The 72,089-nt window shown below is 35.8% G+C and overlaps 1 protein-coding gene across 2 annotated transcripts; it reads left to right on the forward strand.

Moving 5' to 3' along the window:
- Nucleotides 1-22,977: 22,977 nt before the first annotated feature.
- On the forward strand, nucleotides 22,978-50,964 carry LOC149779245 (uncharacterized). Of its 2 annotated transcripts, none has more exons than XM_089939825.1 (5): nucleotides 22,978-23,124; nucleotides 42,557-42,628; nucleotides 43,451-43,553; nucleotides 45,376-45,828; nucleotides 49,826-50,964. In XM_089939825.1, exons 1-5 carry the CDS (start codon nucleotides 23,089-23,091, stop codon nucleotides 50,503-50,505), a joined length of 1,344 nt encoding a protein of 447 aa, XP_089795951.1. In that variant the 5' UTR covers nucleotides 22,978-23,088; the 3' UTR covers nucleotides 50,506-50,964. The 2 variants fall into 2 exon arrangements, with proteins under 2 accessions (XP_089795951.1, XP_089795952.1); XM_089939826.1 differs by having other exon boundaries at nucleotides 45,376-45,588.
- The last annotated feature ends 21,125 nt before the right edge of the window (nucleotides 50,965-72,089 follow it).

Genomic DNA, 72,089 nt, shown 5'->3' on the forward strand with positions numbered 1-72,089 from the left:
AGGCTTAATTGCACGTCAGAACAATACTGACAATATCTAACCTAAGATATGTACACTTCCATGACTGTAAATATACAGAACATTTAGAAATATAAATTCTTCCAAAAAAACGTGAGGACGAAGTACCACGAGATAAGAGACTAACTTCAAGCTGTTGCAATAATGTACAATTTAATAAAAACAAAGATAAAGATACAAGCATTTAATATCTTAAAACATTTAATTTTGGTTACAAAACGGTTTGCAAAAGGTACAATAGTTTCTCAGGTGGTTCATGATCCTAAAGTTGCCTAACTGCGCTCACATCGTAAAGCTTCCGTCTCAAGAGGTGAAAGTAAAAACACGGGAGGATTATTAACGTCGGCATGGTTTGCTTATTAACTACGTTATAAAGCTGGACGTTAGGGACGATATATATATATATATATATATATATATATATATATATATATATATATATATATATATATATATATATATATATATAAACTGTTGTTCCTTATCTTCACGTGAAAGATACAAACCTCACGATCAAAGATTGAATGTTAAACGTTGCATTTTTTTATTATGTTTTAATTAGTATTAGCACAATTTTATATACATATTTACAACACAGATCTTTAACTACTTAGAAGTAAGTCCCATTTAACCGAAACGTTCGATGCACAATTTTTAAAATCATCTTGTATTACGACCATACGGATGGCGTATATTTTCTTAACTTACCACCTTGTTGTCAACACTAATTAAAATACATTCTAACCACTTTCCGCCTTGTGTTTTCTTAACATATAACAAGAAACACAAGCACAGTACAACCTTTTCCCTTTAATTCATTGTCTTTTTATTGTTTTGTTATTGTTGTTGTAATTGTCTAAACACCGTGCTGTATATGTTTCTATGGGTCAGTACCAAAAGATTACATGGATTGGGAGGCGAAGCCGACATCCCAGCAAACCCCACTAATGTAAATGAGTGCAGACCAAACAACCTGAACATTTCCTAGCATAAGCCCTCTTTACACTTAATTGGTTAAAATTATGCTCTGTAAATGCTTAAAATACCGTAAGTTTCCCCGAGATCCTACAAGGGGTCAACTATACTGAACCATGGACTACTTGCTTGTGTACTCGTCTCACTCGCAACAATATTTCTTCACCTATTCGTTTAAGCACGATGCATTTAGGTACGATTTCTCGACCCATTCGTTTAGGAAAAAATATTTAGGTGCAAGTTCTCGACCCATTTATTTAAGTACTATACATTTACAAAATTGTATGATTGGTTTAGATATTCTTTATTAAAGCGTGTTAGCAGTTGCAGTTCCATTCAAGTGAGTTCTATCTCCCGAGTGCTGTGGAATGTTTTCCAAAAGTGTTAAAAATCCATGGTCTGAAATTAAGTAACAGAATAAGCAAAACCAAACAGTTTATTAAAAGTCAACAATTTATTTTATTTCTCCAGAATACAACCTGAAAATTTAAAAGGCTCATACAGTATTGTGAACTAAATCCAAGAAAAGTCCTAAATGTTCTATCATAAATCCAAAATTATATTGTTCCAAAAGAAATTCCAGTTGTGTTCCGAATGTATTCCAGTCTTTAATTGATGCTGTATCAATAGTCTTGAATGTGCCGATGTACCAATAGTCTTGATGCATCACAGTTATATAATCCAGAATGTCTTTGACTGAATTCACAATAATCCCAAAATAGTGTTTTTATTCCAAAATGGCAAAGAGCTCTTTGTAATTCCAACAAATAATAAAATAAATAATTCTTTTTAAATTATATCCGAACAAAACAGTAAGTAAATATATAGACTGAAATTGAAGTTGAAATGAATTCATTATTTTTAATGAAATCCATATAAAATCAAAAGCATAATAAAATGATCAATATGTAGATCCAAAGTTCTCTTCCATAACCATCTAAATTTCAACAAAAATATAGACCTTGAACTCAAACCAACACTAAAAAATCTATTTATAACTTACAAACAAGAAAAGAAGCAGGTTCGCAATAAAGCTTTCTCCTAAATCATGGACAAAGGACAAGCATACAAAATTAATTAAAGATACTTAACATAAGAAAATATTCTGAAAGTACTAGCAGCAACCAGTTCGAGAGTACTACTTACGCGCTCAGTCAAATGCTTCTGGAGATAATAACGGGTGCCCGGTATTTGCAATTCAGAAGTCTTAGTGTTTACTCCATTGTATGTGCGAGTATATATATATATATATATATATATATATATATATATATATATATATATATATATATATATATATATATATATATATATATATATCGGAGTAAAAACATAGCAAAGAAGGCATCAAATTAAAAGTGTTTATAAAGTCAATGACGTCTACATAAGTTCTCTCACTGATGTGATTTCTAAACACATACAATAGTTTTACAATCAGTTCTGTCCCTTGCAAAGCTTTATTTAAACTTTCATTGTCCTGTTTTTGAGATATAATTATCTTCCGTCAAAATACAAGTTGTTTCATTTTTTCCTCTTCTGCCATCTCAGTCCTTGACTTCGATGCAATCCATACTCTTTTCTCGTCTTCCAAACATCTTTACAGTGCAAACATTGATTCCGAACGTAGAAGCGTATGATTCATGGAGCTGTATGTTCTCTGTTAATTCCAAATTCTGATTCGTGAAAAATAAAATAGATATTTTTCAATCCTAAATGTATCGTATCCATATTCTGGCGTTGCTGATATAAGGTCATACCATTATTTAATATATTGTCAACGAGATCTAAAACATCCTTTTCAAATTATGGGGGAAAAAGAGATTTCAAGTGGATTTGGGTAACTGTGTAAAGTCAATAAACGATAACAATATATAGCTGTCATCTATGTATTTAGTAGGTACTTATGTTTACACTCAGTTGAACATTAGAATATAACTAAAATTGTTCCAGCACAATAGCCTACACGAGGTATTCATCAGAAACTAAAAAATAACGCATTTGACAGCACTAACTGTATGTCGTTCCTCCATCAATATATCGATATTCCATAACTCCGGCTTGCCTTTCAAATGTTGTGATGATGTTGCTAAAGACAGCGAAAGTTGTGCAGCATTATATGCTAGGTTCGCCTGCCAGCTCTAAAGAAGCAATGATTCCTTTAATATTTTCTTCGTCGTTCGTGGCTGAACAATGCAAATAGCCGATGATTTATATTGTAGGAAATGGTTTTATACAATTGCTACAGGCTTTGCTTTTAAAGGACATTGCCTCCTGCGTTACGCGTACAAGTTGTGCATCGGAAAACCATTTTGCGTTTAGATATTATATATTATCCGCGAACGCGATGCCCTATGTAACTGAGTGGTCTAAAGCGCTGGCCGTTAGCGATCGTGTCCATCTCACCTGACCCCGTGGGTTCGAGACTCAGACTAGACCAATGTGGGTACGTGAGAAAGGTCGCCAAAACTTGCCCTGGTCAGTGCTTGTTACCGCTGTACTTTTTACACAAGCTGATAGCACTTATTACTAATATTTGCCTGATTAGTGCAGAAGTTAGAGGCATATACTCTACAATAAACGAGAATCAGGTCAAACTTGGCTGTCGTCCAGGAAAATTGCTTCTTGTACTGATCTGATTGGATATTTGGTCTATAACAAACAAATGTATGTGACGGTGATTGCCAGATCAGACTTCATAATGACTAAGAACCTGTTATTTCTAGCTGCCTGTACAAAGTGGCTAATTAGCCTGCTGCTTCATGCACTAATAGGTAACAGTACTTCAGACCTTAATTAGAACATGCAATTTTAACAAATCTCTACTTGAATAATCATATGCCCTGCGTGACACGTGTCACCTAATTCTTCTAGCCACATTTGTCGGCTTGGAAACTATTTTTTTAGTCCTAGTTCAGTGTTAGCATGACCATTGGTCAATCGCTACCTGTATATTGAGGATCGTTGAAACTGGAATGGCACAGCAAATACATGACTTCGTCTGGAATACATGAATTCGAGAGAGCCTGCACCCACGAGAAAAGAGTAGAGATGTGACTATTTATTAGCTTTGTCGGTATTTTGTTTCCCTTTAAACGTATATTCTTTGCTCTTGTATTAGATAAAAAAGCCATCAGGGTTCTTTACCTGGTGGCTGTGAAGCAAGAGTTGCAGTGGGCTGAGCGTTGGTGCCGGATATCCAAAATGTATTTGCAATAATAATAATAATAATGCACTTATTTATTTAATTAGTTAGGATCAGCAAAATAACACAAGTAGTAATGCATATAGAAAACATAGATAACATGCGTAGACACAATACGTACTCGCAAATAGCAGCAGAGATGACGAACAAGCTCTAATTGGTTCACCTGTATTTCGCCAAAATAAGCCTTCCTACGAGATCACAAAAATCGTTAAACAAAATGCGATATCCAGCGTAAGACAACTCCGTTGATGACAAATTGGCTTACCTGTTATCGCCGATATGTTTTTTTTTTGTTGCATCGAAAGAAAAATACGCGATTATTCGGTGACAAGTTGAGAGCGTCGCCCCCTCTGCTGCTATTATCCAAAAATCGTATCAAGACCTACTCGATATCGTGTTCGAGGATCATGTAAATTTATTATAAATCCGTGTGGAGTTAACTGTGCACGACTAAATAAATTTCTAAACTTAATTATGTCCATATTACCGCTGCACCAAGTCTGATGAATATTTCGTAACGTGTGAGTATCCACTCCGTTCAACACAGCAAGAATATTACAATTATCTCTGATCACTTTTGGTATTTGTGTATACCGCTGGGTTACATAAATCACATCAGTGTTTTTGTGTCTGCCCCTGGAAAATATCCTAACAGGATTGGACCGTTTGTCCAGCATGACATCATCGTACACAACTAAATTATTAATAAACCCATTAATGAAATCAATAATTGGCGCTTCATCGATATCAGTGATAAATTCAACAACATCGTCTCCGTTCACATTTAACGATTTTGCCTTTTCATTAACATCCTTTAGTACATCATAGCAACGTTGGTCATCTACAGTCGGAGCTACCAAATACAGCTTATCCCACCAAAGCCATCTCATTATCAAATTAAGTAGCAGTTCTGTTTTACCCGATCCAGATGGTCCAATTATGATCATACGAATGGAATTTGGTAGCGCAGCATGATGCTTGACTGGTTGTTGTTTTCGTGTTGCAGAAAAATCAATTACATTCATGGTATGTATAAAAAGAATATGGATTTATATTGTGTGAAATGCAGGGCGCGTACCCCAACAGGTGATCTAACAACCATTACAACAAGCAATAACAGATCAGCGGTTACGGGTAAGTGTGAACGATGCGGTACAAAAGAATGTAAATTTATTTTCTCGCGCGATAAGCCAAAGTCAAGTAAAAAAAAGCAACACGGGGGCGATATTGCAGCAAAATTAACAAAATTACCGGGAGCTCCGTGGCCTACATATCGAGGAGAAAAACATCTTCCAGGATATAATTACTGTGGCCCTGGAACCAGACTTGATATCAGACTTGATGACCAAGATCAACCAAGACCAGGCGAATATCCAATAAACGATATTGATAAGGCGTGTCATGCTCATGATGTAGCTTACAAAAGTAAAAATCTACAAGATAGGCATCTCGCAGATGTGAAATTAATTCACGCGCTAAATTCCATCACTGATAAATCTTTCAAGGAAAGGTTAGCTAGTTGGTTAATAAAATCCGCGATGAAAGGTAAATTAGCGTTAGGTGCTGGTAATTAATTATAAATGGAGTCGATTTATTATTCCCCAAGAGGATACTGGAGTGGTAGAGCAGCAATTAGCAAACTCTCTGAAGCAGCAAAAGTTACACGCGTTACTGCTAAAAAGTGGTTATCCAAACATCAATATGGCAAATTTACCAACACCGCCTAAACAAATTCACTTTGCACATTTTGATGTTAGTGTTCCTAATGAAGTTCATCAGGCTGATATATTATTTCTGCCACATGATACCGTTAAAATCCGAAGACGTCAAATTGCATATAAATACGCGTTAACTGTAGTTGATGTTGCAAGTAGATACAAGGATGCAGAACCGTTAACGACTAAAACAGCATCTGAGGTTGCTTCTGCTTTTGAACGAATTTATCAACGAGGACATGGACCACACGGTGGTCTACAATGGCCACAGTTGTTACAAGTTGATCCTGGAAAAGAATTTCAGGGTGCAGTATCATCGTTGATGAAGCAACATAACGTCACCATCAGACGAGGACATACTGCAATTCATCGTGATGAGGCAATTGTTGAGCGATTTAATCGAACACTTGCTGATCGGCTATTTGGATATCAATACGCGAAGGAATTCATTCAGGACAAGAGATCACGCGAATGGGTTGCAAGATTACCAGGTGTGATAGCTGCATTAAATAATGAAATAACTCGAACAACCAACATGAAACCTATTAACGCAATTACCAAAAAAAATATACCCGTACAACGACGTGATTTTTCAGCACAACCAATACTGGGCGATGTCACTGTGAGATATTTATATGAACCAGGTGAACTTGAAGGTGATAAAAAAAGAGCGACTGATCCTATCTGGAGCATCACGACACACAATATATTTAACATAATTAGATCTACTGGTAGACCAGCAATCTACAGACTGGATTCAACTGCCCCTCAGCGTGGGTTTACACGTGAAGAACTACAAGCAATTCCCGAGGACACACAATTACGGCCCAGATCACTTAACTAGCACCCCGACGTCGATTACATTCAAGACAGGTCAGCATCACATTTTCTCGTGTATGACCGCGAACTGTTATCTTTTCTGTCTACGGTAAATTGTCTTACAGCTTGCACAATGATTATTCTGCTGTTGTTTTAGTGTCATGATAAATTCAGCATCAAGATCAAAGTCGCGATTATTTGTTTTATCACTTTGTTTATAACCAGTTAATTTTTTTCTTATTATATCGTTGTCAATATCATCATTATTGATCACTGACTCGTCCAAGACAATTCTCCGCAGTTGAGATATTCTTCTGACTCTGGACACAGCCAAGTAAACTAAGTTTGACCACTCGATTCGATCATCAACGATCCAAACGACTGTATCAGTAATAGTCAGTCCTTGAGATGAATGAATCGTCATTGCGTATCCTAGCGTCCACGGGGATTGGTCAGCGTGCAACGCATCTTCAACAACACTGACATCAACTGTGACAATATCATTCAACACAAGATTTTGTTTCCTCCTTGACTCTGTCAAGGGTCCTGGTATATCAACGTCAATATTCTGTAACCGCGAATCAGCTGGTATATAACACAATGGCACTGGCAGTGTTGGAAATTTTTTCTTGTGTAATTGAAATAACTGCTGTTGAAGTGTGTCTCTGACTATCTTTCTACTTGCCAATATCTAATCGTTTGGTCTCCACGTTTTCCAAAAGTCGCTCATTGAAGTCTCTGAAATTATTTTACGCATTATTTCACATTGAATTTTATTCGGTTGTAGTCTGATCAATGTTTTAAATTCCTTTAATTCTGCATCAAGAGATCTGTGATCATCAGCCACTACTTCGTAATAATCAACAAAATTCTTCAACCAATCGTGTGGAGATGGTCCAACAAACGGAGGTGGCTGGCCGTGATCGCCGCACATAACCACTGCAGTATTTTTTGTTAATAACCAATCGAGAAATGTTTTTACTGTTTCTAACGGTACTGTGCACACTTCATCCCAAATTATAACTTTTGGAATATATCTCTCTCTCATTCGGGCAGGAGTCCACACGCCACCGCTGTATTTGAAAAAGCTGTGATAAGTACAAGAATTGACTCCTCGTTGTTTCATCTCCCTGGCAAGTCTGTGTGTTGGTGTCAGCACAATCATATCTGAATTCTGTCGAAATAATTCGATCACTCGAGTTGTCTTACCAGAACCTTCCGGCCCGTTCAAATAAACGGTTTTGTGTCTGGACACTGGATCATACACAGACGGCGCCAACGACAATTCTGATAATTCTGATTTGCAATAACTATCTTTAACCGCAACATCAGCGGATTCACAATACCAATGTAACATTTCCTTTTTTATTCTCCACGAACTCCATGATTCATCATTGTTTGTGAAACGAGCCAGTAATTCTGAATATCTTTTATCGATATAAAATGAATCTGTTGCAACTCTAACTGCAGTGTCAGGAAATCTATTTATCATCGATAGCAAATTTATAGAAACATAAGCCAGCATCGAAGATCTTAGATGTGTGTACTGAGGTGATTTTCCATTAATGTAACTAACAATTATGCCCAACCGTGTTCCGTCAGACAAGTAAGCGTCTTCCCGATTACAGAATATATTTCTCGCAGCGGCATCAGCAATTATAAAGTCTAATTCAACATCATCCATAATCAATCGTGAGTGATGCTGTTTATGATCATATGCACCACCTTGAGTAAATTTACCGATTATTCTTCTACCAAGATCTTTTGCTGTTTTTTTCACTGTTGTTGAGTTTAATCTTAAGAATATTAGGAGCATCATTAACGATGACATCAATAGAAACGTTTAGACATTCTCGCGCATATTCTTCAATGACTTCATCGAGACTGATACGGTCCGGCGTTGGTAACCATCCCGAAGTCTGCGGCCGATATGATATAATTGCTTCACTGACAAACAACGATATCAATATTTTACTGTCAAGCATATATCGTAATAACACTATTGGCGCCCAACGTTTCTCCGAGAAGTGTCTGCCAAAAAAAATAACAAATAGCATGAAGATTTTCAGCGAATTCAAACGACACTACACGAGCGAATCCTGTCAGAACAAAATTGGGTAATGGACCATTAATTGATACTCTTACCATCTCATGACAAGGATGATCAAATCTTTTAAAATATCCAGCACACTCGCCCATCCCGAGAAAACTTCCCGGATAACATGCAACCATGTCCACAGAAATGATATCCTTGTGGTTATATTCGGTATTCCACAAACCGCCATGTCCGTATTCGATACAACTTAACTGAACATCTTCAAGGAACTCAGCGCGTGTTGGTCTCCATGAATTTCTCTCTCTCGTGACGTGGGCAGCAACTGACGAAACTGTAAAACAATTAGTTAATAACTGCTCAGTGTTTTCTGAATATCTCTGTGCAAGTTTTTTCATTTCTTCATGGAGAGATTCTTTACGATATAATTCGCCGTTAGGTCTTATAAATTGATTATACTCGCCATCTTCGGAACTTTTAAACAACCACACTGACACAGGGTCGTTTTTGCTTATCCGGCTGATAGCATCGAACATTCCACCCCAAGAGTTCTTTGACGAGTAATATTTTACCACACGATCTCGTGGAAATATTGCTACTGCGTTAGTCCAAGCGTGAGCGTTATGGTCAATAATTTCAATTGGTGTTCCATTTCCCTTATTCGCTGATTCATATAAGACCTCTCCGGTTAATGTTTTTACTGTCATTGAAAATTTTAATTTACTTGATAACTCAGCGACATCGTTTATTGAAGCTCCTGTATCCTTAACCGATTCAGCCCACTTCGCTATTTTTTCACGTCGCAAATCAGTTAAACCGTTTCCACGCTTCGCATTTTTAAAATGTTCCATTACTCGCTCGGCTACACAATTCAGCTTTGAAAATCTCATCGGGGCAAGATCATTAATGTTAGGTCTATCATTTAGCTGATAGATTCCATAAATGACCGCGGTCAAAGGATACGATCGAGCGTAATATGGTTTATCAATCCCATTTAACAGTCCTGGTTTCGAATTTTTATTTTAACAGAGCGGTTTTTCCATTAGCAAGGACAGGGTCACGTTTGTCACGGATAATCCACCTGTCATCATCCGAACGCACAATAAACTTTATTCTGAAATGATATTTCTGATTGCCTTGATAAATATCAAGGTAATCGATGATCGTTTTGGCTCGTGCTTCGCTCATTGTAGCGTCCTTGACATCGTCCTTGACATCGTTGTCGTGTATAATTTTGAATGTAGACCACACGTGAGATGCTCCATCATTACGAAATTCTTCTTTGGCATTTCTGATAATATCAATTAAATCAGTTAGGGCTCGCCCCGTGAATCAGTGGTTAGTCTGTCAAGATCGAATCTAGAAGCCTTCCAGGGTTTGATTGCAGATAATCTCTCAAACTCCTCCAAATTATATTTAAGACAAACATTTAAATAAGAAATATTATATATATATATATATATATATATATATATATATATATATATATATATATATATATATATATATATATATATATATATATATATATATATATATATATATATATATATATATAATGCCTCAAACCAATCAGTGCAAGTGGTTTAAAGTGGGATCTGTAACTTCTTGTAACAAATCCTGCAGGAAAGAATTCTGCGGGGAACATTTACAAAGTGTTCGAAAAGGGAGTTTAGGACCAATACCGTGTCTGCGATGTGGTATTGGAGTCAGGGGTAAAACACAGTTATGTGCAAGTTGCGGCGAAAAAAGATATCGTGAACTTAAGCGATATTATGATAAAAAAATTAATAATGATGCGCTGAAATGTAAGCGCTATTATATAACTAAGTTTTCAGACAAATTATAAATTAGACAAATGACATTATTATTGTATAATGAATCAAGAATTTGTTCCACATCCTATCATCAAGAACTACGAAGCGTCTCGTGATGGAATAGTTAGGCGCTATAGGCTGAAAAAACCAGTCGGTGTAATTGGTAATGCTGGTTATCTTAGATTTGCCGCTGGGGGAAAATGTTATTTCAATCACAGGTTTGTATTTGAATGTTTCTTTGGGAAGATCAAAGATGGTTTTGTGATCGATCACATTGATGGACAGAAACTTAATAATAAATTATCTAATCTACAAGCTATCACGCCGGGCGAGAATTCTGCACGAGGAGATACCGATAAATTTAAGAGCGTTACAAGGAGAGCTGACAGATCTCTCAACATAAATACCCGTGAAGAGAAAATATTTCAGTCAATGGCCGCGGCTGGTACGTATTTCGATATTCACCCGATGTCAGTCCAACGTGTTGCAGAAAATATAATCAAATCATCGTTTTCATACAAGTTTAATAGCTGGATTTCATTTTCTTATGTAGATGCAGATAACTCCGCAACGATTGTGCAAAAGTCAATTATGAATAAATATTTTTCTTTTAAATATATAATTTTCATATAATGAATTACGAAAATATCAATGATGTAATTGTTGCTATTAAAAAATTAGAAGAAAACGGAATTAATATATCTGATGAATTAAATCCTGAAAAAATTATTACTGATTCTGAAACACTACGTGAGGCTAAATGCGAAGGGCGATATATTTTGCCTGCTCAGTACAGATTTATAAAGAAAATCCAGACGGAGTTATATAAATCACTGGCTGCAGTAAAAGAAGCACAAATAAATGAATTTGTTTCGCTGTCTCGTGCAATTGAAAAAATTAGATCAGCATTGTCTCAAGAATACGAATCAAAAAGAATAATTAGTACTCGCGTAAGGCAACTAAAAAAATGTATGTCAGATTGTGAAACGATCGAAAGTTACATGATTGGGAAATGAAATCGAAAGTAAAAAAAGAATAATTTTTACCTGTATCAATCTGATACAGGTAATATTTTTTTTACCTGTATCAATCTGATACAGATAATATTTTCTTAAGCCGATCAGATTTAATGCAGGAATGCGCGTTATTTAGAATCTGATCTTTATTACACGTGACCATACAAATATGTTCTTGCTGTAGTTTATCCAACTGCGATTGCGTCAATAAAAAATCCTCGTTACCGTACACATCAATAACCAAATCAACTGGGCCGACTAGAAACTGTGTAAATATTTTTTTGATGTAGTTTTCAAGTACTTGCTTGTCGTGTATGAAAACCTTCACATGTTGGTACATTATATAATACTCGCTTGATTAATTAGAAATCAGGGTCTGTCAGTAAAAAATAAATTTCTTGCAGATTTTTTGCTTTTTACTTTCGCATGATTTTGACTAGTTAATTACCTTTCCGAATTGAGAAATCTTTACGATTTCACCAACAGATTTATACTCAGTGTTACATCTCGTAAATCTAGCAAGTTCCCGGACTGGTCTGTCAGTTTGAAATTTGTTCTTGATAACAGCGGATTATAACACCGCAGATAAACCGGATTGATCAGTTCTTGCACAAGCAGAAATCCAGGTGGTATATCTTTCGGGGTGAATGAATAAAGAACAAATCCTTGCTGGGCTGGGCTTGATTTGATACTGTCGTGTCGGTGCTGTAGCTACCGTCAATGACATCACACACGAGATTTACGATTCCCGGGGACACATGTCGGCCTTCTTCTTGTGGGCTATTGTTGTGCCGGAGAATAGTTGGCTCCGGTAACGTTTTTCTGTACTGCGCGAGTATGTCATCGAAGAACTCATCGATGATATCATCAACAGATTTTTTGAGTTCGTTTGGGGAAATATACCTGGGAAATTTAAATGTTGGAATATCTTCTACTCGTATTTTATACATATTTGCAAATTCTAATCTGGCACTGTCATTAGCATTTAATACATTTTGAATAAGTCGTAGATTAAATAGTTCCACGTCATTTGCAATTTGATTTAATATTTCTATGTATCTGATAACTAAGATTTTTGACGATAAATCAAAAATATGTCCTTGAAAGCTCTCTCGTAATTTGTTAACATTTCCTTATATCCTTCATCAAAAGAATTGAAATATTTAAAAACAGTATTTGGGTCCAATCGTTGCCAATATCCTTCCTCGTTCAAAAAACCCCAACCCGCTCTGCCGTAGAAAGTAATTGGATTTAATATAAATTGCAAATAATGGGGATGAAATCCTGTAATGGGAGTACCGTGATATGATTGTTTGTCTGTGACATAGTCAGACTTTTTAGGTTCTGGTGGTATCGGTGGTGCCGGTGGTGGAATTTTAGGCCATCCTAACACTGTTCTGATCGAACTCTGATATATATCCAAGGCGTAGTCAGGAGAGTTTATTTCGATTGCAGAAGACAGCGTTGGTTCATGAGCTGTTATTGCTATCTTGGATTCCTTACCGGTGATATTTTTTATTCGACGTTGTAATTCCTCATTGATTTCTTCGATTTGATAAGACCCGTTTGGTATTCCAATGACGTTCCAGTCGGGAGTGCCATCTTGTTTATTTTTATTTGCAAACACAAACGAATTATTTGCTGGTAATTCACCAAATGATTTTGATCTGATATTGGGCCAACTGTGATATAATCGTAATTGTGCTAATGTAATCTCGTTTGCGTGAATTGCAGATGCAAAATTAATACTAAATCCTGGTTTAGTCAAGCTTACTGTTATCATCGAAGTTTTCTTCGGGTTTGTATTTTCGACTATGTCGAGCAGAGCTCGATGAAGTAATTCCGTCATTATTTATCTTTGTTGTTTTCAAATGGCGTGTGCAGTCTTCGTATATCTTAACCATTAGCTCGAATTCGGAATCTGATATTGTTTCGTCGTTGATGCCTGATGATATCAGCGACGATAATTTTGAGTATGCGGACGTTGCTGTGTTTAGCGCTGTAACATAATCGTGCAATTTTGTACTAGTGCATGAAGATTTCTTTTGCGATTATATTAAAAACACCTGCGATGGCAGTTGATGATGAAACGCATATTGTTACTGCGATTGCAGCTGTTGTTGGTGTTAACGCTGATACGACTCCGGTGGATGCAACTAACGCGGATACCGAGTACACTAACGCATCTAACACAATTACACGCAGCTTGTATTTTTTTTACTTTCAGCGTATACTCGTTGATGGTATTTTTTTAACTCTGACTGCCATTCGCGCACTTGATCGTATCTATATTGTTGCGCATTTAATGTTGTCGTTGATGCTGTCAACGCCATTTATTATTTTACGCAGTAACCATTTGAGGTGTTTCAGCTACAAATTCCAAACACCACCAGTAAGATGTTGCGGTTAATTTCTTATCAGCTGCTTCCAGTATAAATGTTTCTTCAGCGCCGCTATTTAATATGATAGCCACAACCCCGGAAAACTTGTCAGTGGAATGTCGCCAGGGATACGTTGTAAATATCTCAAATTTTGCAGCACTGAACACAGACAGTCTATACACTCCAGTGACTGTTGCGGTATATTTGATAGTATTATTTTGTTTAGACCATGTTGCGAATCCAAATGATACCGTGTATACGTTGTTGATAATATGCCCGGGAGTAACTCCAGGTGGTATTTTAATCAAACTGGTTTTGTTAACGATATCAGGAATCCCACTTACGATATCTTGCTGTGTTTGTTTGATTGTGTCAATGTTAATTTTGATATCAGAAAGTTTCATCAACGGTGGGCGGAGTACCAAAAAATTCCTCCGCGGTTTCATTAATTTTTCTAAAGTTTCTACGGAGATTTGCAAACGCGTTTACGTGAACGCGGCCCGCAACGTGGATATTTTACCGTCAATGGCGCTGTGATTAACGTCAACATACGTTTTTGTCGCGGGTTGGATCTCTTAAAACCACTATTTTGTTTCCGTTCATGCTGAGTTCACCTGTCATTGTATCGCCGGTCTTTTTTACGCGTTCCCCTGCAGCTTTCTGCGTATCATCTCTTAACGCCGCAATTGATATCAGCGAATCCTTGATTTTTCCGCTATCAGTGAACACAGGGATGTTACCCGGAGTAGCTCCAATAACCCTACGAATTATTTCATGCCATTTGATATCACTGGTTTTTTTAGTTTTCCGTATTGGTCCTGAAAAATAACGACATCATCTGGCCCTACCCCGGATAAGTTTAAAAGATTGTTAACGTCATCTTTAGTCGCATATTTTGATAAATCCACGTCGTCGCGTGTTTTTTTTTTTTTTTTTTTTTTATATCATCACGAGATCTTCCGTAAATATCTACCATTATTCCTTAGGGATTGTTTAAATCGACCCGCGGTATACTCGTGCACGACTTTGTGAGGTGGTTTGGTTGATTTTGATATCGCGTCAAGTACATTAATTACTTCACGGCCACATATCGTAGGATCAGTTAGTGTTTGTGTTGGTAGCGTTGAGTACCAAACTGGAATGGGAGTGGAAATTCAACTGGCGGTGCTAACCCATACGAATCGAAATAAACAATTCCACGTGGATGTATCGCGTAAGCAACCCAGTGAGTTCCTGGACCATCGCTGTTATCGAGATTAATAATTCCAGTTTCTGGATTATTCGGTTGTCTCGGTAACTGATCTCTCATAAAAACACCTCTAAATTTTTTTATATTTAATTGTTTAGCGGCATCGAGTAAATCAAAATTTGACATCGGTGTTAAAACACTCTGTGTTTTCAATAACGGCGTTTGGGATACCATGAAGGTGTAGTTCCTAGAAGTCTTAAATCCGCTCCTTTTTGTATCCAGATCCGCGGGATCCACCAGTTGCTTTGTTTAATGCCATTTCAGCAGCTGTTCCAACAGCTCCTAACGCGGCTGCTTTTGCGACAGCTGGGGCAGCAGCAGCTATTATTACTGGTAACGCTGCGAGGAGAGGAAATATACCACCGGTTTTAACCACATCCTTGATGGCTTTTGGAGCGAAATCAAGTTGAGTTCCAGTTTTTGCTTGCTTCGCTTTATTGAAATGTTTTAGTTGGGTTTGGGCCACCATTAGCAATTTGATCTTGTTTTAGTGTTATCGTTGCCCAACATACACCCGCGTTTTTTGATTGTAATTTTTACGCCTGACCAGGAGTCAGAGTGACATTAACGTGACTGTAAGACATTTTATAACAAACGCGATTGATCTAATTGTCTACATGTTTTCCACTGGTGCATCAACGACTCTCATTCGGCCTCTAATGCCTTCAAGTAACATTGCTTTGTCACTGAGGATGATCGCGATTGCTCTATAGGGGCCATAAACAATTGGCGGACCATCTGCAATTTTAGGTAATGCACCTACGCGAGCTCGGAAGTGTATATCAACGACAGATTGTTTGGATAAATCAAGATGCTCCAGCGAAAAGTAATAAATCGGGTACAAATTTGTAAAATCAAACTGTGATATTTGAGTCCCAGTATCTATATTTATATTACGCGACAGAAACATCAGCCAGCGATTATATGCGTGCACCACATGATTTTGTGTAAAACTTAATGATATATCCTCAGACGGTTCTTGTTGCCCGTTTATCCTCAACGAAACTTCGGTAACGTCGAGTTTGTCAAATATCATATGCGAATATTTCTGGTTATTCACCCGACGATTATCTTGTAGCGCAATAAAAATATGTCGTGGCGCAGAAACCCCTTGTTGTGATGCTAAATGCTAATTTAATATATCTCTGACGGAACTTTGGATGGTGTCTGTGGTTACTGTTAACCACGATAACAGTGATTTACCGCCTTGATTCATAAAAGAGAGTAATCGTGGTTCTTCTGTGACCGATGGAGTTAATACCGGCATCCACAATGGAAGTTTTGTTATATTTACCATACCAGCTTCGACACCAGCCCCTCGCCAGATCGCATCATTATCATTACCTTTTCTATGAAGCACAACTGTGTGTTTAGCTCCAAAGATGACCTTTCTAACATCTCTGCAAAATCCGAAGGTGTGAGAGAGTGGAATCGCGCACGAAAAACTTCTTCGTGTTCCTGACAACATTGCTTGGCGTGTTAAAAATCCCACGTTGTAAGTCGCACTAATACCTTTTATAATATCAAATGCACCAGCTGGTCTATCTTCGTATCCAGGGCCAGCTGGCTGTGGATCAGATGCAGTATTTCGTGGTGTTTGTAACTTAATATATTTTTTTTTTATTTTGATTTTGATTTTTAACGTAGCTTCAACAATTTTTCAGTCATATCGCTACGATGTCTGCAATGTGGCAGTTTATAGTGATGTCTAGCACTGGGGCATCATGCCGCAGACATGTAGCATGATGTCCCACCCAGTCACATTATCCTGACACCAGGCCGACCAGTCCTAACACTAACCTCTTAATGCTGAACGCCAAGCGAGGCAGCTGTTAGTACCATTTTTGTAAGTCTCTGGTATGACTCGGCCGCGGATCGAACCCACGACCTCCCGCATCCGAGGCGGACGCTCTAACCACAAGGCCACCGGAGCGGTAAACTTAATATACTGTCGGTAATATCTTTGGCAAACATCACTGATGGACCAGCTGATCTTGTGTAATCATCAGAATATCTTGCTAGACCAATTATTGTTGTAGCAACATCGACATCATTCTGAATCGATTCGATATTTTTTTCCATCAATCATATCTGTGGCGCTACTAAACAGTGCCATAATTCCATTACTGACAACACCAACTCGTGCATTGGGATCGTATACAGCACCATTTGCCCTGATTAAGTTCACCTTCTACTTCAATAAAAGCCTCATGGGGTAGAAAATATCTACTTGTATCATGAACTTGATGTTCGATACGTCCTCGATCTCGTGGTTTAACCGCATCATAAGAATAAAATTGATAATCATGCACTGATCTATCTTTTGGAACCGGCGCATCTATGGCAAATGCTGGGTCGGATATGCGTTTGAACATTTTATACTATTGCGTATTTTTCCAAATGGTAATTATCGTCGTCGCACACGAAGTCCACTTCCTACTATCAAATTTGCTGTGATATTTCTTTGTGCGTCGGATTCCTGATTTATCAACGCTGCTAGTTTCTGATTTGCAGCTTGATTTATCACCTTACTAACATCTGCGGGCATAATTTCGGTGCTTGGTAATTTCACCGGCGATGATTTTCGTCTTATTAACCGTGCTAGTCTTTCTTTGATTGCCGAGAATGCCTTACCAGCAGCACTAACAATTGCACCAGGAGCTTTTTCACCAACAACATTAATGGCTTTCATCGATAATTGTTTTGCAATTGGGCCAACTTTTGGTGCTAAATCCGCAAATAAACCCTGAACCACATCACCTAGTCCGTCTCCGTAGGTTGCGGTATAGACTGGTAATCGTGAGTTTATTGCTCTGACCTGCACGGGTGTATAATGTCTGTTGTATATGACCATGTTATGTTATTTGCTACTGTTTAATCGCTGTAATCATCAACGAGTTCATCAACGAGTTCTCGGTATATACTAGCATCCATGACACCGCCTTGAAATAATCGCTGACAGATATCAGCGGCTTCATTAATTATTTCTGGTGAGTTATTCCCAGCTCGCTTTCCTCTTATGAGAACTTCTAACCGCTGCACATCTTGTACTAGGTTTTCAGGGCAGGGAATAAAATCACTCCCCAAACCTTTGCCGGATGTTTTTTTTTATGCTAGTCGGCTGTGTTATTATCGGGGGTGTTTTTAACGGTGTTGACAGATCTGCAGTCACAATAGGGCTTGCAACACTCCTTGCTTCAACGTCTTTCTTAAATTGGTCAAACTCATTTTCGTATTTTGTCGTGACCCGCTGAATACCTTTATGTGTAGTAAACACCAACCGTTCCCATTGGTCATACTTTAACGGCGGTGAACCCGGCTCCAGGTAGTTTAAATAATCATTAAATTCACCTACAAGATTAACCGCGTTATCGTAATTTTTCATCTTAATATTTTTTTTCCACTTTCTCGTTGAGTTTTGCTTTACCGGGTTTGTATTCCGGCGGAGCTTCGGCTCCAGGTAGCGTTTCTGACGCATCTACAAAATCTTCTCCGGGCGGTCTTGCTGCAGCTATGTCAGTTGGAAGATCTCGTAAAATCTTTTTTGTTTTTTTGGTTCTTGCTGATATTTTTTCAGCTTGCTCAGCGGTCTGTTTTAAAATTGAAAGAATACCTTTTTTTCTTTCCTCGTCCTCAATATCTCCCAATAAAGCTCTTTCAGTGACCGCCGCGGCTTTTTCAGTAGCTTTTGTAACGGGTTTAAATAATTGTTCTGTGCCAGCCGCGAATTCAACTTGCGTTTGTTGCCGCGATTACACATTTTTTTTAAATCCTCCTTTACAGGGATATATTTCTTAAGTGCTTCTTCTCGCTCTCTAGCTAGTCTAGCTGTGTAAGATTCCGAATGTACCATTATTTCGTATAGCAATATTTAATTCATAGCAGCAGGGAGGGCGCGCCTCCAAATTGTAACCGAATAATCGTGTATTTTTCCTTCGATGCAACAAAGAAAAAAAAAACATATCGGCGATAACAGGTAAGCCAATTTGTCATCGACGGAGTTGTCTTACGCTGGATATCGCATTTTTTTTACGATTTTTGCGATCTCGTAGGAAGGCTTATTTTTGCGAAATACAGGTGAACCAATTAGAGCTTGTTCCCCCTCTCTGCTGCTCAAGTTCATGCTGTCTGGTTCTTGTTCTGGATTTAGTGTTAATTCTACATCTTAATTGTATTCTGCGCTATTTGGAGTTTGTTTTTAAGATATTTACCAACTTCGTTCTACAACAAAGAATAGGAAGAGTCAAACTTATAAAGTATCAGAGCATAACTAAACGTATTTCTTTACAATGAAAAATAATGACCTTGTCAATTACTTTTTTGTTATACTATTATGTTAATCACTATGAATTCATATTGCAGGTGAAGTCATTCTGGAAAGCATTTATTAATCTTCACAAACAAGAAGGTCACGTTAGTGTATGACAGAAATTAAAGTATAATTGTCAGACTGATCGATCGATGCAAGTCATGCCGGCAAGGTTATCACAGAGAGTTTACAAATAACAAAAGAAAATACGTGCCTAGGTCCTCGGGTATTTCAAAAGGAATTATATTTAGTGCGTTTGCATATATGTTTGTAGCACCAAAGAAAAAAGTAATGCATTCCTCAGGTACCAATAGATTTCATGACAAATTCAAATTAGAAATAAGCAATGGTGGAGAATCCTTTTAAACTAAGTGAAAATGTAGCAATGTAACTTGATCAAACACATGCACAGACAGGTTGACACTGTATTCACGTAACACTGAAGAAGAAATTCCTCATATTTTACAACAATCTGGATCTTTGATCCGTGTGTGCATGGTGAGGTCCGTGTGTGCATGGTGAGGTCCATGTGTGCATGGTGAGGTCCGTGTGTGCGTGGTGAATCATTTTCTCTTCTGTAATATCAATGATTCAACATTGCAAGGGAATAATGTTCTGGCAAGTTTTCTACCGGACAAGAACGGTATGGGCTCGATTATCACAATATCATCCGTTATGATTGGCACTTCACTCTGTTTGACTTGCCCCACCACAGCCTTTAATAATAATAATAATAATAATAATAATAATAATAACATTATTTAAAGAAGACGCTCGTTTGGTCAACTTACCAATCTTCTATGAGGCCTTCTACAATGAAATATATAAATAATGCACAAGTTATACAAGATGAGGTGCCTTTAGACAAATAATGTTGTTAAGAACTCGACAATTGATCTAATGCTACAATAAAATATGTACAATGCTTCAAGGATAAGTATATACATGATTCATACAAATCAGTGCCGGATTTAGACATAGCGAGGCCCTAAGCTATGGGAAGTTGTAGAAGCTCTATTTGGTATAACATAAATCTGAGAGGCCCCTTCAGACTGTTCAGACTGTGAGACCCTATGCTGTAGCTTCTTTAGCTTATGTCTAAATCCGGCACTGATACAAATAGTAAGGAACATGTGTAAAACATTATAGGTGAGTTCATGATAATTATGTTGTAAAAAGTAGTAGTACTAAATTTTTAAAAATCATGCAAATTTTTGTTTCTGTAGATGTTCACTAAGAAGCCTTTTGAAAGCTTGGCATGTGTCAGCTGACTTTATATGAGGTGGCATGGAATTCCTTAATTTGGCTCCAGAAAAAAAATAACTCTACTTACAAAACTCTGAATTTGGTTTAGGTAAATATAACTTGCTGTTTAAGGTGGATCTTAGTTCACACATATGTACATTTGTAACAAATTTAGAATTACATTTAAGATATTCAGGGACCAAACCATGTAATGATTTATGTACTAGTAAACTCTTCTGAAACTGAGTTCTCTGCTGAAATGGAAACCACGTTAAGGTTTTAAAAACATTTGTTGATGGTATATTGAAATCAGTATCAAGAATAAATCTAGCTGCTCTTTTTTCTAACTGCAGTAATCTTTTCTGATTTTGAACCACTATTACCCCAGATAGAACAACAATATTCTAGGTGTAGCATAACATATATTTCTCTGTTCTTGAGGAAGATAATATGTCATTTTGTTCAAGAGATAAAACAGTGATTTAACTTTTTAATGACCTTATCAACTTGTATTTTTCAGCACAAGATATTTTCTATCATGATTCCAAGTAGTTTGTCGTTTACTGATTTCGTTTATCCATTCCTTTTATCATTACTTTGAAAGTCATTTTTCTTAATTTTTACTCTTGCTCGACTACCTGTGATCATATCTTTTGATTTAGCTCCATTTATTTTCATGCTATTGTGTACACATCATTTATTTATTTTTACCAAGTCTGTATTTAATTTATTGCTAATCCATGGTCTTTCGATCGAATGTTAAATAATGTCAAATCATCTGCGAACCTGTTGGTGGTGGATAGCTCAATGTGATATGGTAAATCATTGATGAACATCAAAAAGAATAATGCTCCAAAACTGACCCTTGTTTTAACACCTGACTTTATCAGTTTCGTATCCGAATGTTTTTTTTAAAATAAAAACATTTTGTTTTTGTCTTCAAGACAGGGTCGAAGCCAAGTTAAGATTTTATGGGTTGACTTGATATATGTTGAGCTTTTCTAGCAGGATTTCGTGATAAAAGCCTTTATAAGGTCAAGAAACCATGTGCCTAGAAGGTTGCCTTAATCTATACCTATTATCCAATCATCCACTATTCTAGTTAGCATAGTCTGGCATGAATGTCTTTCACGGAAGCCTGATTGTCGTGAACGTAGCAAATTAAATGATTTCATGTATGTTTTAAATTCATTACAAAAATTTCTTTCTAATATTGTTGAAAGTGATGATAAAATTGGTATAGGCATATAGTTATTCATATCAGAAAGGTCCCCTCCTTACGTACTGGAGTTACTTTTGCCAGTTTTAGCCTGTTTGGAAAAATACCTTTGGAAATACTTAGACTGCAGTCTTTGAGGTGATGCTATACCATTCTATTCCAGCTTCTGCCACCACCTATCCATCCCTTTATGACTCGGATCCCCATGGTGCGTGAAAACATTACTTTTTTCTGTTTGAACGTTGAAAGAACTTGGCGATTTGTGTGCCCTTCTTGGTCTTTACACCGTATATTTTGTCTATATGACTTCCAATAAGCTCAGCAGAAATTATACATTATAATTAATTTCAACTGTTATGAGTACCTAGATGCCTTTGCTCTAATAGCAACTATTTATATATAGTTAATCATCTGTAATTACATATAGGTATAAATAGTTAATCAACTGCAATTACATAAAGGTATAAATAGTTAATCATCTGTAATTACCTATAGGTTTAAATAGTTAATCAACTGCCACTATAAAATAAGCAATATATTTAAGTTTAATACTTTTAAACATTTCCAAACAAAATTGACCAACACCAATTAATCAAAGTTTTTATTTTTTAATTATCATTTAAACAACATGCAAGTATAGTATCTCTTTCTCTCTCTCTCTCTCTCTCTCTCTCTCTCTCTCTCTCTCTCTCATTTATCAGTCCATCTATTATAGTCTCTCTCTCTCTCTCTCTCTCTCTCTCTCTCTCTCTCATTTATTAGTCCAATCTATTAATATATCTAACTATAAACCTTATCTACCTATAACTTCAGATGATGCATCGACCGGGGAATGTCAAAATTTCTTCTGTTTTTTATTACAAGTCACCGTCGAGTATTGCCCGGGGCCATCATTCGATCTTGTCAAACATGGTTAGGCACGTCATCTATTCAATATTGTGCTGCCAGTCCTTATGGGGACGTGTCTTTTGTCCTGGGCTTAGGTAATAAACCGTTACGACCACGTCAGTGTACCTGTATTCATTGGGAAGTATCAGATCAGTGAATGAGTGAACAGTGTTGTCACCATGTTGGTTAGCTCAACAGTCATCCTTCTGCAAGTGGTAAGCATTTTCTAATAATGTTTGTTTTCATTTTGACTATTTTCATCTGATGAGTATTTTTGTCTTTTCCTGTGTATCTTGTTTCACTGTTTTATTTAAAGCGCATTGGAAAATGTATCTTTTCCTATCACCATAGTACGATTTTTTTCACTGTTAAGCATTTGCTCAACGACAAAATAAACTCCGCTGCAGGTGAGATGTTCCATCGTTGTCATTAATATTGAGAAAGTAAGTCAAGTAAAATTAAATTCAAAATTCACAGTAGCTCTATCTTAAAAGTAATACTGACATTATTAACAGAATTATACATAAGGACTCTTGAAATTAAAATTCAAACCGTGTGTTCGGCTATTCAAACAAATACCATGTGCTACGACACATTCATAATTAAAACTACTTCAACAAGACGAATGCTTCTGTTTAAATAATGTAAACATATTAAAATTAAAAAAATCAGTTTGATTGTACACCATCCCACCATCGTGACGTAATAACAAACAAGCAAGTAAACTTTTTTGAATGAGTACGAATGTTGACATCACGTCAAGCATCACCAAGATCCTATTCCATGCCATGAAAATAAATATCCGATATATACGCTTTATGAGAATCGATTTTGTTACTGTAGGTCATTGATATAGAGCCGTGCTTTTTATATAATGATTACTGTATGACATTTTGTTCTTGGAGTTTCTTGTATTCTGCAAAGATACAATTTGAGTGCCTCTTGATTCAATGGAAATTGTCGAATTGGGGTAATATTTAATTGTAATATGACACCTGTATTCATCAAATACTGCAAAAAGAGCTAGCGGACACCATCATCTCTTCCGTAGGTCTCACATCGGTTATGCATCTTCCATTCCAAGACGAACTCACCCCACCAGCACAATGATTCGAAAGATAACCTAAGTTGGACATTCTTAAAGGAATCTGAATAGCCCTTTACCATTTGCCTTTCAATCGCCACTGCATTATTAACGATTTAAATTTAAACATTTAATCCACCCACACGTTTGGTCTTTATGACATCTTAGTAAATTATTATTTTTAAATTATTTGATTATTACGGTTATTATAACGAAATCGGAAACAGCATTTTTCCGGCAAAATCGTGTTCCATATGCCAAAAATGTATAAACATTAATAATAATAATTATTATTATTATTATTATTATTATTATTATTATTATTCTGGCAATCAATCGGATGCGGGAGGTCGTGGGTTCGATCCCCGGCCGAGTCATACCAGAGACTTACAAAAATGGTACTAACAGCTGCCTCGCTTGGCGCTCAGCATTAAGAGGTTAGTGTTAGGACTGGTCAGCCTGGTGTCAGGATAATGTGACTGGGTGGGACATCGTGCTACATGTCTGCGGCATGATGCCCCAGTACTAGACATAACTATAAACTGCTACACTGCAGACATCGTAGCGATATGGCTGAAAAATTGTTAAAGCTACGTTAAAAAAAAGTCCAAAAAAGTCCAGGCAATCAATCTTCCTGATTCTTGTTTATTTCCTCGAGGATTACATCAAGCCCCCTCCTCTAATAATCAAGTTCCACCACAATCCATCAATCACGATACATTCTGACAAAAAAACTGTGACAGATCATCAGTCGTACACTAGCTAGTTGAATAAAAACAACTATATTACCTATTCAAACCACGACTTAAGAATGAATGGTTGTCTTCTGTGGCCTTAGCTCTCTAGGTAACATAGCGATCACTTTCTCAATACTCACAATAAAACACAATAATTAACAGAGAGAAAGTACAAGTACAATATCATTCATATGTGTTCTTGTAGAGCTTTTTTTAAAAACACGTATTAAAAAAAATTATTTTTAAATATATCTAGAAAAGAACTGTATATCTGTAGTCGGCTACAAGTGGTTTAGTAGATAAGTGGTGAGAGACATAATTGTCTGAGCAAAAGTGAAGTGTGTGTGTGTGTGTGTGTGTGTGTGTGTGTGTGTGTTGGATTTTTAACTTAGCTCTAACAATTTTTTAGTCATATCGCTTCGATGTCTGCAGTGTGGCAGTTTCAGTGATGTCCAGCACTGGCGCATCATGCCGCAGACATGTAACATGATGTCTCCCCCAGTCACATTATTCTGACACCAGGTCGACCAGTCCTAACACAAACCTCTTTCTGCTGAGCACCAAGCGAGGCAGCTGTTAGTACCATTTTTTTTAATAAGTCTTTGGTACGACTCGACCGGAGTTTGAACCCGCGACCTCTCTTATCCGAGGCAGACGCTCTAAACACTAGGCCACCGGAGCGGTGTCAAAAACTGAAGTTAACTTCAAAATCAAACGCTCACTGGCGCATTCGAATCATGCAAACGCAAATATTATTAGTAGTAGTAGTAGTATAAATTAATATTATGATACTTACACATCCCGGATAAAAATTACCAGTTAAAGACTCATACGCATATCAAAAGGTGCACCAGTGTACAGTGCGCAAGGGACAGTTTTTATGCACAAATGTAATCCCGCATCCAGCTGCCTGATATAACAAAAAGCAATCATACAAAATAAAATACACAGGTGAGGCCAAAAAGGTCCATAATTTTGGATAGCTGTATTAAAACAAAGCATAAGAGTATTATTCCCTTGATTTGTCTAGTCAGTGACAGTTCATAGCAAAAGACGTTTTTGCAGCCCAACCCGAAATTTATATTTTCATTTTTTACGTCCAAATGTTATTTTTGACACCAAGTGCAAACACAAACCCTATCTTTGGGTGATAATTCTGAAAAACATTGTATAGTATACTAAGCAACTTGAAGCAATTCAAAATAGTTACCATCCAAGCAGTTTTTTTAATAGACATTCTGCTTGCCTTGAACCCACATGTGATCTGCTATGGGTGGCTAGCTGTTCTTCTTTTGCCGACTATTAGAATGTCACTGTCTGCATACTACGAAGTAACTATGGGAGGTGTACGCGTCTCAGATGAATTACAAGAACATGTGCAAAACACCTAATTCACATATATCTCTATATCTTTAATTCTTAAATAAAAATCTCCAAAAGTGCTACAATCTCTGTCCGCTTGGGTTCGATTCTCTGGCTCAGCAAATGTGGGTACATGAGAAAGCTTGCCAGTAGCTTTTCTCGAGTCGGTGGAACTTACAAGGATTTTACCATGTTGGTCCTCCACTAGTTATACTGATAGCCATGTATGTTTCGTGTGCTTGAATGTGGAAAATAACCACAATACCACGCCACCCCACCACCACCACCCAAAAATACAACAAAACTTTAATAAATGAAGGTATTTTGTTTAAACGTATTTATTGTACGTATATTTGAGAAAAGCATAAGAAACTAGTAAAATGTCGCATATTTTTCGCGAGTGTTCGTCTTTGATAAAGAGACCCATTGGTCCTGAAATTGAAAAGCTAGTTTACCCCAGTTTTGCCCAGTGTGTTGACGGTTTTTATGTACATGTAATTACTTTCTGAAAAATGTCATCTCAAATTATCCTGTACAATATACGACAAAAAGTCCCTGACATGATATTAAACACTTCTTCCTTGCAGATTGATTTACCATGCTCAACATCGGTATTTCTTTCATAACTATTGATCTTTGGCTTTGTTTGTGGTCTAATAAAGGACATACGGAATTGTCCGTATATCAAACGAAATGTATTCGCTATCGAGGTTAACTGTTTGATAAGTAGGAGTGTACTAATGAATATTCATGTGGCCGAGGTGTTTTGGTAGTGATCAATGGGCTTACATATCGGCCTGTCAAAACTGTGACTCCACCCATAACGTTTGCATAATATTAACCCATTTCTTATATATGTTAAACTTAATGTAGACACAGAAACGTTATTTCTTATAATTGTCGTTAAAATACAAATAAAAACTAATAAGTAGAGTTTGGATCTGCTTGTTATTTATTTATTTTCTTTTTTCGTTAATATATCCATTCATCTATCTATTCATTTATCTATTCATCTGTCCACTCATCCATCCACTCATCTATCCATTCATCTATTTCCTTTTGTCGTTAATGTATCCATTCATCCATCTATTCGTCCATCTAATCACATCTCCATTCATCTGTCCACTCGTTTAGTTATTCATCTATCCATTTATCTATCCTTTCACCTATATATTCATCTATCTTTTTATTACGAAGATGTGTTTGCATATACCTATCCCACTAGTACTGACTGGCATTGTCTTCTTCGATACATACATGCAACTAAATCTCTTTCAAAAATCCAGAACAATATTTAGTTGGTATTGTAAAGAAAATATAACGTTCAGGAAAGGTAATTTAAAAAAAAAAATAATTTTGAACATTCAAAATATTACTATCGCGTTTTTACCATTGATGGAATTTCTGAATTCATTTCAGCTCCTTGAACAGGAAGCATTTTTCAGAAGGGCGCAAAATTGGAAAGGAAAGGGGGAGGGGTAAAGAATTAGACAAGGAAACTAAAATGAATAAAAACTTGTTTTTTTCTTCTTTGAAAATCTTTTAGTTTTGGTCATAACTTACAAATTTGATGCTAGTTCCATGTTTCCAAATTTTGATACAGGGGGTGGGGCAAATGTATGTTTCGATCAGGGCACCGTATTGCCTCGCACGGGCCCTGGTTCTTATTATTTTTGTTTAATTTTAAATGATGAATGAAGAATATTGATATACAGGAAAATCTATTTTACTACATCTCCCAAACAGGTCAAAATAAAGTACATGTCTCCCAAACAGGTCCAAAATAAAGTACATGGCGTCAGCAAACTTAACAGAATCTTGAATCATGACTACATGTCTGCATCAATCTAGTTATCCACTGTTTTCTGATATGGACGAGTCAATGTTTTTGTAAATCTGGTGCTTGGATTGAAAACGGTACTTTGCGTTATAAACTGTGAGCTTTTTCCCCTAGATAAGTGTAATGACGCACACTTGGGAACTGAAAAGTGTGTCGTGCATTAGCAACAAGTGCACGAAAATATTTAAGGATCATATTATTACGTGCATAAATAAGGTAGATTCTGCATTTGTAACACGTATCCAGAGATAAACACATCTAGTACAAATATGCTAGTCTGCATTTTTTATGATAATAAAATTAATCTGTCGGGCCTGATATCCCATATTTTAAGGGAATATTGGGCGTGTTCTTGGCATAAATATTTACATTTTGTCAGAACCAGGATATCCTATTAGTTCTCTGTAAGCATGCACCAGTGTTCAGTGCGGAATAAATCTGTACGTAGATACATCAAACTGTCATTCGGATTTATTTGAGATGGCATTATGACACCTATGTCCTGTCCACTGGAATTCTTGTCCGAGGTTGTCCTCTTTTTAAGTACCTTTTTGTATTTTATTCGTAATAACATACTGTCAGCTATTTAAATAACCGAATTCGTTCTTCCTTCTGGCAAATTAGTCGCTGCTTAATTTAAAACATGAATACAAAAGGATGAAATGTGGAATGTCTTCAATCAAATTTTAATGAATTTTGCTGCTACTATCTTCAATTATGCCACAACTGGTCGAAAATTTTAGGTGTACATGAAATAGTAAGATGAAGATGAAATAGTACATAAATTGCTATTAATATTGAACAGTATATAACTTATTATTTACATTGAATATTACATAAATTACTATTTACATTGAAGAGTACACAAATTACTATTTACTTTTTGAATAGTACATAAATTAATATTTACTTTGAATAGTATATAAATTATTATTTAATTTGAATACCGTACATAGATTACTTTTTACTTTCAATATTACATAAATTGCTATTTACATTGAATATTACATAAATTACTATTTACATTGAATAGTATATAAATTACTATTTACATTGAATAGTATATAAATTACTATTTACATTGAATAGTACGTAAATTACTATTTACATTTAATAATATATAAATTACTATTCACATTGAAGAGCACATAAATTACTATTTACTTTTTGAATAGTACATAAATTAATATTTAATTTGAATATCGTGTATATATATATATATTACTTTTTACTTTAAATAGTACATAAATTACCACTTAATTTGAATATTGTACATAGATTATTTTTTACATTGAATATTACATAAATTGCAATTAACATTGAATAGGAGTACATAAATTAATATTTACATTGAGGAAGATACACAACAACAACCGAGCCAACATCTGAAATAAATATGCGTGTAAATAGTAATTAATCTGCACGACTAACTTCTACAGAAAAGAATTTAAAAAATGTTACCGAAGTATGTACAAATTATATACGATTGCCAAAAATGTTATCACACTGATATATGACGGTTGCCAGGTACGTATGTAATACAGTCATAAAATCAGGATTTCTCATTAAAGTATGTGTGATGAATAATATTTTAACATTCTATGTTTGTTTTTTTATCTTGCTGCAATCTGATTTATAAAACTGTAGCGGCGTAAGCAATTTTTTTTTAAAACTTATGTATACCATGTATTCTTATGGTAGCGTTCCTTACAAAATTTACAACAAATGTACGCCGAATTTAAATCATTTAAAACTCTGAAAGAAATCTGATAAAAATTGTGTAACCATAATTGGCATTCATCTAAGAGTGTACAGATTTATTTTATGTTAAACTCACCTTGAATGTGGCGGGAGGGTATGCTGTATAGTCTCTTCATAATAAAAAAAAATACGGGATTCTCCCCCACTGTATAGCAGTATATACGATGTGGACAAGCGACTTTATTGTATACTTTATCCGGTAAGAAATGTTTAACCCTTTTTAAAATTAATGCTTTCTTACATACTTTTAAATGTAGTTTTTCACAGTGGTGGGAAAAGGGTAAAGTATTGTTAAAAAGGATACTTGAAATTCTGATACACTGAGCAATTTCAATTTGTGTACTATTTGCTTTAATCTAAACCTTTCTACACTTAGCTGCATGTGGTTCAAAGCAGGTTAAACTTATGCAGTTTTATTTTGTCATAGATCCATTGTAAAGAACATTGTAAATCTTCAATTAGTTTGCTCTTAAAAATGCTAATATCTTCAACACTAAAAAATTAGCGTAAACTTAGTGTCATACGTCCATATTTATAATGCATTGTAAATATTCGATTAGATTCCTGTCAACAATTTTAATATCTTTACCATATATATATATATATATATATATATATATATATATATATATATATATATATATATATATATATATATATATGATCAACAATATGGGGCTTAGAAGTGATCCCTGCAGTACTTCAATAGAAATTTCATTAAACTCCGAGACAGTACTTATCCAACTCCTTAGCTCGTAATCTACTATTTAAAAATGGCACAAAAAATATTGCAATGATGAATTTGTAATATTATGTGCTGATAACTCGCGTAGTAAAACGGTTTAAAGTTTTTAAAGTAGGTCATAAGAATTAAATCTAATTTAATTTCCCTCATACAGCTTTCAACCTCGAGTACACTCTGGAATACAGTGCCACTTTTGGAACTCTCCATACAATGAGAGTGTTTGACCTTGGTTTTAAGCTCGCAAAATATTGAGAATACAGGATCAAATCTTAAAGTATTCATTGTTTGAAATATTTCCTTTTTCTCAACAAGGTACACCAAATAACGTCGAAAAGAACTTGTTAAGAAACGATTGCCATTATAAACCAACGACGCAGCTTGACGTACGAACAACATGCGTTTTGTACAAACACGATATTTGATGAACTGTTAATAATGTTATGACATATTTTGGTGCTATTGCGAGCAGTACTAATACAAGCATAAATAACCGAAGACCTTAAATATATAAATTACAATGATCCCGATCTTCACTCTCCAACCACACTTTAGTTATGAATATAAAGCCAGTCCAGTTGCTGGGAGTACAAGCATAACATTTGATATTTGAAAATGGGCATTTAAAATAGCCAATAGAAATTCCATCAAATGTTATTGCGTTTTCCTTGCGCAAGATAAGAACAAACTTAGGGTGCAGAGAAAAATCCACGTGGTGACATGCGAGGTCAGTTGGCCTTTTCACGACATAACGTATGCTTGACCTATATGATATTAATATTTGGTCTTAATTACCATCAGACGTTTTCTTTTTTTCTTTATACCCAGCATGGATAAATACAACAGTTATAATTTTTATCCAAACATATGAACAGAGCAAATAAAACGGTTTTAGTCAAACCTAACAACTATTTTGTCAATGCCTTTTGAACAAATGATCTTGGTTTATGTTATCTTTGCAGTATATTGAGAGAGTTTCCGAACCTACTTTCTGAAGACTATGTGATGTATAAACAAATGAGTTTTTAAAAACCAATACGAGACTCCATAAATCACATTACTTTGTGATGCAGTAGATGGCAACAAAGTTAAAATAAGTAGGTCTATAAGATCGCCTGCTTTTATGACAGTGAGATAGCAGCATTGCATGACCTTTTAGATTTTCTCGTACCATTTATTGTTATTTGATCAGGGTGCAAGTCTCAGTGTTGGAACATTTTATACGGGACGTGTATTACGTATAATCAATTTCGTGTATTCTAGGTATAATCAATAACTAGAATGTCACTAGTGAATTTTGTATACTTTTAAACTGTTTTAGATGTTTATCGACGCTTTCAACTTCTACCTCAGTTTTGCTTCTGTGCTTGCAAGAATTTTATTTTCATAATAAATATAATATATTCCTTACCGAGTACCAGGATATTGATTGAGGTAGTTTTAACCTCCGTCGAGAAACATTTATATTACAACAAACTTGATGCAAAGCACGCAATTTTAATTTTTTTAAAGTCTCTGGCAAAATATTGAATGCGTTTTGGTCATGAAATACACAAGCTAGTTAGGTTTCCTTAACAATTAAATCGGTGTATATGGAAAATGAATTATTCATCAATTACCGTAGTCGTTTGACCGCGAACGATGATGATACATGTAGTGAGGTAAACTAGATTATACATATCCTGTTTTTACGTAATCAACAATGTCCCGATAAATCGACGATCAACAGTGAATTTGCAAAAACAAAAAGTACAAATGCATCCATTTTTATTTTACCTATGGCAAATTTACATTCACCATTAATTCTAATGAAAAGATTGATTGCCTGTACACACATGCATACTGTTGTAATATTTTATTGCCGTGTCGAAGTTTCTCTTTCTGTCTGGGTGACCTATAACGGCGTGTCTAAGTTCTGGCGTCCTATAGCTGACTCCTTTCTGGGCGTCCTATTGTGTGTCTACCTTCTGGGCGTCCCACAGCATGCCTACTTATTGGGCGTCCAATAACGTGTCTACTTTGTTGAGTCAGTTTCTTATGTAGTGGAAACATGGCGCTAATATAGGTTTGACAGTGATTTGTTTATGTTCCGATAATTTTTGTCGTTGAAGCTTTCATCATTAGACACTAGAAAACAGTATTCTTACTTGCGAATTACAATTAATGGTATGCTTTCATTTTATTTAAGATCTAATTATGTTTCTTCCGTTTACATTGTTACAAGTTTTCTACTCTCTCTATTCTCCTTTTTAAAAGCTTATAGCAATGTATTATTTGTCTTATATTACTGCAGCTAGTCGAGTGGTCATTTCGTTTGAAGACCGGAACCAACAAAGTACTTCTACTGTTCAAGAGTGTTAAAAACGGATGTGTCAGATCTTTCATTTAAACCTGAAACATTCGGTTTCCCAAATGAGATGAAATGTAAGAAAATGCATACATGTTCACATGTAACGCATATTGAGGTGTTTAAAAAGAAACATGTTTTCTCATTTAAGTCTATACGAGTTATAAACTTTATCTATAAACTCTTTTGTTGCTAGATTCATTGTTGATGGTCTATCTGAAGTGGGCATTTAAGAGATGCCTCTACAAGTTTTTTGATCTCTTTTTAAATTGGGTAATATTTGTTGAAATTGCTTCAGTGGAAAGGTGGGACATTCAATTTGAATAACTTTACTAAACAGGACTAAATGATATAGAACAGAAGAAGTCACGAGGGATATCAAAATCATCTTTTGCCGGTCTAATATCTCAGTTTTGAGATGGAGCTGGTGCATTTGTGTCGAAATGGGGTACTCGATCATTCATTGAAAAAAATTACAACTAACCAGCATCGGGACTGATTATTGGTTCATTTGTGGCGTCACTTTCAACTCTGTAAATTTTGTACCCAAGAAACGAAAACTAAATACCTTTCCTAATGCAAAACGACGCAGCCAACCCAGATTGGCCTGGTCGGGTATCAAGACCGTTACCCTTGGAATTTAAATACGTTTGAAAAGAAACGAACATGAAAGATGAAAACTTAAGTAACTAACGTATTGTAGAGATGATAAATATCGACTGTGTTAGACAGGCTAGAGCTTATAACAGAAAAGATTCACTTATATTGAATTTCAATTTATTTATATTCTTTTTTCCATTCTTTCCTTTATTACGAAAATGCGCAGTTGTAGTAAAACGGTTACATTTGTAAAACAAAACACAAATGAATAAATTTATATATTGGTAGAATGTTGTTTGGTATTTTTTAGATCAATTATTCTTGCTCTAAGACTGGTCATATTAAAGTTTATGTGTATTGTTTCGCCTGATTGGTAAGATAACATTTGGTACAAATGTGACCGACAAGACAATTCACAGGTATAAAAGATGTTTGTTAATCGGTAACCTTTATATCTTTATTATTTATCGTCTAGACTCAATTTTATTATAGCACGTGTCAAAGTCAGGATAATATATCATGTTGCTGTTATGCTTTATATGTTTGAAAACGCTACATATGTATGTATGTATGTGTGTGTGTGTGTGTGTGTGTGTGTGTGTGTGTGTGTGTGTGTGTGTACGAGTGTACATTCAAAATTCCCATAGTATCAGCGCATTATACAAAGTGTATATATTGAAAATGAGGCATTAACCTTTCTTTGCGAAACTCATCTGATGCGCGTATCGACTGAATTAGCACAATACGACATAACGTTTCGCTTGTCAGATGATGGCACATATAAAATGTATGAAGTAGATAGTCTAACTTGACAACTAGCATCGCGTGTCACCAGACATGTAATTAAAATGATGTATAATAGGAGTGATTCATGGTAAATAAGCTTGTGCTTATTGTGTTTTTTTTTTTGGGTGGGGTTGCTGGGGGGGGACATTTGTTGTTTTGTTGGGATGGGGGGGGGGTCTTCCATGTCATAAATGCACCGATTTAATCGTGAAAACTAAATCCATTTGCACAATGGCAGATTGTGTCCCCGACCATCCATAAGATGGGCGACATTTTAGCAACAGCTGTAGTGGACATTAGTGACTAGTCTATGCATGAAGATATTACTACACTAACTGAACCAGTATGCTTTGGTTATTCTTGCGCATTCCATTGTAGTTCCTGCTTTTCATTATTATCCGTTTTGTTTGTTTGTTTGTTTGGTGGGAGGTTGTTACTTTGTTTTTCCTTAAGATTAGATAATCCGTGGAGACAGCTACTTGCAATGAATAAGAAACAGCATTTATACCTGAATACAACGTAAATGATTAACAGGTTCAATCTCTCGGTTTTTGCGTGGAATTATAAAGAAATCAGGTGGGATTCGGTCGATTTCGGAAATGCCATTTGCACGTAAAATTCCAGTCAATTTATTTATTTACATCTGTTTCCCAAACATGTCACGTAGCCTATGTTAATATTTGGATAAACTGTCCATTTTTGCTATTGAGGTGAAAAAGAGAAGATTTAGAAAAGATTTTTTTCAGACAAATGCACCTGGTATGCACAAAAGATTGTCTGATGGTTCTAAACTTCATTTGGATGATGTAACAAAAAAAACCTTGATATCATAATTGGTTTCATCATTCGAGGGTTAGTGCTATAGTGTGCACGGGACGTAAGTCTGTATTTTTGTTTCTTCCAATTTCACGGGATCATGGTAATATTATCAGGCACAGACAGGATAACTACGGTAATGCATTATTGTCTTGATTAGGTTATGAATTCAGCTAATAATTACGGCAATGCATTATCTGTCTTGATTATAATTTTAAATTCAGGTCATAACTACGGTAATACATTAACTGTCTTGATTAAAATTATGAATTCGGGCGTTTCCGAACCATATTTTGGTATCAATATTTATATTTATTTTATTCTTTTCAGTGAATTGATAGAGATTCTAAATGAAATAATTTTGATAATTCACTGGATTGTGTATGTATGTATGTATGTACGTATGTATGTATGTATGTATGTATGTATGTATGTATGTATGTATGTATGTATGTATGCATGCATGCATACATGTAGGTAGGTAGGTAGGTAGGTAGGTAGTTAGGTAGGTAGGTAGATATTGATGGATGGATGTTTATATCTACGTATATACCTGCGTACGTATGTACACATGTGTTTAGGTTGGTAAATATGTACGCACATACGCACGCAGGCACGCATGCTTACATGTAGGTAAGTAGGTTGGTAGGTAAGTATAAATGCATGTATGTAGACGTGTATGGATCGATGTATGTTTGTACGTACGTAGGTAGTTAGCTATTTAGAGATGAATATATAAGTAGATATAAATTGTTTCATTATATGCTCATTTGTTCTCCTTTAACTTTACATTGTCAGAATCGTTAAGTATTTTACGATATTGCACTCATGTGCACTTCATATTGCACTCACGTGTGCCCAATAGTGCATTAGGAACTACTTTGTAAACAAATCATGTATACTCACGTAGTAGGCACTTTACGTTTTGATTGATTGAATTTGTTTCTGAATGAACTAAAGCAGATGTTTACTGGACTGCCAGATACCATCTGCTTTACCACATTCCGCGTTAACATTCTTGATACAATGTTTCGGATTTAGGCTTGCGATAGACGCAAATTTTATAAAATTGCTGGGTCCCTACAAATAACATGCAAGTGACAAGGCATAAACTGTCTTCTTTAGCTGGTAATAAGAATGGCAAAGAATTTACTTAGGGTCAGTCATGAAGTATTAAATGACATGACGCAGGGACGTTTGATGCAATGTCAGCTGCTACACGCTCCAGCCATCAAAGTTTAAGAATCCAAAAAATATGGGGTTTTGTCTAAAATGATGTATTCATGATCCATGGGGTATACGGGAAATTCTATTCATCTGTCACCATGGCCTGATTTATAATGATGGACACTTGATTGTGATTCGTGACAGGTAGACATTAGCATGGAAAAGATGAAATGGTGACACTGAACACGGAGGTGAATATGTATATGGCTCGTTGAGCTCAGCTACATATATTATATATCCGTACTTTATACTCTGTTTCTTTTCAAGGGAAGAAACTCTGGAATTGTTTTATCATGCTCTGCAGTGTATCAGTTTGGTTGGCTTCCCATTTAATTCTCTTTCTCGTGTATTATTTGGCAAATATGTCACAATTATTTAACTCGAAGGTTTGTTGTCTTCACTTTAAATGTTAAATGGATGTAACCTAACTTTTACATTAAATAGAAAACGAAAGATATCTTTGACGAAATTTCCTTACCTGTGGCCGATCAGTTCATTACATTTGGCAATTTAGGATATTTTGACAATTTTGCTTGTAAAATTTATCATTCTGATATTATTCCCTGTCTTTGGTTTATTGCTCACCTTATCAACTGAATTTGTCTTTAATATTTGTCATCAAAGTCAGTGTGAATACGTACTACCTTTTGGTTTTAGCCGAGTCTCATGGTCACTGATAAGTGGCGTTTGTCATTAAAAATTCCAGTATTTCATGTTTCATTAATGAAAGAGATGTATGCTTTCCACGTGTTTCCCTATAGGCAAGCACTTGCTTTTCTCATTTCCATCATCAACTTTTGCGTCCCTGTTTTATCGTACTGTCTTACTCAGTTACCTGAATCTGGAATTTGCAACGTTTCTTTTCTTTTCGTATCATTTGGATTGTCTTGCTTATTTTCGCTTATAATATGGAGTAATTTTGTTCTATTGTTAATCTTTAAGCATATTCTCTCATTTCCTGTTATACAGTGCAAACTCTCAAGATCGAAATTCCTCGTGACTGAATTTCAATTTCAAGGATTAACGGAGGTTACAGGTTTTAACTAAATAAATGCTTTGTATGCTTTGACATACACCAAAAGAAAGTCAGTTTTAAAAAAAATTGATATCTGTTATAGTTCATAATTTTAGGCATCTTTTTTTGTATTTGATAAGAGGTCAATCTTTATGCAGTTTTATGAGATAAATCTAAATGCAAACTGACATTACATACCGAAAATATACTTTATTTTCAGAGTAAAGGGCTTCAGCTCACTGAGTTAACGTTTATGTTGTTTTCACTGTAAATGCTTTAAGTTTACTAAAATAAAATTTACGTTATTTTAAGTGTAATGGCTCTCAGGTCACTGAGTTAAAATCAATGTTTGTTTTAATAGTAAAGGATTTCACTTTACTGGGCTGACATTTACGTTATTTTAAGAATAAAAGGTTTCAGCTGACTGAGTTAAAATTTCTTTTAATTATGGATGATCGCTTGTGAAATGTTGGAATATATTACCTTTGTAAAGTAATATTTTTGCATATGTATGGGTTCACGAAACCAAACTCCCTAGAATGAATGATTGTTCATGTTCTTGCGTTAGTCTTAACTGAAGGGCTACTATATGGAAACGTATGGGAAAGTACCCAATCAATAATTGCACATACAGAAATGGCTGAGTATTTAAAAAATTCATACATTTGTACAGGCTGAAGATGATAGACGCCTCTTATCAAAAAAGGATCTTTTTCAGTTTTCGCAATGAAGCAAAATAACGTACAAAAATATTGCAATGACGCGCCTACTTACGTACAATATTTACCAGAGTTCGTAACGCTAATTTACGCCTACGTTAAGATTGACGTCTACACATTGATGTCATACTTCTATGATCGCGTCATTTCCACCTTTGCAGTGAGTATTGATTTTACAATGAAAGACATGAACCGTGATTCTGATTCAATAGGACTTTGGTTTACTGAGGTACCTGTCTTCTGACGCATACGTATTCCTTGGTTTGTTCAAACTGTTTGCTGGAAGTCCAATCCCATTTGCATTATTCAGATCGTCAACCTAATTATGTCCTATTTGATTTGATGTTTGCATTACCCCTTATAGTCTTAAATTGGTTATTCGTCGGTCACAAGAAACAGAACATGAGATCCTAAAGCTCGCTCCTTAACCCAGGATGTAAACTTACGCCACTATCAACAAACACATGCGGAATTCTCATAGATCATTCCTTTCATGAAAATGTCTAGAACATCATAAATCATGAATACTTATCACGGATGCCTCCCAATTCAACCGTTGAAAACAGACTATAAATAAATGAAAATTATGCCATAGCATTGAGCTGATAAAATGTATATATGGTGTTCTCTGACACATATGTAGCAAAGAAAAAGATGATGAAATGTCCCTGTGGTGTCTCTGGCACGGATATTCACAAAAAAAATGTGAAAGCATGTCTTTGTTGTGTTTTCTGGCACAAGTGTTCGAAAAATAACGTGATAGCGCAACCTGTGGTGTTCTCTGGCACACACGTACAAAAAGAATGTGATCACGTGCGTCTGTGGTGTTCTTTGAAAAGATGTTCGACATAGAAGGCGATAACAGGACTGTACGGTCATATCTTTATGATCATAATTTATAACCTTTCACACTGTCCAAGTTTATGTGTGCGCATTTGGTCTTTTCTCCTTTTGGTTATGGCGTTTTCTCCATGATGGGTTACTGCTTCCCTTTTTCTGATTTTGAGATATCAATATCACTAGATCATTTTGCCTAATACAGTGGAACCTGTATATAATGGAGTATTAAGTTAAAATGGAATTGTACTAGTGGGTGTCCTTTATATGAAAGATAGCTAGAGACAATGTTCATTACATAACAAAGTTAGGTTCTTCGAGAAATTCAGACGAAATGGCATTTGTACAGTTCTGAAGGAAATTAATTTGCAATTTGGTGAATTTTATTCTCATGCAATACGATAACTGCATGAACATGGTGTTTTAGAAATGATTAGTCATATCACAAAAGCCTCTCTCTCGTGTCGTCTGATAAATTGCTTTGTGAACCATAATCATATCATAATATCCCCTGACTCGCATCGCTTAAAATGACGTTTTCTGAACAAGTAATCACAATAACTTCTGCCTCGCATCGCTTAATATGCTGTTTTGTGGACAAGTAATCATATCATAATAGCCGCTGCCACGCGTCTTTAATACGATGATTTTAAATGAATAATCACAATAGCCTCTGCCTCTCGTCGTTTAATATGATGTCTTGTGGACGAGTAATCATATCACAATAGCCTCTGCTTCGCGTCTTTAATACGATGTTTTTGAACGAGTAATCACAATAGTCTCTGCATCGCGTCGTTTAATATGATGTCTTGTGGACGAGTAACCATATCACAATAGCCTCTGCCTCGCGTCGTTTAATATGTCTTATGGACAAGTAATCATATCACAATAGCCTCTGCATCGCGTCGTTTAATATGATGTCTTATGGACGAGTAATCATACCACAATAGCCTCTGCCTCGCGTCGTTTAATATGATGTCTTGTGAACAAGCAATAACATTATAATATGGTTAGCGCTGTTTAATATGCTGTTCACAATGCTTCATATTCACCATAAGAAAGATCTATTATATTATAATACTCAGTTAAATGAATTACCTAAGGAGATGCCATATAAAGGGAGAGTGGTCTCACATTTACTGCCACGGCCAGTAGGCTTACACACAAAAATAACATTTAAATTTATTAATTAATAAAAACGTTAATTTTTTGGGCACCGTTACACGGACAGTAGACATTACTTGAGCATAAAGGGGACGTAATTTGAAGCTGAGAGTGATCACATCGTCCGCCACCGTCTGTAGTCTTACAAACATAACATTGCATGTTACACTCCTAATTAATTCATAAGTTAATTTGTGGGGTTTTTGACGGGGAGGAGGATGCCACAGTTAACAGGAAAGCGGATCGCGCGGAAAGTGGAGATCGTATATTAAAGCTATATTATTGCAAACCTCATCACGTCTTTCTTATCCATGTTTAATTACACATTCGTTAAATATACTGGCTACATGAATACCACGAAACAAAAGTTGGGTGAACATGTAAGGTTTACTCTTCTTATAATGGCACATCCTCTTTTAATCGCCACATGCTACAATCGGATATGCAGTGTGATTGTTTGTTTGCTTGTTTGAAATTATATTTTATTATTGTTTGTTTGTTACTGTTTTTTATTAATCCTCAAAGTTATTTTAAGTCTTCATATGAAACTTAAAATAAATATTTAGTCTTAAACATAAAACTCATTCTTGAATGATTCTATTCTCAAAGTATGCGTACATACAGAGATAAACACCGCGTACTTCTCAGTTTCGAATGAGCAAGTCCCAGCTCAATATTCTCACAGGACACAACGAATCACGAGCGAGTTGCCGTTGGGTCGCTGTTTAAAAACTCGTTTACATGTATTTATCATCCCTAGGTATCAGTTACTTTCGTTAGAGGAATTTATTCTACTTTAATAAAGACTATCATTGTGTATGTAGTCTTGTAAAAGGTGACATTTTTCTTTAACGAAGCTAAAGGAAAGAACATTTCTCCACGCTGGAGCTCAGGTTGTTTTATTTTATTTATTTATTTAGTTAGTTATTTTTTATTTTATTTTTGATTATTTATTTTTTTGTTTGTTTGTTTTTATTTATTTATTTATTTATTTATTTACAAGATCTGACTATTACATGTGGTATGCGTTGTTTTGCGAGCCAGCTGAATCACACATTAAATCCTCAGTCTCGGGAACCCATGTTATACCTTGACTCTGGTGCTTGGTTAAACCAGTGCAACGTACTGGCTTTATGGTTTGACAAATCCATACGCTTAGAATGCTTCTAGTTAGCCGCACAGTTTTTTTCCAACATTTACCTACAAAAGTCATATTATCATTAACGAATCACTAACTGTCCATGTACAAATGAGCTTAAGCTGATGCAAACAACACTATCATCTAATTATGTTAGTTATATTTAAATTGTGCGCTCAACTTTTGTCCATGATTATCAGTTAAATACTGTAACAGGAATTTTACATGGCTAATTTGTGTCCATGATTTTAGATTATAAACAGACTGTTTAGAAAGCTTTTGAGCTTAAAACATTCTAGACACAAGCCTGTATATAATGTATCTACTGAAATGACTCACATCAAGGTCAAGTGAAAATCTGTATAAATAGAGACTTGATCAATAATTCGTTCCTTTTTACATCATTCTCTGAAATCAATTTATTATCAGAGTTTACAATTCGAAAGGAAATATTTATTTAAATTATTTATTGGAATCACTGGGTGCTTATTTACAATGGATTACTACACTTTTCTGGAATTACTGTGAATTCCTTCAAAGGTATTCTGGAGTGTATCATTGTGATATGCCAGGACATTCAAGACTAAGACTATTGGGATTCATTTGGAATATTCTATATTTTGGACTTGTGATCGAACATTTAGGATTATTCTGGGATTTAGTTTGCAATAATGAAAGAGTTTTTTTTTTTTTTTTCATTTTCACTTTGTATTGTAGAGAACGAACTTTCTTGTTGAAGTTTTCACTTCATATTGCTACATATGTTAAGACCTAGATACGCAACAATTTGAAGACAATCTAGAGGTGGTTTTATAAAGCCATGTCACTTTGTGTCAACTGTTTTATTCTAAAGGGCAATCAGCAAACAAAAAGATAAAATTAAAATCGTCGTTGTCCCAATAGGTATAATCGCAAATGAAGCACACTTTTTGTTTGCCATGACGGTGATAATTATATTAACTTGTAGGAATAATATTTCTAAAAATAACCGAGTACTAACAAACGGACATATTTAGGACCGTCCAGCTGAGAAATTCTTTCTTGTACATGACGTGGAGGAAAACTCTCGAAAGCGAAATACGACGAAATAAATCTCCCTCCCATATAGGAAATACTCTTTTAAATACACTGTAGATAATAACATTTTCAAAATTATAACATTTTCAAGCGAATAACCTTTTCAAGATTTCGCGAGAACACTGAGATTACAAAACTGTTATTTACAGTAATGGTTATCGTCGAACATTGTAATGATTTATTTTATTGTTAGCTCATAAAAACCAAAAAGCGTTTCTCCAGCCTTTTGAATTTACTAGATTTGCTCTAATTCAATAACGTTGAAATATGTCGATAGCTATATAGATGTATTTATAGGTGCGCGCGCGCGCGCGTGTGTGTGTGTGTGTGTGATAAATAAATTATGTTTTAAGTAGTGATTAGATTTAAATTCGTTCCATTTCTTTGTTATTCAGGTGCTTCTGTTGGAAGAATATGTTCCCGTACACGCGCAGATAGATCAAAGGCTGGTAGCTATGATATGCAGCGTAAGTAGTTAAATGGAGTTAGGTCCCTTTCTTTCCCTTAAATTTCTAAATTTGAGTTTCTATTAAATTCTACCTTATTGTTCATTCTTTGTTACTGTCATCAATACTTTACAAATGGAACAGTGTGATTTAAACTGAAGCTTCATAGAAAGATGGTGAAATTAGCTTGATGAATGTTTTCGAATAAAGAGAATACTTCTGTTTTTTAATTTATTACCGGTAGTACGTCAAATCAGGCGTATGATCATTTTACCAGTATGCCTAAAATGGTGTTATTTCCATACCCATAATTCAGTATTTGGTGACGTCATATTTCCTAGTAATCTCGTACTAAAATTAGTGTCATTCCTTACAGTCGTGTTGTGTTATAGCGTCCGCCTACGATCCGGAAGGTCGCGGAATAGAACCCCGGCCGAGTCATACCACAGACTTATAAAAATGGTACAAGCAGCTTGTTCGCTTGGCGCTCAGCATTAAAAGGTTATAGTAAGGAGTGGTCGGCCTGGTGGCAGAATCACGTGACTCGGTGTGACTTGATGCGACATATCTGCGGCATGATGACCCAGTGCTAGACATCACTATAACCTGCCACATTGCAGACATCGTCGTACCGATATGACACGAAAATTGTTGAAGCTACGTTAAAAATCCAAATCACACACACACACACACACACACACACACACACACAGTCGTGTTATAAAAAGAAAGTTAGATTCTGGCACGAAAAATTGTTTGTTCACTTTATGAACTTGACTTTGAGTTAAAAATATAATGCATAATTTCCAAATATCTTTTATATCAACACCCGTTTCATTTAAGAGAGCCCCACCCTGTTGTCCTGGTCACGTGTGCGGGGTAATAACACGATCTCAGGTAGAAGCGCCTAGGCCTGCATGCTCCTCAGGTTCTCCACGCTCTCGCCGTAAGTACCATTCACGTTACAACAGGGATTTATTTATTTTGCATGGATCAATCAATACTTTATTCAATCCATCCATCCATCTATCCATCCATCCATCCATTAATCCATCCATCCATCAATCAATCAATCAATCAATCAATCAACTAATCATCCAACCAGAGCCGCGTACAGGATGTGTGGGCCCTATGAAAAACTCTCCAGTAGGCCCATATAATTACAAACTGCGACGGCGGTTGGCACCCTGACCATTGTGGGACCCAGAATTTTGTTTAAGTTCTTATACCATATCCGCAGCCCTGCATGCAACTAATCAGTCAGTGAATCGAAAGAAATGTTTGTTTTGATGTGTTGCAAATTTGTTCCATGTTGTTTTATGGTGAAAGATCCTAATGTAATGTTCTTGCTAATCACAAAATATTTTGAGCTTTATGTCTAAATATTTATCGCTCAAAAATAAGGTTAAAATCTTCACTTATTGTATATCTGCTCTGCAAAAAGTTTTAACAAATTAAACAACGAGGCGTGACGTGGTCTTGTACGCAAAGGAAACCATCAATCTTACCACTTATATTTACTTAATGCGGAATCGAGGCTCGAACCTAGGACCGGATCGATGCAAAGCGATCACCTAATTGCTGTTGAATAGTATATATATATATATATATATATATATATATATATATATATATATATATATATATATATATATATATATATATATATTAACTTGTAGTACATTTATAAATGGAATAATCTTATTTCAACGTTCGCATTTTAATCGAGGGCAAAAAGAAATTACGTCATTACCAAGAATATATTAATATGGTCAGTGCTTCGTACACAAAAGTTAGTAATATCGACATCTTCACTTACATGTGTTGCTAAAAACTTTGAAGGTACTAAAAGGTATTGGTCCAAGGTAGACACAATGTATAGTACAACTGCGTTTCATTCTCTAAGAATGGCTCCTTATTCTTTCATGACAGAAACGTACCACTTGACAAATATACTTGCTCAATATCTTAAAGGTATTATCTTTTACCAAATTATTAACAAAAAGTTATGTAAAACGTGTAAAGTGAAAATTAATGTGAAACATACGAAGCAAATCTTTATCAGACCTGAAGTCATTAAACTCCAAGCTTTAGCTGGCGATCCACAATGAACAAATCTGAATCGAGTTTAAAAAAAGTAAAATCACTTGCATGTTTGTTGCCTACTTCCACCCCACACATATTTTCATGGTCACTTGCAATGGTCGAAATAAAATCTCAAGCTCAAACTAATGTTAAGAGTTTTATAATGTCCAGGTCAGGTCTTCCAATAATGCTAATTTCTACCGTCTTCACTGCTATTCCCCGCTACGGTGGCCTAGTGGTTAGAGCGTCCGCCTTGGAAGCTGCAGGTCGTGGGATCGATCCCCAGCCGAGTCATACCAAAGACTTACAAACATGGTACTAACAGCTGACTCGCTTGGCCCTCAGCATTAAGAGGTTAGCGTTAGGACCGGTCGGCCTGGTGTCAGGATATTGTGCCTGGGTGTGACATCATGCTACATGTCTGCGCCATGATGCCCCAGTGCTAGACATCAATATAAACTGTCACAGTGTAGACATCGTAGAGATATGACCGAAAAATTGTTAAAGCTACTTTAAAAATCCAAACCACACACACGCACACACACACACATTGCTACTCTCTGCATCAATGTAGTCGTCAACGTCAACCTCCTCTTCCTCATTCCTCCTGTCCACTAATTATTATTATTATTATTATTATTATTATTATTATTATTATTATTATTATTATTATTATTATTCAGCCATGTATGTTCCCGGATCTCCGATGCAAGCACGTTTTTGTAACCCCATGATGATAGCCAGAACCGGGTTTACAACAAGACCCATGCAACAAGGCCCACAAGGCCCATTCGGAACGCCAGATGTAACTGCTCTTATCGGAAGAACAGGACAGTTGTCTCCTCAGATGACCGGAACAAACCCGGCTTCTTTACAAAGTGGACAGGGATTTCAGGGTATGCAATTCGTTAGTGTGCCAGTAGATCGAAGGTCAGAGATTCCATTGTCCGGAATTGAGCCCGGAAGTGATAATGTCATTCAGTCGATGTTATCTGATCAGCATATGGATAATCAGATAATGATTCCCGTAATCGGTTCTCAGTCCGTCCCTGACTTTCGTTGGGCCACGCATGCGAATAACAGTATGATCCCAGCGATGGGTATGCAGTCTCCTGGAACTGTAAGAACTTCTGAAGGTAGAATAACTATTGTTACAGGCTTCCTCTAGAGGCATGGCACCTGGGAATCTAGCTGAATAGATTTGGCATGGTAAAACAGAATTGCTTTCTAGATGTACACGATTGCCTAATATCACAGCATTTCAAGCCTATGTGAAGAATTTTAGCACTAACTTAGCACCGCATCAGTCAAATATATAGTTACAATTTGCACACAGTGTGGTCTCCAAAAGCCCACTGCGTGCTTGATAAATTAATTTATTTCTAGCCGGTATATAACTTTAAATGACCACAGCACGGATATGTTTTAAAGAGTGTGAAACCAGGAACCAGTCAAACTTTTTTAGACCTTTTCAGCCATATTGGAGACATTGGTAATCATAGAATGAGATATTTATTTTATACTGAAGTGTAACCTACACACATTTTCAATGATGAAGATACGCCTAAATGGCAGATGGTTTGGTTCTCAAACACAAAACAAGATTCAATAACTAATAAATATATTTCCATGTTTGATGAATGAAGATAGTCCGTTATTATTTTTAAGACAGTAATTCAATTATTTACAGTTTATTGCGACAAGCACAGCATAAACCTCTACTGGGGTATAAAATCAGTAAAGGCCATTTCGAACACATACGTAGAACTTGCGCCATCTGTAAATGGCATATATTCTTTCTGCAACGATTACATAAACCACTTTAACTTCTATTTATTTCAAATAACCATGCATTCTCTTGAAAAACCTACATAATCCTTTCAGTCCCATACTTGTTATGAATCAGTCAAAATAATCGCATCTGTCTTATCCTGCAGTAAGTATTGTCCGTTCTTCTGTCGGCTAATGTCGATATAATGGACAAAAATAATACTGCAATTATCACATGCTAAGTTAATTGCAGAGTTTAAAGGAATAGCCAACAAGTTACGATTGTAAGCTTTGTTGACAGTGTAAATCATGTCTGATTTGTATCTGCATCTTTCGATATTAACCTTTGTCTATCACATGCTTATTACGCTTTCTTGTTTTATTTTTTTTTTACGAAAAGTAATTAATTGTCACAAACACATTATACAACGCTATTTAGAGTGCTTTTGCGATATGTAATTTCATTGTCTTATATAAACCGCTCCGGTGGCCTAGTGGCTAGAACGTCCGCCTTAGAAGTGGGAGGTCAGGGGTTCGATCCCCGACCGAGTCATACCAAAAACTTACAAAAATGGTACTAACAGCTGCTTCGCTTGGCGCTCAGCATTAAGAGGTTAGTGTTATGACTAGTCGACCTGGCGTCAGAATAATGTGACTGGATAGGACATCATGCTACATGTCTGCGGCATGATGCCCCAGTGCTAGATATCACTATAAACTGCCACACTGCAGAGATCGTAGCGATATGACTGAATCATTGTTAAAGCTACGTTAAAAATCCAAAACACACACACACACACACACACACACACACACAAACACACACATTATCTTATATATCAAAGACTGGTATCTTTGCACAAATAAACCTTTTAATCTTTATGTCACCCTTCCTTATGTATCTAGTATTCATGAGAAATCCGGCATGCATTGCTTTAAGTCCGCACTAGTATACCGTAAACAGACTTCTTCCTTCCATGGATTAGGATTGACGTCAGATCAGTGCAAAACCGGAGTTTTCCAAAATGAGTGAATATAATACAGAAATACAAAAAGTGCGAAAAAATAGTTGAATTGCTCACAATCGTACAATGAAGAAGAAAGATAATTCTATATCCAAGTAAATACTATTTTCAATCTGATTTCACGACTCTCAGTCTATATTCTGATTAAACTGTGGTCAAATCCAAACTTTCCATCCTTTATTTACATATAATTTCTTTTCCGATATTGCCTGTGTTCATGTCTATTTTCAAAATTTGTTTTCAAAAATCAAAAAGCACTATTGTGCTATACGTGTACTGTTATCAAATGTACTACAAAAGTACATAGTTTACTGCTACCTCCTTTTAAATGTAGCAAGCTGTCTTCGCTGTTTCCTTGTCTCAGAGTCAGTTTAATCATCAAAAAATGAAAAATATGGGAGAACTGGTATTTCACTTTGCTCGCGCTTTTTTCATCCTGAGTAACCGCTTTTTGCACGATACATCGTAACATGCATTGTTGGTCATGGAATCATATTTACAAGCATCCAGTAAAGGTCTCCACATGCCTACGCAGATCCACTCTGCGCTGGAAATTACGCCCACAGCGTGCGCAAGAGAATGGTTTGTATCCGTTGTGCTTACGGCTATGGGTAATGAGATTTGACGACTGGCTGAAAGCTTTACCGCAAACTAGGCATTTGTGTGGCTTCTCACCTGCAGATATATAAAAAAATATGCATTCAGAAAAGAAATCATATCTCTCTTTGGCATAAAAAATATGAATGTTTTTTCCATCGAAAGTGTGAAGGGACTCAGCCAGCGAAAGTTCTTAAAATATTTTCTTAAAGGACAGCCTGCTCAGTTTGTCGGCGTTAGGTCAAAACTGTTCCACAGATGGCCTAATGCCTGCAAAAATCGTTTGTCCCCAAGGCCAGTCTGTTTGATTTGTCATTGAAGTCATATGTATATCCCTTTGACAGTTCTCCTTGATTTGTCATCAAAGTCATCCCATTTGTCCATTGGGTCTGTCCTGCTTTATATGTCATTTACATCATATGCCTATCCCCTTGGTCAACTCTGTTTGATTTGACACTGAAGTCATCCGTCTGTTTCCAGGGCCAGTGTCCTATTTGATTTATTAAATCATATTTCTGTCCCCTGTGCCAGCCCTGTTTGATTTGTTATTATAGCATCCGTCTATCGCCTGTATCAGTCTGTTTGATCTGATGTTTTAAGCTCGTAATTCTATTTTCTCTCAATTATTTTTGAGAATTCCTACAAAATAGATTTTGTTAAGAATGAACAGATTTGTCTGCACAATTAATGCATAACTCAGTTTTTGGTGCAGTTGCGTTTTCACAGAAGTGAGAACAACACCTGGAGAGGTCTCCATATTAATGATCAATGGCTTTATTTTTTTCAGCTCTAACGCCGCCTAATAGTATGCATAAATACGCTTCCAGTACTGATTAATTTGTAACGCTTAATGCTTACTAAACGTGTCCCCGCCACCCACCCCCACCTTTCTCTCTCTCTCTCTCTCCCTCTCTCTCTCTCTCTCTCTCTCTCTCTCTCTCTCTCTCTCTCTCTCTCTCTCTCTCTGTAATTCGTTATAAGCACTTATGTACCAAAACCTTTTTCTAAACGTTTACTGAACACATTATCTTTTGACTCTGGACTCCTTTCGCCTTGCATCTCGTACATGTCTTTGAAATAACACGCATATCATAAAATTATTTTATATATTTAAGCGCACACACACACACACACACACACACACACATATATATTTCAGGAACATACCATATACTATCCGTATCATCGAAATTCCATTTCGCTCTATTTTATTTGGGCCGTAGGTGGCCTGATAGTTTTTGTGACATTGTTTTTGTATTATTATTATTATTATTATTAAATAATTATTATTATTATCTAAAGTTCTCTTTCCAAGAATATAAAAAGTATACATCAGCCGCTATTATGACGTGAATGATGTATATAATTGTTGTTATTTCACATGGTATATTCTTTCAGTTCGCTCTCATGCAACAATTAATCTATAACTTAAATATTCAGAAAATGAATTTGACAAGGACAGATATACACACATAGACAACGGCATATACTTCAAAAACACATCATAAACTATCGAAAGTCCATTTCCTATAACTTAGCAGTACTTGGAAACTATAGTTATCTCTCTCTCTCTCTCTCTCTCTCTCTCTCTCTCTCTCTCTCTCTATATATATATATATATATATATATATATATATATATATATATATATATATATATATATATATAGCGACTTCTACATAGTATGTCATTTAGATCCAGAAATCACATTTCCAATAAACTCTTATTTTTCATTATTCAGGTATTATTCCTGGATCCCAGGTGAGCCTCGAAGCCGCGCCGGCTGCCTTTGAGACACAACCCGCGGGCATTGTTCCATCTAATCAAAACACAGGAACTGTACAGGGAAGCAGTCAAGCCAATATGGTTTCCACCAATCAACAGGCAGTTGCGGCTCAGAGTATTTCAGGAGGCGCAAGCAATCTTCGGCCAAGAGTGTTCTTAGACATAGTAATAGGAGGTGGATCAGCGGGCAGGATTGTTATAGAACTGCGTTCCGACATTGTGCCATACACTGCTGACAATTTCAGGTCTTTGTGTACCGGTGAAATGGGTTTCGGTTATCGAGGATCAGCGTTTCACAGGATCATCCCCGGCTTCATGATTCAGGGCGGGGACTTTGAAAATGGGGACGGGACTGGTGGGAAAAGCATATACCAAGGCAGAACCTTCTTTGATGAAAATTTTACCCTCCGGCACTCGGAGCCCGGTGTGGTTTCCATGGCCAACTCCGGTCCCGACACGAATGGATCCCAGTTCTTTATCACTACGCGTGCAACACCCCATTTGGACAATGTGCACGTGGTATTTGGGAAGGTTGTACAGGGTTATGATGTGGTCCAGGCAATGGAGGCTGTTGGGACAAATGAGGGCACGCCCACTCAACGGGTGGTTATCGCAAACTGTGGTCAGCTGTCGTAGTTTAAGTTTTGGAGAGAAAGGAAACATACTTAGTCAATAGTGTTTTACTTTTGTGCATATAAATGAAGGACGGGAAGGGGATTGTCAGAAATGGACGTTCTGTAAGATGCAAAATGTCCACAACGAACGGTATAAACAAATATTGAATGTTTCATTTGCCTGGGTGATAAAACATTTTTTGGAATACCGAACCATTTATAGATAAAACTATAGTTATAGTTTCATAGATAAGTGTGGATAATATGACAAATCATTAGAAGTAATTGCTCATGTTTTGAATTCTCTTGGATAACTGATTAGTAGCTGAAACCTTTCTTGAAGTTGTAAGGAGACTCGCTCGATAGACAAAATGAAACACTTGTATTCTAAGAAAAAGAGTCATGTCCAATTTAGAATCTGGGTCGTTTTAATACTCTTAATGGGACCACTCGAAATGAAATAAATTGATTGAAGAAATAATTAGTTCAGATTATTTTATATTGCGTGATATACATAATGATTAATATGGACATTTCATATTGCCGTATGCAGATGATTATGAAACACGTGTGTCGTGGTCAATATGGGCAGATATTTTTGTAAGTAATGATGATTAAAAAGTAACTATTAATTTAACACACAGGTTTGATTGAATCGTTTTTAATTATTGAACAGTTCGGCCAATGTGGGTACGTGAGAAAGCTTGCCAGTCGCTTCTCGTGGGTCGATGGTTCTTTCCGGGGTTTTACAGGGTTCTTCCTCCACCATTAATACTGGCCGCCATGTATAGCCTATCAAGCGCTGAAAATGACGTTAAATCCTACAACAAAAATAACAACAATAACATAATTATTGAACACAGATGTATTCATTTTAAAGTCATTGCTTCCAGTTTCTGATGAGAGTCCGAATATGTACGCTTATAATCCCGTTTTTTTTTTTTTTTTTTTTGCAATAATATAATAATATGTGTGATGAAAGATTGTCAGATGGTAATATAGTTCATCAATGTATATTTCTTGATTGAAGCTCAGGAGCCCTAAAATACCACCTTCGGTTTCAATGCCATCATTTTGTCCTTCCTTTCTTCCACCTACAAAGTTCTAACTGCAAATAAACCATCAAAAGCTTTCGACAGCTTTTCCAGGAAATGTAGCAGTTAATTGAAAATCAGTTTATTATGATTGCTTTATCAATTTATCTACGTATGGGTTGTAACCGTATGCGATCAGTTTCGATCTGCATGCTGTTGGAGGCTAACCATTTGATTCTTACCAGAATAGATCAGAAACTATTCTGTATGTCGTTAAATAGTGTTTGATATATAAAGTAGATATGTAGATGTGGCTTTAGAGTAGGTTTTCCTATATTTTAAACATAAGTTTGTGTCATAGATCTTGAAGATTGTTAAGTGGCAGAGCTTTACAATGCTTCCAAATACACTTTTTAAACCGTTATGGAGCTCAAACTATCAAAATTAAAATTTGATAAGAAATTCTTAAGGTTTCATTAATTTTTCAAAGGTGCAATTTTGGGAGCTGCCAAATATTTCTGGATTTATATACAAAGACGTGTATGCTTTATACGGAATATGTAGTTCCCTGGTATATCTTACCTGTGTGGATGTACGTGTGCTTCTTCATGTCAGATTTCTGGTGGAATCTCTTGCCACAATATTGGCATGGGTAAGGCCTTACGTCTAAGTGAATTAGCATGTGAGTATTCAGGGTGGAGGACCGCTTAAAAGTCTTTCTACACTCTCGGCAACGGAAAACTTTATCTGATTGCAAATCTTCTCCCCTGTGCATCGTTTTTTCTGACAGAAATGGATTCACTTCGAGTACTGATTTTATCTCTTCACTTGGACTTGTGATCATCGGTGCATCTAGAGGATCGGGTCTTTGTGCACATGCGTAGTCATCCTCTAGCAAAGGAAATTTCAACCTGGCTATGTACGAGTTCCATTTTTCCTGTAGAAGTAAAGAGGATGTATTCTTTCTCTGGTTCTCTATAGAAGTTTGAACTTTACTTCTGTCTATTTCTTGCATGGCTGAAAGACAATGATACCAATAAATTTCACAACTTTAAACGACAGAGTTTTAATAACATGCGTTAAATTAAGGCTTACGAAGTTGTGTCATTCGATTGGAGATCCAGTCATAGGTACATTTATGTTCACAATTATAAGAAATGAGCCAGTTTCACAATACCTGAAAATTACGCTCTGGTATTATGTCGCAGTCTCGCAAATCCAAAACGAGGTGCTCACTGCATCGAGATTTACAAACAATCAAAATGTCTGAACGTGTGAAGTATATTGATTATAGCCTAGAAGATTTATAGCGCTTAACCGTCAAAAATTAAAAGTAATCTTCAGTCTGAATAACGATAGTGTCAGAGGACAAACGGCTATGCTATATCGCGTAAATACGCCCTAGGTTGCAGGAAAAAGGATGACTCGCAGTTAAAGTAATAGGTGTAAGTATGATATTAACATACAACATTTCACAATGTTATTGCTCTCTGAAAACGCTCAAAGACTGGAGATGATTTTTTAAATTATCAGAGATAAATTCTCATCAGATTTATGACTCTTCATTAGGAAACCAAAAACGGTGATGAAAGCAACAAATTCTTGAAAACAAATTGCATTTGCATTTATCGCTGAAAGGCATTCCATTCAGATTAAAGTTTCAAGGAACGGAGACCTTATTTTGATGAGTGTCAAAGTAATTGCATCCATAAAAAACAAAATACCAAAACTATAGAACACTGCTATTTTAAATTAAACTACCGAACCTTTAGAATGATGCTGTTTAAAATAAAATACAAATACTATAAATTAATGTTGTTTAACATATAATACAAACATTACAAATTAATGTAGTTTAAAATTAAGATACCTAAACTATCGATAAAAGTTGTATATTTTATTTAAAATCCCAAAATTATATAACATTGTTATTTTAATTAAAATATCAAATACCAAACGATTATATAATGTTCTTTTTAATTAAAAATACCAAAACCTAGTTAACATTTTTAACAACTAAAATTTCAAAAAGATAGAATAATGTTATTTTAAATAAAATGCGATAATATAATTTCCAGACTTCGATTAAATATTCTGAAAATAGGTTTATGTAGACATTTTTAGGGTTTGAAACTAACTTTTGCATATTAGTTAGAGACTAGTAGATTACAATGCAGACGAACATTGGTATTAGTTTAGTTGGAGTAAGGACAATTTTATTTTAAGTTTACATTCGACACAAACGGTGGGGCGAGCTACTGACTTATGAATCTGCAAGGATAGTGATTGTTTTTCTACTGATTTTTGTTACAGTTTATTTAAACTACACACGCCTAAATATGCTTCGATAGCTAAAATGTAGATACCTCTACACATGACGCGATAAAGATTATTAAAATCTAAAATGAAAATTGATTCAGTGCAAAATAAGATCAAATATATTAGCAGCAGAGAGGGTGAACAGACCACTTGCTGAAAGGTCCATTTCTTAAATATAAAGCTTCCTACGAACATGAAAAAATAAGGTCAATAACGTCAAACCAAAGTCTCTGACTGACCGAAGGTTTCTCTAATTAGGTTAGTTTATTTTATTACTTTTGTTACTTTATCTTTGTCGTTTTTGTTTTTCAAAATTTGTATAATGTTTTTGTTTACCCACCGTAATAGTTGTTTGTGGTCACACCCTCTCTGCTGCTGTATGGGTGTGAGTGATTAAATCATTATTATATCAGTAATGGAATCCTATACAGCTAGATTAATTAGAGAAAGATTAGAAGCAATACAGAAGTTTCTTTCTTTACGTGGTTCTGTCAAACAGCAACTACAAGCTCGTCAAGAGTCTCAGGTGGAATTTACAGAGGTATCAGAACAATTATTTAAACCAAGTGTCGAACCAACAATTACATTTTTACAGCAAATGAGGCGACTCAAAAAGTTCTTGAAACATTGCCTGTTGAGATTGCTGACCGTCTTCAAGCAGCTCAACCACCACCCCAATAACCTCCTCAACCGCAACCTGAAGTTCAACCATAACCTCTGCCAAGAGTCAAAACTAAAATTATAGATAAATTCACGCCTGAATAGACTGCCGATATCGAAAACCGAGGCAAAGTAACTGATATTACCGCGTTTGAACATCGTGAAATAGAAAACTATGTGAACCCTGAATATATTAATATTCTAAAAGCTACCGATTGGATTCAGGATGAATATAGTATCGCTACTAATGCTCCGTAGATCGGATATTATTGATTTTAACATCTTTAACCAGAAAGTAAATGATCATATTGAACAAAAAAGACAAGAAAGGAGACAAAAAGAAGACGACATGATGCCGCAACTTGAAAAAGCCAGAGAATCAAGGAAACTAAGAGAAAAAGAAATGAAGTCTATGCTTAAAGAGGTTGAGCGAGAAAGGAAACAATGAGAAGAAGATCTGGAATTTAGAGAAATTAGACGAAGTAAGCAATTACGTTCTTCATCAAGTAAGAAAGAAGCCAAATGGAAATCAGTCGCAGAAGAATGGGAGAAAGATGGTGATAAAAATATAAGTGAGGAAGAAGGAGAAACTGGAAGTGGTCTTGCTACCCGAGGACGTGGTCTTATTACTACATGTCCTCATACTGTTCTTGTAGATGTTGAATGATTAGAGGTTCTGATTGGAGGGATACTTGTTGGAAATAATTCTCCAGAAAATATTATTGATATATCTGATATTTGTGGAAGATTATTTACAGAAGGTATCATGGATAATAATGTTTATTGATCTCACATTGATGTTATCGTTGATGGTTATCACAGCGATGGAGGGTATGTAATTAGATCAGTGACAATAAAATAAGATGACCGTACATAATGCTCAACGTGGACCGATCATAGTCAGGGTGATACATTCGCGATTACCTACGTATAAAGTTACCTACGGTGATGGACTTGGTGATAATGTTCAGAGTTTATTTAGAAGGATAGCCACAGAAGCAATACCTATTGCAGAACAATTATCAATGAAAGCTATTGACGTTGTTCGTGATAAAGGTATTGGTGTTGTTGGTGATGTTGCTAGGAAAGCATTCTCAGCAATCAAGGATAGACTAGCACGATTAATACGACGAAAACTTCAGCCAGTAAAATTACCCAGCACTTAAGTTATGCCTGAAAATGTAAGTAAAATAATAAACCAAGCTGCAAATCAAAAACTAGCAGAGTTGGTTGACGCACCCCAGTCAGAAAAAGAAAAAGAAATAACTGCAAGCGTTATAGCCGGGAAGTGGTCTTCATGTTAGACGATACCAATTATTATAAAATGTTTAAACGTGTATCTGATCCAGCATTTGACATGGACGCACCAATTCTCAAAGATGAGTCTGTGCGTGATTATCAGTATTATTCTTATGACGCATGTGTACCTAACACACGAGGAGGAATTGAATTACAGGTTCAGGATACAAGCAGATATTTCTTAACCGCTGAGACATTTATTGAGATCATTAGCAGACTTTTGAGAGCAGAAGATACAGCGTTCTGAATTGGTGATCGAGTTAGTTCTGTTAATAATGGTGTCATGGCGTTATTTAACCGCGCCATATACATCATTGACGGGGGAAATATTGAATCATGCCTGGAAAACGTCGACTTTGCCACGACCAAACTTGGCCTCGCAAGATACAACGATAATTACCCAAGATCAGCTAGTCCATCAATGATATTAGCAAAGGATGCAACAATCATCCAGAAAACAGAAATGTAACACTAAATGCTGCTGAAACTGAAATTGCACCTATGAATGAAACTTTCAACTTGGGATTCGCAACACGTTGAACATCGTTGAACGGTGGTGAAGAGTGTTCATGCGCAATTCCACTGTCTCATATCTTTGGATCTTGAAGACATGTTACAAAGGTTATATTTGGCGCTAAACACACCATACTACTTGTCAGAAAAGCCACCAACAATGATGCAATATGGCGTGATGCTATCGTCGTTGTCGGTCAGGTAACACTAACAAAACTGTCGCTGTGGAAGCCAATAAGGACTCCATCGCTGCTGAAGAACAGAAATTACTTTCTTTTATGGACCCAGGTGATAAATCATTATTATCATGGTTGACAATGATCACAGATAGTATGCAAAGTAATGATGCTGTGTTAGTCACAGGGCAGATAACATCACAGCAGGGAGTGCCAGCACCATGACAAATATGCATCACATTTCAGAAAAATGACAGAGTAGATTCTCTAGAAAAAAGTTCCAATGATATTTGACTCACTTGGAGTTTCTGAAGTTGCTTTAAGAATAAACGGACGTCAAGGACCTTCTGAAGAGATGTCGCTGAATTTTGAACACAGTCATACTGCACGTGTATATAATCGTTTGATGACATTCATGGGTCGTGATCAGAGTAGTGACTCTGGTTTGCAGATATCTCAGCGGGATTGCGCAACATTATATCCGATCTTTCATTTTTCGTTGAAACATTTCCATTTTATTCAAGCAATCTGTCGTTGAATTACACTTCCGAGCTCGGATAGCTCGGCTACCCGCTGTTGGCTACAGAGCAATTGCTGTTATATTCAGCGATAAATAAAATGTTACCTGAATGTCTTGGTGGACGAATGAGAGTTATTGATGCCACAGTAGAAAAGGTGTAATTAAATCGTTGACGAAATTTATAATGTCATATCATCATGTTAGTGTCAGTCTGGTCAGATTAAGAAACTACAATCAGTATCAGAAGATAAATGTGGAATAAAAATGTTACTAAAAACAAATCGCAAGTGATCCGAATAAACTATCGCTGACAGAACTTCTTACACTTCAATGACGCCAAACAATCAAAAATCAGATAATGACGCTGTAACGAAGAAATACGTGGACGATAAAAAAAACAATGATGAACGCGTTAGTTTCAGTTAATAATGAAATGACGTCATTTAGAATTATTATTCTAATCATGTTCAATTGTTTATGAATTTTCGTAGAAACATAAATAGCTCCATTTATGAATTTTATGGAAGTCCACCACTTGTTGATATTAACTCGTTGACATAAAAAAAAATTACCGACAGTTCAGTGTATACCGTAGCGTCTTGACAAGCATTATGGTCACCACTTAAAAATCTATCAAACATTGCGCTGAGGTTACCGGTACATACAATACTTGGACTTACGACATTTACAATATCTACCATAATTTCACAGCGTTATCCACTAACTTGATCCTCTGTATCTTTGTTATTGTCGTTGGAGGAAAACGACAAGGAACCATTTGCTGTAGAACCCGAAGAAACAAAACTCGGCTTGATTTACTGTTGGTGTCTTGAATTAGTACCTAAATTCCCACCTACTTGAAATATAATGAGCATTCCAATCAACTTTCAGCGTTTTCAATACAATGAAACACGTAAATGGCAACACAAGCTTAACAAATATCGTTGACGAATATACAGTAAGTGTAAACAAAAATATCGCAGACGTGTAGTTGTTGTTGACGTAATGGTTTATTCGGCGTCTGATGCTATTGCTAGAACCGGCGTATTTTTTATAATATTATCAACAATAATAATGACATCACCAGAAGTTGTAAAATTTGTGTTTCAGCTGCAACAATTGCTGGCCTTTTTAATAATACTGAAAAACAAATATGTACATGCACAACTTGCACAAAATGAAAAAATTATATCATACTAATAATCAGGTAGAATTTTAAAAGTAATCTGAATCCCTTGACAAAGGCAAGGATAAATATTATAATCTGAATAAATATTTCAGAAAACCAATCTGAATAAATATTAACTTTCACTTTCACCCCAGTTGCCATAACTTTTATTTTCATCAGTGTCACTACTGTCACTTTCACAATCCCCCTTAGTGACGTTGTTACTACAGTCACTGACAGCACTTTCACAATCACTAATGATAGCCTTTCAATTTCACGATTTGACCTAATCTTTCTCAACTGCATTAAACACGTCTTAATAATCTTTATTGTTTCGTATTCGAGAGCCAATTTGGATCTCATTATTTCCATCGCGTGATAGAGATACGTTTCTTTTTACATCTGTATCTTTGACCGTAGCTAAGGATGCGATCACAGAACGAATCAATACAGTGTTGGTAGTGTATATCTATTCTCGAATTTTCGTGTTTGTCATGAATCAAAATCTCAGATAAAATAATTTCAGGATCAAGTTGAATTTTTTTATACTTTTATGTTTGAATTTTTAATTCCCCCCCCCCAAAAAAAAAATAGCATTATTATTTTCAAAGATCGTTATATAATTAGAAATTAGAAAATTTGAATATCCTTTCACAAATATGAGCTATTACAAAATTATATGGGTTCGAGTCCAAGGCTCGGCTAGAGTGGGTAAGTGGGAAAGCCTGCCAGTAGCTTCTCGTGGGTCGGTGGTTCTTCCCTGGGTTTTACAGGGTTTTTCTTCCACCAGTTATACTGGCCGCCATGTATAACCTATCTTGTGCTGAAAGATGGCGTTAATCCCTAGAACAACAACAACAACAAAATTATATTACTTCACTGATACTAATTATCACTCAGATGGTTATATTATTGCATATTTGTATATAATTAGTTACGATGACAAAAGATAATGCGGTAAATTACACAGTAAAAAGCGGGATAACCACATAATTACTCTACCAGAGAGAGCTTAGATTGACAGATTTATATCCATTCAACAATAATGAAATATTATTTTTGTTTATATTTTTTTCGAAAAAGCCGATCTGGCAATATTATCTGCGACACGTTTTACCGTACGTGAGTTAATATAGAAAATATTATCCAGCTGTATTCATTGATTGAAATATTATTTCTTCGCCAGTTTTTGTATTTACAGACTTAATAATATTTGCAACTTTTTAATGTTCACTGGTTTTTCCTAATTAGCTGTTCTGACTTTGTGTAACAGCTTGTAAATTATTTGATGAGTTATCGAGTTTTCGCCCATTAATATGACCGATCACAAGACACTTCTCGATTAATCCCATGAAACACTCGTATATAAATTAATGGCAGGAATAATGTTTATTCCCTTAGTATTAACCATGACATAGCCAGCGTTAGTGACATTAGCAACTTTGTTTTTTTTTCGACAGATCCTGATTACACCATCACATGATGCGTCATCATTCTTGATGATAAGATGTTGTACAAATTCTTTTTGCTCCATTTAATATAATAATATTATTTGTCTAAACAATTATTTTGCAAATCTGGCGAGATAGTCTTCAGCGCTTTTTATGACCTTGTCATTATTATCAGTGTTGTCAAAAATGGACGTTCTGTAAGAGAGATCAATTTCTAGTGGAACAAGCATTGACGTTAAACATCTAGACGACATCATAAAGAGCTCGATGGAAACCGCATGAGATATGGGAAGCTACTCCGTAATAACATTGTCATTGTTAGTCTGGTTCCCTGTTTCGTATGCTACCTGCGTTGCTGTCCGCTATACGAATACAGGTGTGCAACACAGAGAGCAAACAAAAGCAAAGAACCAGTCTATGCCTATGTTCGAAGTATACACGATGCCATCCATCATCCAAAGCTTTGGATATTAAATAAATCCTGATCCCATTATGCGAATGATTTGCATCAAAATAAACGCACGGCAACAAAGCGTGTGAAACAATTTTCTCAGGCGTGCGTCCCTGTAACACAAATGTGTGTAAATGGAAACACTGTAATTAATATGTTTTCAGCTCTCTGTAATTTTACCATCACATTGCACACACAAGTACTTTTTCCCTCTAACATCAACACTACGTTTGAAACAGAGTTTAGGTCCTAAACTCCCTCTCCGTACACTTTGTAAGTAAAGTCCACATAATTCGTTTACGCAGGCTTCGTTACAAGGGTTCGATCCCCGACCGAGTCATACCAAAGACTTACAAAAATGGTACTAACAGCTGCCTAGCTTGGCGCTCAGCATTAAGAGGATAGTGTTGGGACTGGTGGGCTTGGTGTCATGATAATGTGACTGAGGGGGGCATCATGCTACTTGTCTGCGGCATGATACTCCAGTGCTATACATCACTACAAACTGCCACACTGCCGACATCATAGCGATATGACTGACAAAGTGTTAAAAGCTACGTTAAACATCCTAAGCACACACACACACACCCTTACATGGAGAACCTATCATTAGCCAACTACACTTATTCTTTGTTTGAATAATTATATATTCTATATCATTGTATTATTAAAGATTAAGATTAAATCATCTAAATATTGATTCGAATTGGATAGAAGAGCCCCTGGCCAACGAAGATGAGCTCTGGTTGATCCAATGGAATCTCTGATTGAAAGTGCTCGTGGCACCAAGAAAGAATTTTGCAAAGATGACGCAAGTCGTTTGTTCAACATTTAGAATCATGCACACGAACGAAGTCGCCGATGCTTCAATGAACGACCAAGGAGCGGCGACTAACTCGACAATCAGTGATACTTTTTTCAGAGCAAAATTTATTAAGGAAGTAGACGATCCTTAGATTATCAGTGATAAACGTGACCATGTCCTTCATAATAAAAACATCGCCGTATTGAGTAAAACTTCCGAACCAGGTATGTTGACTGGTACTGACAAACCGTATTATGAACGAGCATATCATGTAACCGCGGTTATTTATGCAATATATCCACTGAATGATAAACCCAGCATTCATGATCTAAAACCGATGAAATTGTCCCGGCTAAAATGCGAAGCCAAACCAGTAACGGAACATTTTACAATTTCGACTCGTGTAAATGGTTTAACGAATAAAAGACGTAAAATAATAAATGATTGGGCAGAAATAGTTACAGATGTTGGCGTGTCTTTCAAAGACATCGCTGAGCTAGAAAAGAAATTAAAATTTCCAAAATTGGTAAAAGGATAACCGGAGATATTTATACGAATCGAAGTATAATTGATCAAAATGCGCATGCGTAGACTAATGCAGTAACAATATTTCCAAGAAATCTAATTGTTAAATTTCAGCAAGGAGATATATTTGATTTCATTAACGAAATCAGTAAGAACGATCCCGTATAATTATGGTTTTTTTAAAGTTCTGATGATGGAAACTATGATCGGTTTGAACGATCTAATGAAGATATTTATCGCACAGAATCTCTCAACGAAGAAATGAAAGATATTGCGTCAAAAAACTCCCATAACGACGTCATGCATGCAAACCTGCTCTGTAATTTATTTACGACTCTGTCAGTTGCGTCTGATTTTGCTGGAGAGAAAATTTCATGGATGTTTACGAGATTTGATTTTGATTGATATACTATCGAGTTGTGTCGAATACGGAAACGTTGGATTATGGCTTATCAGATACGATTATAAGGATGTTATCTAGGATGATATGATTGCATATTATTCCGACATTGTTGTTGCAGTTGGAGAGTGTTTTAAGTATTTTGAGCGATTTGGACATCTAACACACGAGATTAGCAGTGTATCAATAAATGAACCATTACCAGATTTTGACCTGACTGGATTCACTTGTATCGAATCATTTAAGTTTGCCGAAGATCTTCATCCAATTTGTTATGTCTGGTTTGGCAAACATTTTTCAGAAAAATGTGGGGGCCAACAGTATTATTACGATATATGCTTGATGTAAAAAAGATTAATATCATTGGATGTGAGTGAAGCAATTATATCATATAGTTCGCAGAATCAAGTTTGGTTACCACAGCAAAAGAAATATTCTGCTGATGAAAATCCTGATTTAACTGATTTGAGAATAAAATAGCAAAAGAGATTGGCAGAAAAATAATTGGTAAATTTACCCAAGGAGGATCATATAATGATAAACGACATTGTACAAGATTAATTATAGATGATGCTTAAATCGATTTTGTAATTGCTGATACAACGACTACAAACACATTTATAAGTCGAAGTAATCTTAATTTATCAGACGGTACTAAATTATGTACAATTGTGAGTTATATTGATGGTGAGTCAGCGCAGTTTACTCATTCAAGAGCTTCAATATCGCGTACGTTTCGATAAATCTATTATCGATGATAAACAGAGTTTCTGAGTTTTATGTCAGAGCCGCTACGGATTCATATCAATTTTTAAAAAATGCAGGATTACTAGAACAAATAAATATTGACCCTTATGCATCACGGGGTGAATTGAGAATAAAACAAGAAAAATATACTTAATTATTCTGAATCCGCCGACGCTGCGCCATCGGTATATGATACTGTTGCTAGACATAAAACAGTTTATCTCAATGGGTCCGGAGCTTCCGGTAAAACAGCTCGTGTGATTGAATTATTTCGGAATTTTTATATAGTTATATTGACACCTACACACAGACTCGCAAGAGAAATGAAAGAAAGAAAAAATAAATCATGCACTTATCATAAATTCTTTCGATGAAAGGAAGATAAATGGATTCGTGAACAAAGGGGAGAGAAATATATTCCAAGGTTTATTGTATGGGATGAAACATGCACCGTTTCATTAGAAACGTTAAAAATATTTCTTGATTGGTTATTGACAAATCATACTGCTGGGATAATGTGTGGCGATCATAGTCAACGACAACCATTTGTTGGATTGTCTCCACATAAATGGCTGAAACAAACTTGTGGATTATTATGAAGAAATAATTGATGATCATAGAGCGTTTGATCCAGATTTAAGAGAGTTTAAAAAAATAATCAGACTACAACCAAATAAAATTCAATGTGAAATAATGCGTGAAATAATTTCAGAAACTCCTATAAACAATTTTTAGAATTTATGGAGACCCGCTGATTTTATAGTTGCAAGTAGAATGATAGTTCGAGATAAACTTCAACAACAATTATTTCAGTTACATATAGAAAATTTTCAAATCTACTCTTACCATTGTGTTATCGACCAGCAGATACGCGACCACAAATTATTGAAGTCGATATACCAGGATCGTCAGAGAAACAAAATCTTGTGTTAAATGATATTGTTTTAGTTCCTGTCAGTGTAGTTGAGAGCGCGCTAACAATGGATAAAACTCCATGGACGCTAGGATACGCAATGACAATTCATTCATCACAAGGATTAACGATCTCTGATACAAATGTTTGGATCGCCGATGATCGTATCGAATGGTAAAAATTAATTTATCTCGCATTATCTAGAGTCAGAAGAATATCTCAGTTGCGGAGGGTTGTCATACATTTTACACGTTAGCAAGACGGCAGTAAAGAAGCTGTTGATAATGATGTAGTAAAAACAATGGTTATTATAAACAGTGTGACAAAAATATAAACGTGACTTTAATCTCGATGTTGAATGTATCAAGATGCTGAAACAACAGCTAAATAATCATTGTGCAAGCTGTAAAATAGTAATGTTATGGCAGTATTCAAAATAATAATCCAAGACAATTTACCTTAGAAAGAATAAATAGTAATTTTGGTCATACACGCGAAAATGTGATGCTGACCTGTCTTGAATGTAATCGACGTCGAGGTGCTAGTTCACAAAAGTGAATGCGATGATAATTTTGTGTCTTCGGGAATTACTTGTAATTGTTCACGTACAAATCCACGTTGAGGAGCAGTTGAATCTAATCTGTAAATTGCAAGTCTCCCTGTGGATCTTACCACGCTAGAAATGTTATGTGTCGTAATACTCCAAATAGGATCAGTTGCTCTTTCTTTTACCGCCTTCACGTTCACCAGGCTCATATAAATATCTTACAGTCACATTACTTAGTACTGGTTGTGTTGAAAAGTCGTCGTTATATTGGTTTATATTTTCTTTGTAATCGCACTAACGGGTTTCATAGAAATTGCAATAGTAATTTCATTATTTAACGCAACTATCACACTTGGTAATCTTGCAACCCATTCGCGAGATCTCATATCGTTCTGAATTATTTCCTTCGCATATTTTTATCCAAACAATCGCTCAGCAAGTGATCTATTAAATCGCTCAACAATTGCATGATCACGATTAATAGCGGTATGTTCTTGTCTGATTCGTTTATGTTTTTTCATCAGAAATGATACTGCACCTAGAAATTCTTTGCCAGGATCAACCTGTAGTAACTGTAGCCATCACAAGGGTCCTCGCTGATAAATTCGTTAAAAAGCAGATACAACTTCAGCTGCTGTTTAAATTGATAGTGATTTTGCTTCCTCATATATACTTGCAACGTCAACGACAGTGAATGCGTAATTATATATACGTGATTGAGGTATCTTAATTTTAATAGTATCGTGTGGTAAAAATAAAATATCTGCTTGATGAACTTCATTAGGAGTGCAGACATCAAAATGTGAGTACTTTGTTTAGGTTGTGGTAGATAAAATTTGCCATATTGCCTATCGTGCAAACCAATTTGGAGCAACAGAACGTGCAATATTTGCTGCATCAGCAAGTTTACTAATCGCTGCTCTCCCCCCCCCCCCATATCCTCATAGGCTATAATAAATCAATTATTTTAATAATTGGTTGATTAATTACCAGCCCCTATCACTAGTTTACCTTTCATCGCAGATCTTATCAACCAATTAGTTAATGATTCTATGAAAGATTTTTTAATGGAATTTAATGAGTGAATCAACTTTACGTCTGCGATATGTCGTTGTTGTGAATTCGTATTTTTGTATGCTTTATCATGAACGTGACATGCTTGAAAAATCACATTTATTGGATATTCTTCAGGTCTTGGTTGATCTCGCTCGTCAAGTCGTATATCAAGTCCAGTTCAGGGAACACAATAATTATATAAGGAAGATGTATTTCTCCTGGATGTTTAGCCCATGGCGCTCCTGGTAATTTTCATAATGAAACAGCCCTATCACCACCAGACACTATATGTCAAAAGATAAATTTATATTTTTTGTACCACATTTCACACACTCGCCTATAAATGTACGCTTTTTATTTATGGTTATTATTGTTGTTAATCCACTGGTGGGGGTGGATGATCTACATCGATCACAATATAGATTCGTATTATTTTTTATATTTGAATAACATGGCTGTCAGTAATTTATCAGCGACACGAAAGCAAAAACCAATAAAGCATCATCCAGCGCTACCAACTTTATCAGTACAATTATCATAGGTCCATCTCTGTCTGGTAAGAAGCAATTATGACTTAATCTGATAATGAGATGGCTCTAAATTATTAGTTGTATTTAGTAGCTCTGTCAGTTGGTGATCAGAGATGTTACGATGTACTTAAAGATTTTAATGAATATGCAAAATTGTTGGACGAAGATGTTAATTATATTGTTGATTTTATCAGCGACATTTATGAAGCCCCGTCTCTAGATGACCTAGATGGATTTATTAATAATCTCGTAGCATACAATGATGTGATACTGATCAAACAAACAAATTCAGCTAGAATATATTCTATAGGCAGGTAAAATGATCAGAGATAACTGTAATATTTTAGTTGTGTTTAATGGAGTCGATACATATATTCTGCGAAACGTTCATCATAATTGGTGTTCAGGGAATATGGATATATTAAGTTTAAAAACTTCTTTTCAAAAGCACAGTCTGCTCCACGCCGATTTATCACGATAAATTTACATGATCCTCAATCACGACATCGTATAGGTCTCGATACAATCTTTGGTTGAGAGACTGATATAATAATGATTTTATTACTCACACCCACACAGCAGCAGAGAGGGTGCGACCACAAATAAGTGTCATGGTGGGCAAAAAAAAAACATTATACAAATTTTGAAAAACACAAACGACACGGAAAGATAAAGTAACAAAATAAACTAACCAAATTAGAGACAATCTCGGTCAGTTAGAGGCTTCGGTTTGAATTTATTGACCTTACTTTTTTTCGTTCATTTTCGTAGGAAGCTTTAGTTTTCAAAAATGGACCTTCAAGCACGTGGTCATTCACCCTCTCTGCTGATATGTTATAAAAAGGATATTGATTATTATTATTATTATTATTATTAACGCTCATATTTGTTTAATAACACTATAAGTGCATGTATATAATGTCAGGATTTTATTCAGAGTTTACAACGTCGATCTTCATTTCCAAATCAGTATTAAGCAGTGATAGCCTGGATTTGATTTTTAACGATCGATATCGGGAGTGGTAAATCGTCCGCAACGCTTATTGTGGACGGGATCCATTATTTAAAATGTTCATTTAGAACGTAATTATTCCGAGAGGATTCCAGTAGCATGACGACACGATGAGGTGGATGCGCTTTTGTTTTCTTCTGTGTATTAAGATGGAATAGGTCCCGCATGAATTTGATTTATCTGAGCAACAACATTCTGATTTTCGCATGCCTTTCCATTATTGTCGCTCTATATATCCCCTTATCTTGCTAATCTAACATGCCATCGTTTTTACCTCTCGGGTATTCAGGTCGCTCTGACCTATATGTTGTTCTACTTAACGTGTACTCTGGCCGCTCTGACCTATATATTTTTCAACCTATCTGGTGCTCTGACCGCGCTGATCCATCAATTGTTCTACATCTCAGGTGCTCTGGCAGCTCTGATTTACTAATTGCTCCACCTATCCGATTCTCTGGCCCTTCTGAACTATCCACTATTCACAGCTCTGGCTATTAAAATCTTTCGGTACCATATATAACATACATAGCTATGTAGCGTTAACATTCTTCCATTTAATACAAAGTCCGAATATTGTTCAACTCCATTTAAAGAATTAATATATTAAAGACTTTGTAAAATGTATACATAGTGATATGTACGAATAAAGTTAATAACGAGGATATCATATCACCTATTAAATTAACCTCGCTCTTCTGAAGTAGGTACATTTTGCCTCCTTTCCTTCTATAGGTATGGGAGCGCTCACCAGTTAGTATGTACTTTTGAGGGAGTGGCGTAAGGTGAAGTTGTTTGCATTTAAAACATGCCCAGTGGAGAGTGGAAATGTCAGCCACATTACAATAAAGTAGCATAGAGATATGCTACTTTATTGTAATGTGGCTGACATTTCTTTGTATGTTGTACTTGTAGAAATTATACATGATCTAATCACATAGCCAACTAAAATAACAGCTCCCTTCCTCACAAAATCCCCCATAATTAGTATAAAGTACAATATCCGTGGCAACTATTAAAATAGGGAAAATGACTTTTGCCAGACTAGACAGTACCAGCTTCTGAAAGTGCAACGAAAGAATTACCAAATATATAAAATGTAACAAATGGTATTGGCTCTTTTTTATATATAATTTCCCTCTGCATTTCAGGAAGTGAAAATGACCAAGTGGAGTTAGCACTCTTTTGAAAGATGCACATCTGGAGTAAGGCTAAGGTGTATACTCTCTAACCCAGAGATGGGCAAACTTTCCAGTGCAAGTGCCGCATACACAAATTTACACCTTGTCGCGGGACGCATAGTTCATTAAGTAAAGTAATTAATATTTCAAATAGCAAAAACAAAAGGTTTTTCTAAATAACATCTAATTCATTTTCAGTTGTTAATATGTTGTTAATATTTGAAAACTTAAACTTAAACTTCAAAAGAAGCACATTTATTTGATAAACAGAGTAACATAAACAGAGTCAGTGCGAATGATGACTTGTTCCTAGGCGGGCCGCATGAAAGCCCTTGGCGGGCCGCATACGGCCCGCGGACCGTTGGGACTTAGAAGACTCTTTGAACTAGACCTAAGATATACAAGGTCTTTTTTAAATAGCCAGTATAACCGGTGAGGAAAACCGGGGAAATTCTTTTTCTTTAAAATTCTATTCAAAGTACTAAACTGTAGAGCACCACCTATTAAAAATAAAATGTTGCCACCAGCCATCGTTTTGGTTACCAATAATTTACTATACGATTTTAACATGTAATTTTCACCTAGATGCAAACATACGTGTTGCTGCTATTATCACTATATATGCCTACATTGTCTTTATCTGACCTGCTACTTACTACAAGAGGTCTACCTATGCTTTATAATGACTTGCACCGGTCACCATTTACTGTGAGATACGTATCGAATGCCACAGATAAAAGAAAGAACTGTAAAGCCTCTTTTGTTCATTGAGATTTTGCTTTACACTTCCACCGAACGTAAAACATAACAATAGTATATCATCTTGGAAGACAAGACGGACATTCCTACACGTTTTGCCAATTGGGAACAATTGAGAACTTAACATTCCATTAGTCGCGCAAAATTCAGAGAACTAATTCTATTAGCTTAGAATGAATTTTATTAACTCCCTACCAATATTTTGGTAGTTACCGGCGTATGCCAATGGTGTCAAGTGAATTCATAAAGCAGATATTCCTGTGACAAGGCATCACATGATATACATTTCTAGACTTGATTAAAACAAAAAACAGAAGTGCACAAAAAGGGAACGGGTAAGTTTAAGAAGGATATCACGTAGAATCGCATTAAAGATTAATCAAACTGATCCTTTGGGTTTTCACTACATTTAAGTGTTATAGCGGCCTAGCTGTCCGTGGCTTTATAGCCTTTAATGACCCAATATTTACACAGGTACACGTAGATAATCATGACATAAATAGAGGTTTACTGTAAACTTTTGATTGACAGAATCTTATATATATTAACCTTTTTTTGTGTGCTCCTGAATGAACGTCAGAATAATACTGGATGTTCAGCTATGAATGGCTTAGAGGAGTAACATACAATAAGTTTTATTCTTAACTTGTACACATAACATTTCTTCAAAACGATAAGTTAGCATGATATGAAATTTAACTGAAACAAATCTGAATTGGCAGCATTGTTTCCACCGTCTTTTACGTGTATGAGAGAACCAATTTGCATGGAGAAATAGGTAGTATGTACCGATGTAAATAAAAGACATGACATACTATACAGACGATGTCTATGAAGTTACATAATTGCCTCCAATTCATTGGACTTGTATGTCTTTTTTTTGGGGGGGGGGGTGTGCCCGTGTTTTCTATGGCATTTTTTGATATATAAATGACGACGTTGTCGCGTCTGTTTATATTTGTACGACAACTTCCTCCCAACCGCAGGCGCGTTCCTTCTTACATCATAGCGCACAATAAAAACAGTTTAAATAGAATCATCCCGCTTGCTTGGATGTGCCTAACAATGTCGAAGTACGTTATAATTGAATCTGTCGTTTGTTATTTTTCGAGGAATTTTGATGGACAAGGTACGAAATAACGAGCAAATATGCCAATTTAGATTAAAGATCAAGACCATGCCGTGGAATGTTAAAAAGCTTAGATCGCCTACCATTGGTAGAACTGTTTGTTTGATGCTGACATAGCTATTACGTTACAGATGGAAAATTCCCTGTTGCATAAATAGCTACGTAGCTGACTCCATCAACAATTCATACGCATAAAAAATGCTATAAAATTACTGGAATATATATTTTAATAAAAGAAATTAAACTAAAAGAATAAATAAAAATACAAAGAATTTCAACTATAAGAGTGCAATGTTGTCTTTTTAGCTTATCTTGGTATAAACTGTCAGTTGCCAGATCACAGCGTACATAAAGCCCTTCAAGGGTTCTTTGCTGTGTGTTTGACAACTGACCGTTTATACCAGATAAACCCAAAGAAAACATTAAATTGGTCATTTTTGTGAGGTCAAAGATACGTACTATTCATGAACGATTTTACTGACTAACCTAATGTGAGAAATAACGAACGTATATGAAATGACTTTATCTGCAGAATATATGGATTGGCACGACCCATAAATCCTAATTTTTTGTGTGGAATAAGGAATTACCCTAAGTGAACTACACAATGGAAGTATAGCAGTTGCATGCAAACATGAAGCCAAACCTAATGCATATTCGGAACACTTTTGTTATATAGAGATAAAAACAAAACTCACAATGTAAATAAAATAGATCAATATATATACATGCACACACATCACAAGACCTGCACTTTTTAGTGGCTCTGGTACACTTTTTTATTGGAAAACAAAACCAGTCAAGATGCCCTTGCCAATGTAATGGAATGAATATCCCATTCCCTAATGGATTTAAATAAATAGAAAGAAAATAACGAAAATTAGCAAAATTAATTATTTACAGTGAGTAAATATACATGCCAATAAATATTATATTATCCATCGTTACCATGTCTATTATTGATAAATCTAGAAACATTTATAGAATATACACGTCTCTTCTTAATGGAATATTCAATATACGATACAAAAGTAGAACCCACGATTCATCGCCAAGTATAAATGATTTTCAGGTTATACTGTACATTTGATGGTCCTCTTTGCCCTCTCTTGTAACATACATCATCCGAGATCACGTGGTAATTTAAAAGAACACTAGGTCTCATAGAACATCTCATTCGAGTGCACGTGATAATCTGAGGGAACGCTAGGTCTCATATAACGTATATCATCAGAAATATCGTGCTAATTTGAGGGATCGCTAGGTCTCATATGACAGATATCGGAGGTAACATGATAATCTGAGGCGCCGCTAGGTCATTGCTATAAACAGCGATTACTGTGCAAAGCAAGGTATAATTTCTACCAGGTCACTCATTTCCTATTATAAAACACTACTGAAATGTAATACATTTTTGTGACAACTTTGTTGTTGTACATAAATATATATTTGATGACGGGATATAAATTGCATCAGTTTTGGGACTACTTTGATTTCCCAGAAATACATTTGCTCCTAGATCAGAACCGGAGACGGGTAGAGGTGCAGAGACAGCTTGGTGAAATGCAAATTAATAAACTATACTAGCAAGCAAAGTTCAACTGAACCTCTTTGTATGAACTTTTAAAGCAATTTTGCCACATGACTCATGCAAAATGTCACTGCCTGAACCTACGTATGACATGTTTCTTTCAGACATTCGAATTCACTTAAAATTAATATGCCCCATGTAGGCACTCGAAGAAGAAAGATTAGTTGTAAATATAAAATTAGATAACAAAACAAACTTTGTTATTGAGCAGTATTAGCTCTTAAGACACTTATACCTACAGTTGAAGACATTGGAGAAATCGGGCATGAATGAGTACTATAAATCAAGGGAGGCGCGGTAGCTTAGTTAAGGCAGCATCGGATTTATAATCCTACAGTTGGGGGTTCAATACCATCCGCACAGACCACCACCGGTGGACTGCCTATGTGTATTCTGAGAATGTATATCAGTTCCCATTATTCTCGGTATAGCATAGCCGAAAACGTGCTTAACCTGCCGTTAAAAATCAACAAATTGTTGTTAATCCAAGTTAAGTGAAAAAATTGTTTGATTGGTCTCCTACCAAATAAAACTGCCATCCCTGTCAAGGTCACGTGATTTACTTTGATTGCACACATGTCAAAATACAACTCCAAGGCCGCATGACTGTTTCTGGGGTGACAATGCGAAAAATGCAACTACCAGCTCTGTCAAGGCCACGTTAATTAATTTTGAGTGCAGGCAGCAAAATAAATATACCAAACACAACAGGAATACTAAGAATGCTGACTGTGCAATTTGACCAGGCTATCATACTTCATCCACATCAGCAATGTCCACGCTATTAATGCGAGCTAGAAATGCGTTAACAAAATGCAATACT

This window comes from Sinohyriopsis cumingii, chromosome 17 (genome assembly GCF_028554795.1).
Source record: "Sinohyriopsis cumingii isolate HCF-2022 chromosome 17, ASM2855479v2, whole genome shotgun sequence".
Classification (NCBI taxonomy): Eukaryota; Metazoa; Mollusca; class Bivalvia; order Unionida; family Unionidae; genus Sinohyriopsis; species Sinohyriopsis cumingii.

Excerpts from the sequence above, each read along its gene's own strand:
- LOC149779245 (XM_089939825.1), top strand. The coding sequence starts at position 23,089 with ATGTTGGTTAGCTCAACAGTCATCCTTCTGCAAGTG. Across the intron at positions 42,629-43,450 it reads TGGTAGCTATGATATGCAGC|AGAGCCCCACCCTGTTGTCC; the intron begins GTAAGTAGTTAA and ends GTTTCATTTAAG. Across the intron at positions 43,554-45,375 it reads AGGTTCTCCACGCTCTCGCC|CCATGTATGTTCCCGGATCT; the intron begins GTAAGTACCATT and ends ATTATTATTCAG.